The 72,089-nt window shown below is 43.7% G+C and overlaps 3 protein-coding genes across 3 annotated transcripts; 1 reads left to right on the top strand and 2 right to left on the bottom strand.

The window, feature by feature from the left end:
• Positions 1–35,608: 35,608 nt before the first annotated feature.
• Positions 35,609–61,509, top strand: LOC147432017 (uncharacterized). Its single transcript, XM_086491831.1, has 7 exons — positions 35,609–36,213; positions 36,541–37,154; positions 37,239–37,593; positions 37,686–37,769; positions 59,719–60,480; positions 60,574–60,746; positions 60,817–61,509. Exons 1-7 carry the CDS (start codon positions 36,166–36,168, stop codon positions 61,334–61,336), a joined length of 2,556 nt encoding a protein of 851 aa, XP_086347957.1. The 5' UTR covers positions 35,609–36,165; the 3' UTR covers positions 61,337–61,509.
• Positions 48,215–50,269, bottom strand: LOC147432019 (uncharacterized). Its single transcript, XM_086491833.1, has 4 exons — positions 49,709–50,269; positions 49,243–49,609; positions 48,991–49,152; positions 48,215–48,870 (listed from the first exon to the last, which is right to left on the bottom strand). Exons 1-4 carry the CDS (start codon positions 50,257–50,259, stop codon positions 48,403–48,405), a joined length of 1,548 nt encoding a protein of 515 aa, XP_086347959.1. The 5' UTR covers positions 50,260–50,269; the 3' UTR covers positions 48,215–48,402.
• On the bottom strand, positions 50,269–51,950 carry LOC147432018 (uncharacterized). The gene has a single exon (XM_086491832.1). It carries the CDS (start codon positions 51,318–51,320, stop codon positions 50,409–50,411), a length of 912 nt encoding a protein of 303 aa, XP_086347958.1. The 5' UTR covers positions 51,321–51,950; the 3' UTR covers positions 50,269–50,408.
• Positions 61,510–72,089: the final 10,580 nt, after the last annotated feature.

The raw sequence follows: 72,089 nt of genomic DNA, 5'->3' as shown, positions 1-72,089 counted from the left end.
CCATGCAATTGAACTTCTTCCAAGAAGTTCACCGCCTAACAAACCTGCTTATAGAGTTTCTCAAGCTCAACAAGAGGAGATTATGCGGCAAGTGCATGAGTTAGTTGAGAAGGGCATGGTTAGGCCTCGCTCATCTCCATTTTGTTCTCCTGTGCTTTTAGTGAAAAATAAAGACGGCACATACCGAATGTGTGTCGACTATAGAGCACTAATAGGATCACTATCAAGAATAGGCTTCTTGTTCCACGCGTAGAAGACCTATTTGATAAGCTACAAGGGTCCACCTACTTCAGTAGGATTGACCTAAAAAGTGGCTATCATCAAATAAGGATAGTTGATCAAGACATTATAAAGACCGCATTTCGCACTACGTTTGGGCTTTATGAATATATTGTCATGCCTTTTGGCTTGACCAATGCACCAGCCACATTCAACCGCTTGATGGAGAAGCTATTCAGGCCTCACCGAACCTTTACTGGAGTGTTCTTTGATGATATCATCATCTACTCTAATTCATTAGACGAACACAAGCAACAGCTCCAGGTAATATTTCAAGTTCTAGGAGAGAATAAACTTTATGTTAATCGAATATGTTAATCAAAATAAAAGTGAATTTTTCTTGCAAGAGATTCAGTATTTAGGTCACATTATCTCTCAAGATGGCATCCAAATATAGCCATCAAAGTTAGAGGTAATAAAAGGATGGTCTAAACCAAGGAATCCTCATGAACTAAAAAGCTTTATAGGTATGTGTGCATACTATAGACCCTTCATAGAAAAGTTATCACTAATAGCGGGACCATTACATGACCTAACAAAGAAAAATGTTAGGTACACATGGTCTGCAAGGAGAACAATGCTTTCAAAAAGCTTAAATAAAAGCTTACCTCTCAACCATTGCTTACACTACCGGACCTCTCAAAGCCATTTGAGGTCCAATGTGATGCTTGTGGTGATTGCCTTGGAGCTGTTTTGCTCCAAGAAGGGCATGCCATAGCTTATGAAAGTCGAAGGCTCGACCCTGTTGAGCAAGTTCTAGGCATGGAACTCCTCGCAGTTCTACATGCCTTAGACTCATGGAAGCACTATTTGTTGGGGACTCCTTTCATTCTACGAATGGATCACCAAAGTCTTAAGTACTTCATGACGTAGACCAAGCTCTCCATCAAACAAATGAGTGGGCAAATCATCTTTCGCAATTTCATTTTCATATTACTCACATTGCTGGCAAGCACAATCAAGTAGCCGATGCACTCTCAAGATGGTCGAGAGTGAATGCAGCTTCCATACTAACTCACAATGATCTATCTTCTATGATAGATGAGTATGCTATTGATCCCGATTTTAGAGATGTGATTTCAGCCCTTGCATTAGGGAACCAAAAAGAACCATTTACTTTACAAGATGGTTATCTTCTCTATGGCAATAGACTATGCGTTACTAGCTCGCTACGTGAGAAAGTAATGTATGAATCTCATGCTCCTCCATATGCAGGGCATAGAGGGATTCAGTCTACCCTAAAAGGGATTGAAACATATTTTTATTGGCCTACCATGAAAGCAAACATACAAGAGTATGTTTCTAAATGTGTGGTATGCCAAAAGATGAAGTTTGATAGAGGAAAGCAACCTGGATTGCTTCAACCTTTGTCAATCCCTAATTCACCATGGGAGAGCATATCCATGGATTTTATCTTTGGATTGCCTAAGTCTATCCATGTGAATACGGAAATATGGACGATAGTGGACAGGTTTAGTAAACAAGCTCATTTTATACCTATCAAAAAGACTATTAAAGCCCATCAAATGGCAACCCTCTTCATTTCACAAATCTTCGAGTACCATGGCTTGCCAATGTCCATAGTGTCAGATAGAGATCCTAGATTGACCAATAATTTTTGGAAGGGTCTCTTTGAGAATTTGGGAACAAGGCTAAACTTCTCTTTGGCCTATCACCCACAAAAGGATGGCCAAAGTGAAATAGCTAACCTAACAATTCTCGATCTACTAAAAGCTTATGTAATGGAAGTAGATAAAGATCCCAATGGGAGAAGTACTTACCCTTAGTGGAGTATGCCTACATTAACAATGTACATACTTCCACCGGAAAAGCACCTTTTGAGGTAATTGATGAAAGATCAAAAAGTCCCCTGCTACTTAAGGTACACGAGAAGATCTTCACTGCAGATGAGTATAGCCGAGACCTACAAGAATCTTTCCAAAAGATTAAGGATGCTATCTCTATCTCACAGCAAAGGCAAAAGACTATTGCTGATAAGAACAGAAGAGACCAAGACTTTAAAGAAAATGATTGGGTCTTACTCAAATTTCCCAAGGCTCGATTAAGGCACACGACGGGTAAGAATCCTACGGGACACCAAAAGTACTATGCTAAGTTAGCAAAAAGGTACTATGGTCCCTTCCACATTCTTAGGCCAATCAATGAGATGGCCTATCAACTCAAGTTTCCCAACCATTGGCTCATACACAATGCTTTTCATGTGAGCCTATTAAAGCCTTACAAAGGAGAGCCACCTCAAGAACCTACTATTGAAGACCCACCGGAGATTGAGGACCAAGAAGAGGTGTTGCAGCCCGAGTCCATTCTCCGACATGAAGACAAGGTGCTGAGAGGCGGTAAGACTATCCGACGATATCTTATTAAGTTTAAGAATAATCCTTTTGAAGATGCTAGATGTATGCAAGGCATATAATTAAAGGATAACCTAAACCTTGTCAATGCTTACAATGCTTCCCAAGAGTAAGAAAATGTAAAAATCTTAAAAATGAACAAAGTTTTTGTCTTATAAGACTCTCTTTTTCTTTATTGTGCACAAAAAAGAAGTAGTATGCATGCTTAGATCAAGTTCACGGAGACGACGTCTCCCGAACACCAAGTAGACTTGTCACTCTATTATGGAAGATTGATAGGACTAATGTGCAGACATGCTTGCGGTAGCTTAGGCTCTCAAGCGCCAAATGGACTAGTCATCCATTCTCAAATGATGTCGTAGGGTAACATAGGGATCCTCTACCCGCTAGAAAAAGGACTAATGAATATGCTTTATATTCTCTACCCCATAGTCGAGGATGACTATGATTTCAAGAGAGAGGTAATGTCATAATAACTAATATCTAATTCTCCTAAATGATTTTCTCATGTCAAACTGATCATTTAATATGGGGAAGTGCCAGGGGAGAAAAAGCTAGAATATTGGTTAAGCTGGCAGACCGGCCACAGTAGGGATCCAAAGGAGGGAAAATAGGGATCCAAAGGAGGGGAACATCTGCAAAAGAGCAATGTGAAACAATGGGCTTAAAAGACCCTAAGGTTCAACCCATTAAGACTTCCAAAATGCTAAGGTTCCAAAATTCAAAGGTTGTGTCCAAAGGTCAAACATTAGGGAAATTGAATGCTTTGTGTGTGTCCCAAAAAGTCTTCATGCATCGCTACATAGGAGGGGGCGAGCCCTAGTTGTAGGAGATGAGAGAGAAACTCACACACACACACACACAAGCTCCCTTTACACAAAGGGAATGAGGGACACATGTCAGCTCCCTAGCCCAGATGTCCACAAGGTGTACTCAAATCCTATTGGATGGCCTTGGAGGTGGAACAATGAGAATTAGGCTAGAGTAAATCTAGTTTAATTATTTTAAAAATACTAAATAAAAGAGCCAATAAGAAGTAAGCTCTCTAGAAGACTATTGGACAGTCTCCCAAGGGGTCCAATGAGCATTCAACAGCCCAATGGCTTGCATGATTCCTATTGGCCAGGAGGCAAAGGGGTCCAATGAGAGTTTAGTTGCATTAGTTAATTACCTAAAGCTCTCACAAAAGGGGAAAGGAGGACACATGTCAAAAGGCTATCACTTATGCTCTTGAAATTCCATGGGCTAGGCCCGAGGAGGTCCAATAGGGTTGCAGCATGAGCAAATAGCAAGAGAGGTCGACCAAGAGAGAGAGGGGACTGATTTTCTCAAGGCATTATTGCATTACACACTCACACTAGTTTTTGTGTGGAGTAAGAAGACTCTCTCTCTCTCTCTCTCTCTCTCTCTCTCTCTCTCTCTCTCTCTCTCTCTCTCTCTCTCTCTCTCTCTCTCTCTCTCTCTCCTCAAGCTTTAATGGAAAGCTTATCAGCTACTCCAAGCTTGTGAGAAGGGAGGCCTACACCAACAACTCTTGGCTTTGTGATGCAAATCCAGCCAAGAGCCAAGCTTCAATGCATGCTCATCTCCTCTACCATACTAATTACTAAGCTAAGCTATGCTAATATGAGTGATTATGTGAGGAGATGTACATCTTTCTCGTAAGACTACTCCTTCCTCTCAATCGACTCTCATACCCCACTAGATCTCACCATCTTCGAAGGTGTGTGAGGTCTTGGGTCTGAGACCGTGAGGGCATTGATGTTGTGTTTGATAAGTGTTTTGATTAGTGCTTGAAGTTTCTATCTTCATTGCACTAGCTAATATTCAAGGAACACAAACAATTGTATTGTAAAATGACTCTCTTGATGGGAGAAGCCATAATACAAAGCCTTTTGGAGGGGGGACCGGCTCCATGCAAATCCGGTCCTCAATTGTTGTCAATTGCTTAATTTCTCTCTCTTTTGAATTATTGTTCATGCTATCTAACTAGGTGTTATACTTTTTGTTGCTCTCTCCACCCAAGCACTCTTGTTATTCTCATTAGGAATCTATTCTAATGAAATGCTCACTATGTTCATGCTATTTTCCGCTACACACAAGTTATTAGGCCATTAAATGTTACAGCATCTACTGGTTCATCTCTTAGTGATGTCTCTAAACAACCTTCTGCTCTTCTGAAAAGGAAGTCTGCCCCACAATGTGTTTTACGTGGCTTGTGGAAAATCTTGAATTCTAATCCATTAAACAATCATCCATTTGATTAGCCTTCGCTGTATAATAACCTTGTTGATCGGAAACAAAAGATCTTGATGATCTACATAGAAATGAAACAGTTTTCCCACTATATAGTGTTTGAACTTGGTAGCATTGAATACCATTCCCAATGCTTCTCTTTCAGCAGTCAAGTATCCTTGTTCAGTTGTACTGAACTTGTGACTAGTGAAGTAGACTAGGTAGTCTGTCTTCCCATAAGCTGGGCCAGTATAGCTCCCATCGCCATTCCAAAAGCATCTACATGCACATGGGAAATTACATCCTAGTTCGGTTGTTGGATTCCCGGTGATCACATCTTTGGAAACTTTGTTCACATTCTTTAATATTTGTTCCCTTTCTTGGTCAGTTCATATAAAGGTAATGCCTTAGCTGCAAACATATGAAAAAAAATCTCCTATAGAAGTTTATGTATCCCAAACATGAACTCAATTCAAATACAATGGTTGGCGCTCTGGCTTGCTGAATGCACTTGACCTTTGTTGGAGGCTCGCCATAGCATAGGCAATCTCCCACAAATCTATCAATCCGGAGAGAGAGAGCATGACCCGGCTAGGGCTTGGAGGCATCACACAAAGAATGTGCGAGAGTGTCATCGGATGCAAAGATTGAGAGGATTCAAGAGCGTGCATCCTCCAATGTAAATAGAAATCATCCCAAATCAACTAATGCTAATCGCACATCAAGCATCAATTTCAAGCAATCATCTACACACATCATGCAACGAAGTGAAACACACTCATCTTGGAATCTCTCAAGCACAACTCTAATTACATGCATTGACGATTAAGCACGCAAGATCACATTCATTCGGCCACCCCAACCATGCCCATCATGGTGTCCAAATCAAGTCACACATAATCAAATTAAGCTCAAGGCTTCTTAAACCTACACACACACAAGCACACCATTAGAGGACAACTCTAATCCCTCAATCACGAGTACACCCACTCCGCTTAATCGAGAGAGTTAGATAAGGACTCCACTAATCAAAGAAGCTTAGCATAAGTAAGAGTTAGATTAGAGAAGATCAACACTTCAAAACAATGAAGGAAAGTAGAGAAACATGATTGACAACATAATGAAGACTAGATTAATTAAGAGAGGATTACACTAATTACATGTGATTAGCACTAGCCTTCTAAGCATGGGCATTAAGCTCAAAGGCTGGCCATCAAGACCTCCTCTACGGAGAGAGTTCTCAAAAGGACCACTCAAGAATGACCACTCATTAAGCATAGGGCTCTTTTATAGTTTTGGGCCTCAAACCCTTCAACTATGGGATAAAGTGAGCTCTCTAGCCTAGACTCATACAACTTTGGAACTCCTAAATGAGCCCAAACCCTATACAATGAAAAGTAAATACTGTGCACTATGGCACATCCACAACTTGGTGCATAAATGGTGTAGCCTGTTAGCCGCTTCTAACACTCCCCCTTCCTAATTTGGCGCACGTCCTCGTGTGCTAGTGAAGCAAGACACGGTGACATGGTAGAAAGCAAGTCCAAGGAAGAAATGTTGAGCTGCAAAACATAAGAACAAGTAATGAGCATCAAAGGCCACCAATAATGAATAAAACATGAAGCATAAATGAACAATCATGCAAAGTGATTTTTTGCTTCTAAAAGATGGGTTAATCATAGTCAAAAACTAGACACATAAAGCAAAAAAATACTCACACTTTTGTGAAGATTAAACCACTTGAAATTTCAGTTTTATGCATGAAACAAAAGTAATCAATTATGACCCTAGCCTAATGAATGTTCATAAACCTACTAACCTAAAAACTATGTGAACAATCTTAATAAATCATTCAAGTCTATCTTGTCTATGGGCTATAAAAAAGCTCCTAATCTATTAGTACATTGTCAAAAGTTTTTTTTGAAGCTCATGGAAGTTTTGATTTAGTCATTCATTGTAAAATTGAAGCACAATCACAAGGCTACCACCCCAAGGCAAGTCTAGGTGCGACTCTCAGCTCCTTGAACCCTCAAGAAGGTTTTCCAAAAGCCTACTAGCTTACCAAGGCGATGGCTAACCCCTATCAACCCAGGGCATCGGTTTAGGGCTTTGACCAAGCGAGCCAAAGTGATTCCCCTTGCCTACCAAGTGTCAATAAGGCGCTAGGCCTCACATAGACACAACATAACATATAATTTTTATTTTCATGTGCCTTAGTAGCATTTTTGCTACTTTTTTGGACACTTCTTTGCTTCATGGTTCATTTTTTAGCACATTTTTATTGCTTCCTTTATGAGATATTTATGGAAATTGGACTAAAAAAGATTAAAGCCTAATCATAGCCCTAGGTCGTGACAAAAATGAATGGAATATTACAACTATCACTAAGAATCTAGGACTAGCAAGAAATGAACCTACATTAACCTAAGGTCAAGGCCAATTACCTATGATTTGCATTCATAAAACCTAATTTTTTGGTGAGTTTAATTTTCACAAAGTAGGGTGTTGAAACTTTACAATGCCTAGCTTTTGAACATGAAAAACCATAGATTAGAAGCAACATTTCACTTAAACCAAGCAAGAGAATGGAGAGATGAACAAAGAGCCAAATCATGGAAGGATTACACCTATTCATGCTCTTTGTGCATCCTTGAGCAAGCATCCCCTTTGTAGAGAAGCCTCTTGATCTTTTTATTTGCAAAAAGAAGCCTTTTGAAGCTAAGTGTAAACACAAGCTACAAAAGCCAATTATTGAAAGCCAAAAAGCACACAAAAAACATTAATGAAAACCTAAAGCTAGGGTCTTGCATACCCGAATTTGCCAAAGGGAAAAAACCCAAGGGAAAAAAGTGCCTTTGGTTATGCACATAATGCTCTTTGATAGCAAATTTATGCATACATATCAACCATGAGTGATAATGAGCTTCTATATAAGCAAATAGTGCAATTTTTATCATCTCTTATGTATGATTCAAAAATTGATTAGTTTCTAGCTCAATGAAATATGGAATTTAAAACAAGCCAAGAGCTGAAAATAATGCATCTTTTGAATGAAATGAAGTGGCTCTCAATAGCCAAATTTTACAATTTAAGATTTTCAAAAAGTTGGCTAACAACTAGCTCACTAAATTTTACAATTTTAGAGCACACTCTATGAGCTAGAGATGACTTCAACTTGATGAAATGAAAATTAATGGCTCTTACTAGCCAAAGTATGTACTTGAAAGCTCAAAAAGTGGGCTAAACACTAGCTCAATATGAAAAATTTTGCATTTTTAGACCAAGCTATGAGCTAGCATTACAACTTTACACATTTGGAATGGCTCTAATTAGCCAAATTTTGCAATAGATTGCAATGATGACCCCTTCTTGGATCATTTGGAATCACACACCTACCACATCCCTTCAAAATAAAGCTCAATCATTAGTGCTTATAAGCATTTGAACATCCAATACAAGCACTGAAAATACATGATCAACCACAACCCAAATTTCAATGCCACCCATGGCCATTCAAATAAGCTTCATTTTAGTGCTTTCCAATGATTTTTTATGTTCAAGCACCAAATTGTACATGCAATGTTAAGTTTTAGCACAAAGTACGACCAAGCAATCACAACTCATCATCTAGCGTAACTCTCACATGAAGCTCACATGCATTTCAAATAGAGCTTGCCATTTTAGTGCAATGATAATTTCAATCAAGCCAATCACTAACCCACACACGAGCCAAATTTTTAGTGCAAGTAAGGCAATCACAAAATCATGGCTTTACTCAATGCCCACACGTTGCTCTTACATAGCAAATACGACATACATAGAAAAGAGAGACAAAAAGCATATGAGGACACAATTTTCATCTCTGCAAAGGCAATCTGCCAAATTTTGTATCATCGAGTAACTGTTGCCCAAGAGCTCCATCATTTAGTGCATAAAAGCATTTGGCGTTAACAATATGCACTAAAGAAGTCATAAGAATAGACAATTTAGTGCAATCTATGAAAAGAACCGCAATCCATGACATAATAGATGCACCAATATGTGCTCAATAGCAACTTTTTACATACGAAGCAAGAAGAGAGAGATAGAGTCAATGAATAATGCAGATGAGCGTCTCACTCTCCCACACCAATAGTAGTACACACAAAGGAATCCTCAAATTTATCATGCGTGGTCATTCAAGGCTAGCATACATACTTTCTAGTATGATCGACTCCGACCAGTGCGTGATAATGGTGGACTTTACAATGTACATAGCCAAACATTGCGGCTTCCCCTCTCTCAATCAATAAAAGCTCGTCCTCACTTCGATGAGGGTGTGTACCATCCCCTACCAGTCATTTGATTCATTTTTTCACTTTTTATTTTTTTTTAAAGAATTTGGCTGCAGCTTTACGAGGTCTGGTGCCACGATGCCACTAGGTAAGGTGGTAGGCAGGTCTGTGGGAGCTGTGTATCATAAGTTGACGCGCTCGCTAAGATATCCTAAGCTGTGATGATCTGCGTGGAGCCGCCAGCCAGTAGGTGAGAGTGTTACAGGGTGCATCAAATGAGGCCAATGGGCGTGCCACCACGTGAGCTCAGGTGGAGCCGATGAGCCAAAGCAGCAAAGTGAATGCATGAATTTAGGCTCGCCATTCAGGCCTGCCAGTAGTTGTGTGTGAGTGTTTGTCAAATGGCGGCAATTGGCAAAGACTCATGGATGTATTCTGCATATTGTGGACAAGGGTAGCAACCTGCAGGGCTAACTCTGCGGGCCAGTTGCAAGCAGTAGAGGGCCTTGAGAGAGAAAAAGAGAGAATTTCATGTGTGTGTGTGTGGATTTTGGTGAAGGAGCATTGCGGCATTCGATTCCAGCCCCAAGCTCAGCAAATGGGTCTCGAACTGATCGTGTGTACAACTGCAGAAAAAGGCTCAAGGTGTTTGGATTGCAAGCAGAAGGATGCGCAGTATGCTATGCTACATGGTGATCAGAGCGAGGTTATTCAAGGCTGTCGTGAGCATGTGTGTGTTGTGGCAAGCCTTTGTAAGTAGGGCACTCAGCTCATACAGCAAGACTCAGGAGGCAATTGTTTAAGCGTCGACGTGCAAATTTCAAACCAGGGCAGGTCGGCACAGGGCTGAGCTTTAATGCGCTCGTGTTTGGGCTGCTCCAATCAGCGGCAGAGCAACTGGGGTCGGGGGGGAATCACTTTTTGAGGCATTGAAGGCAGCGGTTAGCGAAGGCTACGAAGCCGTGTGTGTGTGTGTGTGAATTTATGGCTGGCGGATAGCAACTTGCAGCGAAATTAGGGGGATTGTGAGCAGCGCCCTGCAGTGAGTCTGTGCGTGTCCTCTTGCGAGCTCCGAGCTGCCAGGGCCTTGGTTTGTCTTGTAGCACAAAAAAAATTGGTGTGTGTGGTGTGTGTGTTCGGATAGCGCCAATCCAGGCCTGGCAAACATTTACCATTTTTATTCTTTGAAAACTATCTTAAGAGGAGGTTTCCACAATAAGGTGTGCGAATTTGCAATGGCAAGCATCTCAAAATTTCAAGTCACGGGTAGGTCAGAGCATGCCGAAGTGAGGGCGAGTCGGTGAAAGCTTTTTCATTTGATTCAAAAAACAAAATTATCCTTAAAAGGATATTCACGCTAATGTGTATCGAAAGAGAGAAAGTGATCGGTCACGTCCATTAATGATTGAGCACACACGACCATAAAAAACGCAATGCAAAATGCTAATCATTTGAGCATACCCTTAAGCAATACCATCGCATATGCTCTCTCATTGACCATTTTAAAACTGACCGTAATCACTGCAATATGAATTGCTCATTTTCACTATCCTCGGTCACTTTAATCCAATTGGCACAAAACATTGGTCAATTTAAGCCGGTTTTTAATCATTGCAATTTTAATTGCTCATATCCAATAGCCTTAATCGCTCAACCCTATTTATCTTCGTCATTCATACGTGATTGTGGAAAAATAAGAACACCATATCTAATCAATCTAGCATATGTGGTAATGGCATTGCACCTCAATCATCCCCAATTACGCACAAATTGAGTCATTCCCATCAAAATCCCAAATTGATCAATCATGTACACACCAATCTTTAGGTCTAATAATCATCATAATTGGTACTTGCTACCAATTATTCATCCCCATTTTAGGCATAATTGGCCATTAATTAGGCACACACACCTAAATTTAGGCCATCGATTTGTGCAAAAATTTCATTAAACACGCATTGCATTTCATCAATTGCACACTTGATCACACATACATGAGTATATACATGCTAAATTAACTCAATTTTAATCAAAAATTGATCCAATTTTAACTCAATTTAGCATTGCACACACACAAAAATTAGGTGCACAAATCCAATTTTTGCTCAATTAGCAACGAAATTAGGCCAATTCCTAATGCTTGCACACACATTTCTTGCAAAACCATCAATCTACAAGCATTTAGGTGTTCAATTTGACCATAAATCTTCTCATCAAAGTTATTTAAAATGGGCATACACATTCAAATCTTGCCCAAATTTTGGCAATTAGGCCTACTCCATGACCGGAATAGCCTCACATACGCATCAATTTAGTGATTTGCACACACAATTTATGCAAAACTACCTTTCCTCAAGCATCTAGGCATCCAATTTTATTCCAATTTCATCAAATTAGGCATAAATTCCATCAATTAGGCACACACACCTAATTTTAGCAATGACTTAGCAACTCAATGGGATCAACTTAAACAATCAAAAATTAAGCAGAGTAGGTCAATCCACTTACAATTGATTGCATCCAAGCTAATCCTTGCTCCACGCGACGATTCCATCTTGCACACACATGTGTGCAACTCCGATTTGGTCCAAAATTGATCAAAAAATTGACCAAAATCAACACTCAGTCACATGATTAGGCATAGATTAGAGCAATTAAGAGTGATGATCCTCCTCAATTAAGGGGATTTAGCATACATTCCAAATCAAAATTAGTGGTTACGTTAGCACAATTAGCATGAAATTAGCATGGAATTAGTACAATTAGCACGAAATTAGCATGAATGGGATGCAAAATTAGTGAAGGTTAGTGAAAAATTAGCAAAATCAAAAGAAAATTTAGGGGTTTTTGGGATGAAATGACTCTATACACATCCAATTAAACCTAAGTTCACTACACACAAATCAAATCCTACCTAATTACAAGAAATCGGTAATCAAATTACTCTTATCTTTTGCAACCTCAACTCCACTAGTGTAGGCAACCCGTCCCCGGCAGCGGCGCCAATGTTGGAGGCTCGCCATAGCATAGGCAATCTCCCACAAATCTATCAATCCGGAGAGAGAGAGCATGACCCGGCTAGGGCTTGGAGGCATCACACAAAGATGTGCGAGAGTGTCATCAGATGCAAAGATTGAGAGGATTCAAGAGCGTGCATCCTCCAATGCAAATAGAAATCATCCCAAATCAACTAATGCTAATCGCACATCAAGCATCAATTTCAAGCAATCATCTACACACATCATGCAACGAAGTGAAACACACTCATCTTGGAATCTCTCAAGCACAACTCTAATTACATGCATTGACGATTAAGCATGCAAGATCACATTCAGTCGGCCACCCCAACCATGCCCATCATGGTGTCCAAATCAAGTCACACATAATCAAATTAAGCTCAAGGCTTCTTAAACCTACACACACACAAGCACACCATTAGAGGACAACTCTAATCCCTCAATCACGAGTACACCCACTCCGCTTAATCGAGAGAGTTAGATAAGGACTCCACTAATCGGAGAAGCTTAGCATAAGTAAGAGTTAGATTAGAGAAGATCAACACTTCAAAACAATGAAGGAAAGTAGAGAAACATGATTGACAACATAATGAAGACTAGATTAATTAAGAGAGGATTACACTAATTACATGTGATTAGCACTAGCCTTCTAAGCATGGGCATTAAGCTCAAAGGCTAGGCCATCAAGACCTCCTCTAGGGAGAGAGTTCTCAAAAGGACCACTCAAGAATGACCACTCATTAAGCATAGGGCTCTTTTATAGTTTTGGGCCTCAAACCCTTCAACTATGGGATAAAGTGAGCTCTCTAGCCTAGACTCATACAACTTTGGAACTCCTAAATGAGCCCAAGCCCTATACAATGAAAAGTAAATACTGTGCACTATGGCACATCCACAACTTGGTGCATAAATGGTGTAGCCTGTTAGCCGCTTCTAACAACCTTATTATTTGCCATTTCAATCCCATTTATGGACACTATATGCCCCAGAACTTGTCCATTCTAGACCATGAACACCGATTTGATGGGGTTCAAACAGATCCTCTTCTCTTTGCACTTTTCAAAAACCATTTTCAAAAATAATAAGTGTATCTCTTCAGTGGAGAATTCAGTAAAGTCATCTACAAATATGGTCAAAAACGTATACAAAAACTCACTAAAAATTTCCATCATACACCTCTGAAAAGTTATTGGAGCATTACAAAGCCCAAATGGCATCACTAGATACCTGAATTCTGAAGGAGTATGAGCGGAAGTGCGACGCGAGAGAGAGTGCGAGAAGAAGAGCACGACGATATGGAGAACTCGCTCTGTTGTAATCTGTAGAGCATAGTGAGTTCTTATTAGGTTTTTACAAAAGAATATGTGTACATATTTGGCGGCCCGCCCACTTACCTGGGCGACCACATTGGGCTTTATACCCCAACAACCTCCCACTTAAAGTCCAATGTGGTACTTTAAGTGCTAGAGAAGCTACTATACAAGCTAATATACAATAGATGTAGAGAAGTGATGTACTACCCTACACCTAACTGCTGAGGGAAGTCCTTTTGTAAGTAGATCAACATGATTTTCTGTGGTGTGAAATTTGACAAGCTGAATTTGCTTATCCTCGAGCATTTCCCTGATGAAATGATACTTCACATCCACATGCTTTGTCTTTGAGTGATAAACTGGATTGCGAGCCAATTGTATAGCACTTTGACTATCACAATATAACACATGCATCTCTTCTTTGATTCCCAAATCTGTTACTAGTCGATTAAGCCAAATTGATTATTTGCATGCCTCTGTACTGCAACATATTCAGCCTCTGTAGTAGACTGAGTAACACAATCTTGTAATCTAGAACGCCATGATACTGCTCCACCAGCCAATGTAAAGACATACCCTGACGTAGACCTTCGGTTGTCTAAGTCACCTGCATAATCTGAGTCTGTAAAACCCTTTACACTTAGCTCCTGACTCCCATAGCATATACGCATACTCTTTGTAGCTTTCAGGTATCTCAATATTCCTTTCACTGCCTCCCAATGTTTCTTGCCTGGGTTTGACATGTATCGACTTACTACTCCCACTGCAAATGCAATGTCTGGGCGAGTAGCAATCATTGCATACATCAAACTACCCACTGCAGACGCATATGGAATCTTATCCATTTCAGCCTGTTCTTCCTCAGACACAGGACAATCTTGTTTGCTAAGTTTCACATATGGTGGCAATGGAACACTCAGTGCCTTTCCCTTCTCCATATTGAAACGTTGCAAAACCTTGTCAATATACTCTGTTTGAGATAACCAAATCAACTTCTTTGATCTGTCTCTCTCAATGCGCATACCAAGTATATGACTTGCCTCACCCATGTCTTTCATGTCAAACGATTTTGCCATCTTTGACTTCAAAGCTCAAATTTCTTCCAAGTGCTTGCCAGCAATCAACATGTCATCCACATACAAAATAAGGATCAGCCAACTACCATCCTTAGCCTTCTTTGTATATAGACAGTGATCGAACTCACTATGTTTGTAGCCTTGAGAAAGCATAAACTTGTGGAATTTATGGTACCATGCCCTCGGTGATTGTTTTAAGCCATAAAGACTCTTTAACAACTGGCATACCAAATCTTCATTGCCTTTCTCAACAAACCCTTCTGGCTGCTGCATGTAAATTTCCACATCTAAATCACCATGCAAGAACGTTGTCTTGACATCCATTTGGTGCAACACCAAATCTATTATGGCAACCAATGCAAGAAAGCATCTCAATGTAGTCATCTTGACCACCGGAGAGAACACTTCATCAAAGTCAATGCCTTGTTCTTGCTTAAAGCCCTTGGCAACAAGCCTTGCTTTGTACTTTGGCTGACTATCATGAGCGGTGATCTTATACCTGTAAACCCACTTACAAGGTAGAGCCTTTCTGCCCTATGGTAATTTGACTAGCTTCCATGTCTGGTTTTTATGCAGAGCTGTCATCTCTGACTGCATGACCAATTGCCAATTCCCGGAGTCCTTCATTTGCACTGCTTCCTTGTAACATGAAGGCTCATTGCAATCAGTCAACATGACATAGTTCATAGATGGAACAAACCGATCAGGAGGTCGCGTGATAAGTCCAGATTTATGCAAAATAGGTGGCTCAGGCTCAGCCGCAACCTGTGGTTCCACTCTATCCTGTCCTTGCTCCTCTTGAGCCCCGACATTTTCTCTTGCACGTGCAAGTCTATCTTCTTGGAAGACAACTCTTCTAATCTCCTCAACCCTCTCTGGGTTAGAATGATATTTGGCTTCATTAAAGTGCACATCATTGTTGCGGATAACCTTTCTGGACTCGGGATCCCAAAGTCTGTACCCCATCTCACCGGAATTACCATAGCCTAGAAAGATACACTTTCTACTCTTTGGCTCAAGTTTGTTCCTAAATTCCTTTGGAACGTGAGTATATGCCTCACAGCCAAAGACTCTAAGATGCTTGTATGAGGGCACCTTGCCTGACCATACCATCTCTGCCACTGAATCCTTCTGCAAAACCTTGCTAGGAGATCTATTTATAAGATGAACAATTGTTGATACAGCTTCAGCCCAAAACCCATTTAGCAGTTGTGCATTAGACAACATACTTCTGACCTTCTCTTGTATGGTCCTATTCATCCTCTCAACAACACCATTTTGAGGAGGATTGTAAGGAGCAGTAAGTTCACGTTTTATACCTTTTGACTCACAAAAGTCCTGAAAGGCCTTTGAAACATACCCTCCAGCATTGTCAGTGTGTAAGCATTTAAGCTTCTTGCCACTTTGATTCTCCACAAGTGTCACAAACGTTTTGAAAACACTAAACGCTTCATCCTTGTGCTTGAGAAAGTAAACCCATACTTTCCTCGAGTAATCATCTATAAATGTCATAAAGTAAGAAGCTCCCCCTAGAGATAGGTTAGGCATAGGTCCACACAAATCACTATGAACAAGTGCCAACTGTGTATCTCTTCTACTGTTTCTATGCTTATGTGGCTACTGTGTTTGCTTACCATACAGACAATGTTCACAAAATTCAAAATCATTAAATGAAAATCCAGGCAAATAACCAGAACGAGACAATATTTCCATTCCCTTCTTGGACATATGTCCTAACCGGCTATGCCACAAAGAAACGTTCGGCTGCTCGGTTACATTGATTACATTTTTAGAGACATTTGATACATAAATCATGTAAATTCCTCCAGACTTTACTCCATGTGCTAATGTCATAGAACCCTTGGATATCTTCCACATGTTCTGTCCAAAAAGGGTGACGTAGCCAGCATCATCAAGTGAGCCTGTGCTGATCAAGCTCTTTGTAATTGCGGGAACATGTCTCACATTCTTCAGCGTGAAAGAAGAGCCATTCAGAAACTTCAATTGAACATCTCCAACACCTAAGATCTCACATGTCTGCCCATTGCCTAGCCGAACATGATCTTTAGTGGTCACATAAGAGGTAAACCACTCCTTGTTTGGAGACACATGAAGTGATGCCCATGAGTCTATAATCCAGTCACTCAGTGCATGTCCATTAGATGCTGTAAGAAGAGCTGAGTCCATTGTATTCTTCAAGAAGTAGATGTCTCCTGACACTAGACTGTCATCCTCTACAACAGTGTTTGTCACATTTATTTCTTGAATCTTCACTGAGGACCTGTTCTTCTCACCATGGTCTTCAACTTTCTCTTTGCCTTTTTCTACTTTCCATTCTCTGCAGTCTCTTTTCATGTGACCCTTCTCGCCACAATGGTAGCATTCTATGTCACTCTTGCCTTTAGCACTGCGGGACTTGCTACGAGACTGATTCCTCTTTCCACCTTTGTACTTTTCTTTGGTCCTTCCCCTGACAACTAAGGATGTTCCTTTGCCTTTGTCCATTGTCTTTCTGTTGGTTTCTTCAGTAAGCAGACTGCCTTCTACACCTGCTATGGTCAAACCATCTGGAGGTGCAGAATTACTCAAAGATGTGCGAAAAGTGTCCCAACTTTCCGGCAATGTGATCAACAGGAACATAGCTCTAACAGGTTCATCAAACTTGACACCTTGAGCTGACAACTAACTATAGATGATGTTGAATTCATTCAGATGATTGGACATAGGTGTCCCTTCTTTCATCTTCAAGTCAACAAGCTTCTTAAGCCAGTATACCTGTGAAGCTGCACTCTGCTTCTCATAAAGATCACTCAGCTTTGTCCATGCTTCATAAGCCGACATCTCGTACGCTACATTGAAGTAAACGCTTTCTGCCAAAGTCAGCATAATGGTAGAAAGTGTCAATTCATCCATTTCGCTCCATTCATCTCCGTCCATATCTTTTGGTTTTATCCCCTTGAGCTTTATAGGTTTTATCTACTTATTTTGTACCAACACGTGCCAAATCTGCTTCTTCCACAATGGAAAATTGGTTCCATCCAGCATCTTGATATTGTAAAGAGCAGTGTCCTGTGATCCAGCCATAGCTACGCTTCACAGTAGTTTACTTTCCTTTGTAAAATGGCTCTGGTGTACTAAAAAACAGACCAAAAATAGCTCAAAAAACCACTGTCTCTCTAACTCTGTAAGCTGCGGGTAAACCTGTCCTGCACCTGTACTGTCCTGTAAGCATAGACTGCGACAATGCCTCAATGGCAATAAAGCAAAGATGCAATCCCAACTGTCTAACTCACAGTCAATACATCCTAGCTGCCTATCTAAGGGTGATCGCTCCAAGACCTGTATCACCGAAAGGATCTCAACATTCGAGAATCCCCAACTCAATAAAACCTCACTCGACCCTCAACAAAGGCTGCAGTAGATCTAACAATACATAGACTTCCCACAAAGTCATACATCCACAAATTTTCCACTGTATGTTGTAACCGCTGTGGCGGTTGTTTGCTGCGTGACTCACAGCCAGCAAACCCTCAACAGACATACATCGTCTCTGACAATACATCCCATGTGGAAGTATCTGCAATGTCAGGATGAAATCTGGAATATCAAGCAGCAACACAAAGCTACCTGATGAACTAGTGGATGTCGCCTACAGTCTGTGTGTAGATGCGCCCGGGTCATATGTGACACGCCTCCAAGAACTGTGAGCCATCCTTCGATGTGTAGACAGCCACAAATCAGCACTTTGGGAGTGCCGATATCCTCAACACCTGCAGTCGTAAGCCGAAACCCCAAATTTGCAGAGTCGGATCTGCACCCGCCGAGACCACATAGTTGAAAATGGCATGCACAGAACTTTGTCGAAGCCGAACGGTGGCCGAGATGACCTCAGAATGAAATTCTGAGAACACCTAGTCCTTCGTGTGCTCCCACAGGATTTGGGGCCGTGTCTTCGCCTGTCGAATCTCACTCCAATCTAAGCAGGTGACTCTACCTTCCTGCAATGCTGCCCCGAGCCTCGATCTGAGCTCTGATACCAGTTGAAGGAGTACGGCCGGAAGTGCGACGCGAGAGAGAGTACGAGAAGAAGAGCACGACGATATGGAGAACTCGCTATGTTGTAATGTGTAGAGCATAGTGAGTTCTTATTAGGTTTTTACAAAAGAATATGTGTACATACTTGACGGCCCGCCCACTTACCAGGACGACCACATTGGGCTTTATACCCCAACAAATTCTCCCCATTCAATGATAAATGTAGTTTTAGCCCTATCCTCAGGTGCAATCTTCAGTTGATTGTAGCCACTATACCCATCCATAAAGTTGTACATCTCATGGCTTGCAATCTCATCTAGCATCATATATGTAAATGGTAATGGAAAAGGATCCTTAATGGTCTAGGCATCTAGCTTTTTGTAGTCCACACACACTCTCAATTTCCCATTATTTTTAGGGACTACCACTATAGGGAACATCTCACTACTTGCTACTTCTATAATGAACCCTGCTTTGAGAAGATTGTCAATCTCCTCCTTGACTTTCTTGGCATAGTTAGGGTTCATTCTATACCTCTGCAACCTGATGTTCTAGCATGTTTTTAGTGGAATCCGCCTCAAGATCTACGCCTTTCAAGTCAATATGTTCCCATGAAAATACATCCTTGTATTTCTGGAACAGTGCCCATGCCTTTTCTTTGATCTCCAACTTCCAATGCTTGACGATCTTGATCATTTTGGGATTTTTCTCTGAGCCGAGATTCCATTCCTCTACCTCTTGATCATTTGGGAGTAACCAATTTGGCCCTCCTCCCTTTCTTTTGACCATTGACTCTACTTCTTTCTCAGTTTGAATGCTAGCAGCATAGTCATCGAAAGGGTTATTTAACTCTAGAAGATCATTCTGACTTTTCGTTGCTCCTGCTGTTGAGTTTCCTTCATTAGAGTTCACTAAACCAGTTTACTATTTTGGCCCGAAATTGAACTTATCTGATGCTGGTTGTTCTGGCAACCGCCCATCTAGCTGAACTGGTCGTTCTCCAGAGTTCAACTCAGTGAACTGCTCTGGATATTGTTGCTTCTGTCTTTTAGGTTTCTCTTTGTCCATAACACTCAAATGAATTTTTGTCAAAGGAAAAATATTTATAGAAGCAAGCATCCTTTCAATTTTCTTTGTCCGATACTTCTTGCATAATTCCTCAGGCCTCAGAGCCTTTTTCCAGCTTCTGGTATTATCTGTCTTGATCTAAATTCTTCTGTTGGAGCCCTAAATTGTCAAAGTCTGGTTTGCATAATCATGGATAGCACTAGCAGCTCTGAGCCAAGGTCATTCTAATAGCATTCCATAGGCTCCTTACACATCTCTAGAAAACTGGTTTTAAACTTCTCCTTCCCTACCTTGATTTGCATATTCTTAATGAGTCCAACATCTTGGACTACTCTGAGTGGGGCTGGTTTCATCTCAGTTATCCCCAACTTCTGCCTCAGATGCTCCTTGAGGATGTTTACTCCAGCTCCCCATCCAAAATTACGGTTCCATTGCTTCCTGAGCTTGTAGTCTATCTGAATTACTAGAATTCCGTCATCGCGAATGGCTGCCATGTCCACTTATCTGGCTTCAGCTTCATCTTTTCTCTTCTGTCTAATAAACTTTGCAGCTGTTCGTAATATTCATCTGATATCGTCCAGTTCGACTATTGACTTCTATATCCTTTCGCACTTTGATATCAATCTCATCTTGCTCATTACCAGAACTGTCAGAACTGTTGCCGAAGTGGGAAGATTTGTCCTCATTATCTTCACATTTACTTCTTGGCTAGTCGTTGGATGAACCTAAGACAAACCCTCTGATTGGCCCTCCATTAGTTTAGTTGACCCACTTTAGTCAAGTTTGCTCTAACTTGCTATACCTGATTGGCCAGGCTTTGTACTACAGTTATCATGGACTTGCCTAGTCTAGATGCTTCCTTCTCCGTTCGAGCTTCAGAACATTCTTGCTATTCTGATATCTTCTTAGATAGGTTTTTAGTGATTTTTGCCGCAAGCTCCCTCTACTCTTGTCATTCATTCACTACCTTCTCCTTGCCCTTATCCTTCCAGACTGCTCTTCGTTGCTCCCACTTTTTGTTGGGGTGGTAAAGCCCAATGTGTTGCGCCTAAGTGTTGGGCGGCCGGAGACTACCGGGACTAACACTGACCATTATTTTTACATAAAAGAATAAGGACTCATAACCCTAACACCATTGTGTTTGGAGTCCACCCAAACTTGTGTCTCCTCCCTTCTCCATTGCAGCACACACACACACACACGTTCTTGTACGCGCTCTTCAACTGGTATCAGAGCTCAGGGATTGGGAGAACCATTGGAGCTCAGCGGGGAGGCAAGCGGAGAAGAAGCAAAAATTGCAACATGTTTTTGCAGGTTTACTTTGGCCTACCAAAAATTCTTCGTTTAAGCAAATTCCCGCAATTCCTGACCCGTTTCTTGTCCTTTTCAACTTTGCAAAAGAAAGTTTTCTCAAAATCTTCACCAATTTTGAGATATGTCACTCAGACTGCCTGTAGGTCGTGAAGTAGAAGCTGTAGATTTTTACAGATCTGTTTTGATATGTAAAAACAACTTATTTCAAGTCCATTCTTGCGGTCCCCAACCGTTTTTGCGTGGTCTACAACTTTGCAGAAGGAAGTTTCTGCAAATTTTGCACAGCTTGAGAGATATTCAGTTCAAACAACAGGGTGGTCTACCCTCGTCGATTCTTCTGCGTACAAGTTTTTGTTGCAGACTCTTTCTGCAATGTCTATCACATGCATATTTGATTTAAGGTCTTGAGGGTCCGTTATATCAGACAAACCGCCGCAGCGGTTACATAAAAGGGTTTCTGTGGTTGTTGTAAGATCTTATGCGGTTTATGTATTGTGATGCAAATATGCAAAGCCTATTGTTGAGGGTCGTGATAAGGTTTTATTGAGCTGGGGGATTCTCAAATGTGGAGATCCTTTCAGTGATACAGGTTTTGGAGTGAGCCCCCGACATCTCTATAGTTTCGGCATCGACATAGGATGTATATTTATGCGGTTAGTGCAGTATTGGTGTGCATCTACTGACCCGCCATTGTTGGCATTGCTGTTATCTTTATGCGTATGCCTTTGACAGTGTTCAGTTGGTCAGAGACCCTCTTCTAGAGTTGGAGACATTGACAGTGACAGTTCTTTGAGATTTTATATTGCCGGTTTAGCCACTTTGATCAGCATTTCAGTCATTGTACACATTTGTTTTGGGTTCAAAAGTCAGTTTTGCAGGGGAGACTCTGCTGAAAATTTTCAGGTTTTCTATCATCTTCTTTAGTGGAGCGGATTTATCACTTTTGTTTCTTGTCGAGTGATGGCTTCATCATCGGAGAACTCTTTGTTCAACATTGAGAAGTTAGATGACACTAACTTCCCATTTTGGAAGGAACAAATTTACAATGTCTTAGTACACAAGAACCAGATCCGGTCGATAAAGATGAAAGGGATAAAGCCTGAGGATATGGATGAGTATGATTGGCAGGAGTTGGATGAGCTTGCCAAGTCCACCATCATGCTGACTTTGTCAAAGAATGTGCACTTCAATGTGAACATGGAAAAGACTAGTTATGAGTTGTGGAAGAAGTTATGTGACCTGTATGAGAAGCAAAGAGGTTTATTGGATGAAAAAGTTAGTTGATTTGAAGATGGATGAGGGCACACCCATGTTCAACCATCTCAATGAGTTCAAACAAAATTTCAGTCAGCTTTCTGCGTAGAGAGTCAATTTTGATAATTCGGTCAAAGCAATGTTCTTGCTAGTTACGCTTCCAAAAAGTTAGGATACTTTTCAACACCTCCTGATGGTTTAACATGTGCTGATGTTGAGGGAAGTTTGCTTACCAAAGAGGTTAGCAGGAAGAATCTTGATACTTCTCGTGGTACTACCAATGCTCTCGTTGTTCGTGGTCGATCACAAGAAAAGGGCAAGCAGAATCAGAGAGGAAAATCTTGTAGCAAATCACGTGGCCAAAAAGACACTGAGTGCTATCATTGTCACAAAAAGGGTCATATGAAGAAAGACTGTCGAAAGTGGAAACAAGAGAAAGGTAAAGACAAGAAGTCATAAGAAAGCAAGACTAAGGAAAGCAGTATAAAGAATGAAGAGATCAACAATGTTTTTTTTAAAAGATTCTGATGGAGATATTTATCTCATATCTGCCATGGATTCAGCATTTTGGTTGCCACTGATGACTATGCTTTACAGGATTGGGTTATTGACTCAGGTGCATCGTTTCATGTGACTCCTCACAGAGAGTGGTTCAGTACATATGATGCAGCCTGTAAAGGTCACGTTCGTCTTGGCAATGATTTTGCTTGCGACATAGTTGGTGTCGGTGATGTGCAGTTGAAATTTCAGAATGCTTCTTCATTCATGCTCAAGAATGTGAGACATATGCCGAAGCTTACCAAAAGCTTGATTAGTAAAAGACAATTGGATGACGCGAGATATTACTGCACATTTGGTGATAGGTCGTGGAAGATCATCAAACGTTCTTTAGTGGTAGCACATGGTTCAAAGTATGGGACTTTGTACATGCTACATGTATCCAATGTTAAAAACCATGTAATTTTTGTAACCGAGCAGCCACGTGTTTCTTTGTGGCATCGCTAGTTAGGACATATGTCTCAAAAGGGAATGAAAATCTTATCTCGTTTTGGTTATGTGCCTAGCTTCAATTTCTCAGACTTTTCAGTTTGTGAGCATTGTCTTTATGGTAAACAAACACAGTCACCACACAAAAGGAGAAGCACTCGAAAAAGTGAGCCATTAGAGTTAGTGCATAGTGATGTCTGTGGACCTATGCCTAACGTATCCATGGGAGGTTCATTGTACTTTGTTACATTCATTGATGACTTCTCAAGGAAAGTGTGGGTATATCCTCTTAGGAAGAAGGATGAATTTCTTTCAAAATTTTAGAATTTTGTGGCATTAGTGGAGAATCAGTTTGGCACGAAAGTAAAGTGCTTGAGGTCAGACAATGGTAGTGAGTATGTCACTAAAGCATTTCTAAATTTTTGTGATTCCAAACGCATCAAAAGAGAGTTGACTGCTCCATATAACCCTCCACAAAATGGTGTTGCTTAGAGGATGAATCGTATCATACAAGAGAAGTTACGTAGCATGTTGTCTAATGCAGAGTTGCCTAATGGATTTTGGGTGAAAGCGTTAGCAACTGCTGTCCATCTTATTAATAGATCTCCTAACAAGGATTTAGATGAGAAGGTACCTGAAGAGCTTTGGTCTGGGAAGCCACCTTCTTACAAGCATCTTAGTGTCTTTGGCTATGAAGCGTATTGCCATGTTCCAAAGGAGTTTCGGAGCAAGTTGGCTCCTAAGTCAAAGAAATGCATATTTCTTGGCTATGGCAATCCTGGCGAGATGGGATTTTGGTTATGGGATCCTGAAGCTAAAAAGATAGTTCGCAGTAATGATGTATACTTCAATGAAGAAAAGATGCATAAGAAGCCTGTGCATACAATAGAGGTCAGGAGAGTTATCTTCCAAGAAGATGGAATTGTCCATAATATGGCTGAAGTGCCTAATGTCAGACAACAAGTACAAAATCCTCCTGCAGTACAAGATGTTGCTGAGGGACAACCGGCTCAAGCAGTTATTAGAAGGTCTATAAGAGTTTCAAGGCCTCCTGATAGATTTACTCCCTCATTGGACTACATTATGTTGACACATTACGGAGAGCCTTCCTACTATAAGGAAGCCATGTCAATGGATGACAAGGCAAACTGGGAGAAAGCTATGTAATCAAAAATGGACCCGTTGCATAAGAATCAAACTTGGAAGTTGGTTCGGTTGCCTAAAGGTAAAAAGGCATTACCATGCAAATGGGTGTACAAGCAAAAAATTACACCTCATGATAATAAACCCAAGTACAAGGCATGACTTGTTGCTAAAGGATTTAAGAAGCAATAGGGTATTGACTTTGATGAGATCTTTTCTCCGGTTGTCAAGATGACTACTCTGTGGTGTCTACTTGCATTGGTCGCTAAAGACGACATGGAAATTGACCAGATGGATGTCAAGACGACGTTCTTGCATGGTGATCTTCAAGAAGAAGTTTATATGCAGCAGCTAGAAGGTTTTGTTGAGAAGGGCAATGAAGACTTGGTGTGTCAGTTAGAAAAGACTCTTATGGTCTAAAACAGTCATCAAGGGAGTGGTATCATAAATTCTACTCATTCATGCTCTCTCAAGGCTACAAACTTAGCAGTATGGACCATTGCCTCTATACTAAGCGAGCTAACGATGGTAATTTGCTGATTTTGGTCCTTTATGTGGATGATATGTTAATTGCCGGGAAATGCAGGGATGAGATTTCAGCCTTGAAGTCAGAGTTACATGCAAACTTTGAAATGAAAGACATGGGTGAATCAAGCCATATCCATGGCATGCGCATTAAGCGAGACAGATGCAAGAAATTGATCTATTTGTCTCAATCTGACTACGTTGCTAAAGTGCTCAAGCGTTTCAATATGGAGAAGGGGAAGGCATTGAGTACTCCAGTGCCTCCATATGTGAAACTTTCTAAAAATGATTGCCCTAAGTCTGAAGAGGAAAAGGTTGAAATGGCACAAGTGCCTTATTCATGTGTAGTTGGGAGTTTGATGTATGCTATGATTGCTACATGTAGTGGGAGTTGTTAGCAGATATATGTCAAATCCAGGCAAGAAACATTGGGAGGCAGTAAAAGGGGTTATGCGATATTTGAATGGTACAAAAGACGTGTGCATTTGCTTTGGAAGAAAGGAAGCATGTGTAATTGGTTACACGGATGGAGATTATGCAGGAGACTTGGACAAGAGAAGGTCCACTTCAGGCTATGCTTTTGAATTCACTGGAGGTGCTGTTTCATGGCGATCTTGTTTGCAAGATTGTGTTACCTTGTCTACTACAGAGGCTGAATATGTTGCAGCTTCAGAAGCTTGCAAGGAAGCTATATGGCTTGGTTGGCTGGTGGGAGACTTGGGAATCAATGTTGAGATGCATGTGTTACATTGTGATAGCCAAAGTGCTATACAATTGGCAAAGAATCCAATGTTTCATGCAAAGGCAAAGCATGTGGATATGAAGTATCACTTCATTCATGAGGTGCTTGAGGACAAGCGACTGCAGCTTGCCAAGATTCACACCACTGAAAACCCTGCTGATCTTCTAACAAAGGGCTTACCTTCAGAGCGGTTTGCACATTGTCGGGCACTCATGGGCATTGGGTAGATGGTCATGGTCATTGTCTACATGTATTGTGTGTGTGTGTGTGTGTGTGTGTGTGTGTGTGTGTGTGTGTATATGTATATACACATTGTCACCCCAGCTTAAAGGCACATTGTCCTTTAAGTGTGTTGGAATTAGGGTTGCAGAGAAACACACATAGCTTGGAGAAGACGAAGGAAGCTCAAGGCACACAATTGAGAGTGTGTTAGTTAGTGTGCGATGGAAAGATTGATAGCCCTAGAGTGATGGGCGTATATACAATGCACGGGGGGAAAAACCTCCTAAAGAGGGAAAAAATGCCCCGGCGGTCCTAGTGTGCTCACACACATCACTACCACATGTATATGGTAACAAATCCCCCCTGGAGTGATGCGGTGAACGAGAGCTGGCACATGAGTAAAGGGAAGTGCCATGCCCTGGGGACAGGATCAATCCACAAAGGGGAGTAAGCCCAAAGCTTTGCGGAAAGCTTCAAGCTTCTCACGAGACAATGCCTTTGTGAAAAGATCTGCAAGGTTGTCCTGTGTTGGCACATAAGCCAAGCTGATCTCTCCTGCTGAGAGCCTCTCCCTGACATAGTGGTAATGCACCTCAATGTGCTTTGTGCGAGCATGAAAAACTGGGTTCCTCGCAACTCCCAATGCGCTCTAACTGTCAGTGTAGATAGTGTTGGCAATGTCCTGTCCAACACCCAAATCAGCCATAAGGCGTCTGAGCCATACACACTCAACCGTAGCTGTGAAGACTGCCTTGTACTCAGCCTCACAACTCGAAGTGGCCACAGTAGGTTGCTTCTTGCTCAACCATGATATACATGAACTGCCAAGCATGAAACAAAAACCACTTGTGGACACTCGCGCGTCAAAACAACCAGCCCAATCTGAGTCCGAAAAAGCATGTAAGTCTGGCGGCAATGATCCCCACTTGGGATAAAACTAGCCAAGATGTAAAGTGCCACTAAGGTAGCGGAAAATCCTCTTGACAGCCTGCCAATGCTTAGACCCTGGGCTATGCATAAATCTGCTGACCTGTGAGACTGCAAATTGAATATCCGGCCTCGTGTTGCATACATAAATGAGACAGCCAACAGCAGTTTGGTAAAGAGTGACATCAGCAGGATCACCAGCATCATGTAGACTCAACTTCAAACCTGTTTCCATGGGAGTGGCAATAGGTTTGCAATCCTCAAGTCCAAACTTACATAGCAATGTCTCTATGTAACTTTTCTGACACAAGGCAATACCACCATCACACTGCTTAAACTGTATACCCAAATAATGATGCAACATCCCCAAATCTTTCATCTTGAAAGTAGCATTAAGATCAGCCTTAAATTCAGCAATATGTCTCTCATTTGGTCCAGTGATCAGCAAATCATCAACATAAAGAACCACAATGAGAAGTACATCACCCTCACGCTTTACATACAATGTGCTTTCTGTTGGACTGTTACGAAAGCCTTGTTTGACCAAATGAGTGTCAGCTTTCTCATACCAAGCACGAGGAGATTGCTTCAACCCATACAAAGCCTTGTTACATTTGCACACTTTGTCCTCTTGTCCTTTTATGACAAAACCGCGAGGCTGCGTTACATAAACTTCCTCAAATATATCACCATTCAAGAAAGCAGTAACAATGTCTGATTGATGTACATCCCAACCAAAATGAGCTGCCAATGCACATAGAAAACGCACAGTAGTCATACGACAAGTGGGAGAAAAAGTCTCTTCATAATCTATGCCTTTTTGCTGTGCATAACCCTTTGCAACAAGTCGAGCCTTATGGCGATCGATCTCACCATCCGGCTTGCGTTCAACTTGTAAACCCACTTCGTACCAATGGCCTTTTTGCGAGGAGGCAAATCACATAAAGTCCATGTGTCATTTTCTATAAGTGCATCATATTCTGATTGCATGGCAGCCATCCAATTTTCTGAATTTTGTGCTTCATCAAAAGTCAGAGGCTCCTCAACATCATGTAAGCTAGACACAGCCAAAGCATAACAATCTGATGCATAAGATGCATGGCGAGAGCCTGAAGGAGTACGACTAGACAAAGGTGCATCCAATTTACTTTCACGCAAAGTGTGCACTAGCCATTTTGGCATACCTCTAGCCTGCTCATTTTCAGCCCTTTCCTCATCAAGTACATCATGTACATCTGCATCAGTAATAGGCTGATCTAGAACAATTTCAGAAACCCCCATATGCTGTACATTTGCCTCATTGGAACTTACATTCGTATTTCCACCACTGAAAAGAGGCAACAAAGTGTCATAAATGTCCTATGAGCTTACATTACTGTCTCTAGTACATGACAGCAAGGGCTGAACAAAATCTCCCACAAACACTACATCCCGTGAAACCAGAATACGTTTTGTTTGCGGATGATACAACCCGTAACCTTTGCTTTCAGCACTATAACCAACAAAAATACATTTGATAGCCTTATCATCCAATTTTCTGCGTTGCACTTGTGGCACCAAAGCATATGCCAAACAGCCAAAAACACGCATGTGCTCAATAGAAGGCTTTCTATCATGCCATGCTTCATATGGAGTAATAGACTGCAAAGCTTTCGTAGGACACCTGTTAAGTACATAAGTGGCACACATAATGGCCTCAAGCCAAAAAGAATGCGGCAAAGCTTGACTTTGGACCATACATCGTGCCATTTCCGTCAGTGACCTGTTTTTCCTCTCAGCAACACCATTTTGCTAAGGTGTATAAGGCACTGTACATTGGTGTTTTATCCCACGACTAGCCAGAAATGCATTAAATTCATGAGACATATACTCCCCCCCTCGATCAGAACGGAGGGTGCCCATAGTACATTTCGAGACATTTTCAGCCATAGCCAGAAATTGTTTGAAGCATATAAAAACTTCGGACTTCGCTTTAAGCGGAAATACCCATGCATGCCTAGAGTAATCATCAATGAAAGTCACGAAGTATAGGTAATTGCCCAAGGACGGAGTTTGCATGGGCCCACAAACATCACTATGCACAAGCTGCAACCTGCATGTGGCCCGAATTGAACCATCCTTTGGAAATTTAGAACGCTGCATCTTACCCAAAATACAGCCTTCACAAACATGTTTGACAGGTGCTTCAAGAGGTGGCAAAGAAGCAACCATATCAGATTTCTGCAAACACAGCAAACTGGCAAAATTCAGATGACCAAAACGTGCATGCAAAAGTTTTGCATATGAAATAGCCCTTGAATCTACAACAGCATTTGCAAAATTTTGTCCACACTTGTCATACAAAGTGAGCTTATACAAACCACGGCACAAAATCCCAGATGCAACAATTTCATCACCAAAACTGAGATCATGAACTGTACATCTGTCATCCACAAATTTGACTACAAGTCCAAGCCTAGCAAGTGCGGATACAGACAAGAGATTCTTCTTGATCCTAGGTACATAAAGTGCATCAACAAGTGTGAAGGAACTGCCATTAGTAGCAGTGAGCACAATCTTTCCAACTCCCTGAATTGGATAAGAGGCGTTGTTGGCACAAGTGACTGAATTCCCATGAGGGACAGACTCAAGAGAGGTAAACAATTCACGATGTGAGGTAATGTGCTTTGTAGCACCACTGTCGAAATACCACACATGTGAATCTGCAGCAACTGACAAGCATGCATCATGGACATCAGGATTGTAAGTGCACTCTGCGCTAAAAGCCCATTCTACATCAACATCAGCATTACAGTCTCCTTTCACAGAAGACTCAACAATGGCTGCATTTGTAGTGGAACCAACATTTGCAGTGGAACCACCCTCTTTCTTCTTAGCCTCTTTGGCCTTCAACTTAGGACACGACTTGATCAAGTGATCATTGGCTTTACAATAATGGCAACGCATCTTCTTTTTGCCCTTATCACCGGAATTGCCAGACGAAGTACTGCCAGCAGAAGCATTAGGAACAGAATTTTTGCCACTCGCAGCAGAACCATAAGAAGTGGCTGCATTATTGTTACCACCCTTTCTTTGAGAAGCAATAAAAGCCTGTTCAACTGCACGCTACCTAGTCCTATTTTTTCTGGAAAGTGACTCTTGCAACAACAATGTGCATAATGCATCAAACTTGACAACTTCAGGATTTCCTTGGGTCATCAGTCTCCAAGTACTAGCAAAAGTCTGGTAGGAATCTGGTAAGGCATCAAGAACAGTCTGCACAAGGGAACTATCTAAAATGACTTCACCTGCAGAAATAAGCTGCTCATTGATATCCTTGACACTAGCAAGGAAAGTTTCCATATCATCTTCCTCATGCATAATCTTCGACTCCAGCACTTTACGCAGCAAAGCAATTTTAGCCTCATTGCGGCTTGCATAAAGACCTGCTAAAATATCCCAAGCCTGTTTTGCAGATTTTGCTGAACGGATGTGAGGAACAATGGTGCGCTTCACAGACAACGCAATCAATGCATGAGCCTGCGCATCCTTAACATCCCAACGAGCTTGTTTTGTCGTAGGAAAAACAACTCTAATAGCTGCAATCCTTGCAGCAAGACCTGCAACATCCTCAACATCGCCTACATCATCAGAACCAGGACGTACATCAATGCCCTGCACAATGTTCCGGACACCCTTTGACACAAGAACATGTTGCATCATATAAGCCCACATAGGGTAGTTGTCCCCATCCAACCTGTCCTCAGCAGCAAACATCTTGAACACATCTGTGTTGTTGTTGTCAGCCATGGTAAATGCTGCACCTGATGTGAAAACTGCCCGAAAATAGGAGAAACGGAGCGGGAACAACTTGTGCTATATAGCACAAACCGTAGAAGACTATAAGGCACCTGTAATGCAGAAAACGGCACTGACAGAAATTTTGCACAAAATGAAGAAATCGCCTGTGCAGTACTGCCTGTAGTGGAAATGGAGGCCGAAATGAGCCCAAATCAAAATTCTGAGCAGACCTGCGAACGCTCGCCAAAGCTCACTGAAATCGGAGAAAGTGAGCAGGCCTATGCTGGAGCAGCTGGCGACTAAGCCCGGGAGGACGTGACCTGCTCTGATACCAATTGTTGGAATTAGGGTTGCAGAGAAACACACACAGCTTGGAGAAGACGAAGGAAGCTCAAGGCACACAATTGAGAGTGTGTTACTTAGTGTGCAATGGAAAGATTGATAGCCCTAGAGTGATGGGTGTATATACAATGCACGGGGGAAAAAACCTCCTAAAGAGGGAAAAAATGCCCCGGCGGTCCTAGTGTGCTCACACACATCACTACCACATGTATATGGTAACAAAGTGGGAGGTTGTTGGGGTGGTAAAGCCCAATGTGCCGCGCCTAAGTGTTGGGCGGCTGGAGACTACCGAGAACTAACACTGACCATTCTTTCTACATAAAAGAATAAGGACTCATGACCCTAACACCATTGTGTTTGGAGTCCACCCAAACCTGTGTCTCCTCTCTTCTCCATTGCTGCACACATACACACACGCTCTCGCACGTGCTCTTCACTTTTTAGCTTCAACAGTCTATTTGTCCTCCTTCTCATTTGGGATCTCTTTAATGACTACACCTTTGCTTCTGGTTACCACCCTGACTGGCACTAATTCTGATGCCTTATGGTCAAGTACCTCTAGCCTGGCTGCATTTGGGCACTGGGCTGCAAAGTGGCCATACTTGCCGCATGTGTAACAGTTCAGGCTCCGTTTTGAGAAATCTCCTCTTGGTATCGTCCCCTACTAGTACTAGTGCTTGTACTGGCTTCATTATCCTTAGACCCACTAGTCCCATCTGCCTTGGGTGCCTCAGGGTTGGTTAGTGCAATCATTGATAGGTCCTTACCTTTCTTGAAGTGATGAATTCTTATTTCGCAATTATTCCATACATGACCATTGGCTTTACGGTAGGTGCACTAAGAACATTCATCAGTCCTATGATCCTTGGATCTACACCAGATTTATGTCGTCTTGACTAAAGGTCTTGTCTTTGCGATTTCGACGATTTACTTCGACATTTCCTCCATCTTTTTGGTCTATGATCCTTTCTTCGTCCCCTTTCCCTTATCATCCAATTCACTCTCAGATGAAGTTGAGGTAGAACTTGAATTGGAACTCTCTTCAGTAGAAGGCTCACTCTCACTGGACTGTCTTCTCTTATGCCCCTTTTCTTTCTTCGCTCGCTGCTCCAATTTCAAAGCTCTTTGCACCAGGTTGTTGAATTCTTTGTTTGTGTTGGTACTTCTTATTCTCTCAAATTCTTACTTTTGAAGCCATTCAGGAACCATGCTCTCATTCTTTTCTCAGAAGGGGGTTCTTGTAACTGTCTGGTCAATTCTTTAATTTTTTCAACATAACTTCTGAGAGACAGCTTACCCTACTTAATCTTGTCAAGCTCACACAAAACGTCCTCATCTCCCCTATTGTCTGAGTATTCCATCATGAAAGCTTTAATAAGCTTGTTATAAGATCTGAGTTGGCAAGCTGGGTAATGGTAATATCATTTTCGAGCCGCCTCCTCTAATGTTTGTGGAAAATACTCTCCCCATTCATCTTCATCAATATCTTTGAGTTCTGCATATGGTTCAAAGGCCTGGATATGCACATCGGAATCATCTAGTGTTTCCCACCTTTGAACAATGGGAACTCATTTCCAGGTTGTTGTTCAGTTTCAAAGCCTTGCTTTGACTCTTCTAGAATTGGGCTGAAGCGGTTTGGATCCTCCATGAATTTGGTAGTTAGTGTTGACCTCGTGCACCATCTGATACTAGCTCTAAGACCAACTAGGAGATAGTTCGCTTGTCTAGAGCAACTTTAGCTCAAGCCACCGTGATCGCCAAAATGGAATGAGCTGAACGCATTCAAAAAGCTACTCCAGGTTGGCAGTTAGAGTTAGTTTAGATCAGACTAGAGATTGGGATCATGCTTATGTACAACTGAATGACCAAACTGGTACTAAAAAGAGACTGACATTGGAAAAGAGAACTAGAATTGGAATTGTATTATTCAGAAAGTGTACAACTAGAGTCAGTGATGAATGAGTTTCTAGCTTACTGAGAGTTACAGAGTCTAAAACCTTGTGGCTCAAGATACAAAGTGTTAGGCTTGGGGTTAGGGACTCAGGACCGGATCTAGTATACGTGACAGAGGATCCCCGAAACTAAATTAATAGGTCCTATTTATAGTATATCCAACTGGGCTCTGATTGGCTAAATACTGTATCAATTACTTGGTAACTGTCCTTGGTTTACCACTTCTGGAAGTCTTCAGTCCAACCTTCCACTAAGGGCCGTTCCCACCATCTACAAGATGATTGGTGAAAAGTAGCATGATTCTATCCACAATTGGTGCACAACAACCTTTCAATTGAAATTGGGGATTTGACTTGTGTCATATGCAAATGATAGAGGTGTGCTGGTTGTGGAGCTTTACGAGCAATTGAGACAAAGGGAGTCACAAAGGCATCACACATGAGATGCAATCATAAACGATGGCGAGTTTCGGGAAAAGTTCACCAAAATTTCAATATTAGTTGCCTTCAATAGTACTGCCGCCAAGGTCTTCTTGCATTCAAAACCCTTGTGTCAAGGAAAAAAATTTGCTCGCACACGCTAAAGTCTCTAACTATGATAATAAAGAGAGGGGCTCAAGGAAATCGCCAAGTGGTTAATGGAGGCGGCACTCCAATATTGAGTGAACAAAATTCAACAGGGATAATATTTTTAAAATGCGATTAAACTGCCAGCCGTCATGGAACTTAAAAGATGCAATGTGTTCAGCCTAAGCAATTGCAGAGATTTGGACGAAGCAAGATGCACGCTCTTGCAAACATTTGGAGTCTACATGAAGCAAATATCCAAGGTACCCCCCCCCCCCCCCCGGCGCGCGCGCGTGTGTGTGTTGTGCAGTAATTTGCTTCCAATCGTATTTTGCAGTGTCGTGTACCTTTGAATGCAGTTGGACCATTGAGGAAAAGAGCATGGATTGAGGAAGAGGATGAGAAGTTGGTGGCTTTCATCAAGAAGAATAAGGGCCAGGCAGCTAGCGGACACTCCCCAGGCTAGTTGGTAAACCTCACTTTCAAGGCCCTGGAAAAAATTACCAAATTACCTTAATCACATCAGCCAGCTTATGATCATTATGTTAATTTAAATTTACTCTGTCAAAATGCGACCGCATGGATCCTTTGCAAAATATTTGATAAATAGAAGAAAACTACCTGATTAGCCGGTCACGCCCCTTGCTCTCTACAATTGGGTTTTAGGAATGTCGCTTGCACTATTGTTTCAAACTTGCACTCTGTGCTGATTAGAGAGCTCATTTTTCCCCTGTTTTTGTTTATTTGGGGGTTAACTCAATCCTGTAACGCATTAATTACTTTTTTACTAGAATGGAACTCTATGTTTGTGTTTGTTTGTTTGATAGATTAATAAGGTGTGCTTGTTTAATTGATAGGACGAGAGCGATGCGAGAAGAGCTATTAACTGAGGTGGATCCATCATGTTTTTTATCAGTACGTCCTTGTTGAGATTTGACAAGACATGCGGTGCAATCAACACACACAATGAGGGAGCTAGTGACCTTAACCTTATTTACCTGTAGTACGTGTTTGATCCAAGCAACGACTTCATGTGAAAAAGGATTTGCAGGTTTGTCAAGGTTGGTTGATAACGGCATACCTGATGTAGTAAAAAATGAGGCTCGTAAGAAGGGAGAGTGAGTTTGCAAAGGACTGTTGGCATCTACATCCTACCGGCCATCTTCGACGTCGCCATGTGAGACACTTTGAGCTGCTGTCGGGTTTTCTAGCCGCTATCCCCGAGAGAGAGAGAGAGAGAGAGAGAGAGAGAGAGAGAGAGAGAGAGAGAGAGAGAGAGAGAGAGAGAGAGAGATTGATTTTGGTGCATATGATGTACTAGTGATGATAAATAAGGGTAGTGTGTGGCAAATTGTGTGCTCAAGCCTAGTTTTATTTTTCTATGGTTATGGAGTAGAGCAATATGATAGTAAATGAAACGTTGAGGAAATTGGCCGGAACCTTGAGCTGCATGTGCACTACGTAAGGGAGCCGACTGGCCAAAACATGTGTGATTTGAGGCCTTGTATTTTCTCTTTCCTCCCTTTTTGATACAATTTCCATTATTTGAAAAAGGGAAAATTACCAGAATACCCCTCTAATTTGTGGAAATTCCCAAAATACCCCTCAAATTTCAAAAATTCCCAAAATACCCTTGTATCTATTTTGGTCAAATTGTTCAAGCTTTTCTGATCTTTAATCCTCGTTGATCTGTTTTTGAGTGCTTAGCATGTTTTTTGTGACAAATTACCTCGCAAAAATAGTAGATTATTTCTAAAAATAATGAAGCAATTCATCTCCAAAGCCTACATAACCAACTCAAATTCTAGCTTGAGCATCTTGTAGTGATAGACAATCAATCTTCTTTTGAAAAGCTACAAAAAAAATTATATTTGGAGAAATTTAATCTCACGACCAGGGGTATTTTGGGTATTTTGAAGGGCATTTTGGGAAATTATGACAAAATATTGAGGGTATTTTGGGAATTTTTGAAATTTGAGGGAATTTCCACAAATTAGAGGGGTATTTTGGTAATTTTCCCTTTTTAAAAAAAAACATGTGTGATAGGGGGTGCCGTGTGCTACTGGAGTAGGAGAAAAGCAAAAGCAAGGGGGCCCAGACTCCAGTGGCGATGAAGTTGGGCGGGGGCAGAAAGAGAGAGAAGAAGTTAGTGGCTGAGAAGAGGAGATGGGGGGCGACGGCCCAATCACAGCATGGCTTCAGATCCGATCCCGGCGCACCATTTTGGCCACTCGTTGCTATGCCCCACTTGCTGATGTGGCTGTATCCACTAGGTCCACACTGACTCCACAGTAGGCGCTTACCACGTCAGCACTGCCCTCCCGCTCGCCGCTTTCCTCCATTCTCTCTTCTCTCTCGCAGGCTCTCTCAGGCAGCAGGGTTTCTCGTATTGCCTTGCGAAGTTGCGAGCTCTCTGATCTGCAGAATGGCGAGTCTGGTCCAACGCAGAGCAGCTTGGAATTGGAGAATTCGATCCCGCAGTTAGCTTCCCCTGCTCTGCGTTGCTCGAGAGCAGGACAAAAGGATGTGTGCTCGTCTTAGCTTTTCTCTGGAGAACCTGGATACAGGGCAACACAGCTCAAGCATACTCTGGTCCCTCCATTGACCTGCTTCACTTGCATTCTCAACACCATTTCATCTCCCTGGGACAGTAGATAGGAGTACCGCGGCAGATCCTGTCAGAACAAGGTATTCAATAGATCGCCTCAGAACAGGGCAGACACAAGAAATTGTGCAGAGTTATGTCCGACTGGGAAGTTGATGATGTAGCTGGCAGCACATGGTCATCGGTATGCTTCCATACCCCTCTCGCCCCACCCCAAACTGCAACCTGTATTTCTAGTTAGCTATTTGGATCTTGTTTCTATGAAAACCGGACATACCTACTGCTAATGAAGGACTCCGTAAGGATGCAACACCATGCTCTCTCTCTCTCTCTCTCTCTCACACACACACACACACACACACACACACATGATGTTGTGTGCCAGTGGTCATCCTGAGAGACATGGTCATGTATTAAGTTCTTCATGTGGTTATGTGTATTTAGGTACGACGAACTTTTTAAGCTTCAGAGAAGCAATTTCCCATTAATCTACCAATCTTGTTAACTGCAGCTTGACGAAGTAGCCTGGATAGAGTGCGAAAATAAAATTTCACACATTGAACCACAGCCTGGAACGCACAGAGGCGTACCTGGTACATCCATTGAGTCGTTTCCTAAGGGAATTACTGAGTCACCAAGACATGATCGGAGACTTCCTGATGGAAATTACCAAAGACTTCACAAAACTAATGCAAGCCCAAAAAGTGATACCTTCAAGGAACGGAACACACAAGAATCTGGCTACAGTGGAAATAACAGAACAGTCTCTTCTGGCAAGGGTGACTGGTATGACTACACACCAGGAAGGTCCCTCACTGCCCCCCCTTTGAACGCTTTAGATAAGTCTGGCTCTGCTCGAAGAGGTGTTCATGAGGAGGAAGCCAAGAAGGAAATTTCTGAGTACAGTTTTGAAGAAGCGCAGATGTGTAAAGGTGAGTTGATCTACAACGAGGAGGGAGCAGATGTAGTCAACAGTCCATGTCATTTTCTACTTTCTGAGATGTGTCCGCCAGGGGGGGATCTCGAGTTTTTAGCAGAAGTACAGGAAGAAGTCAGAAGAGACAACCTCTTGGAGTTCGGCTGGGGAAACACTAACAATCTAGAAGACATGGACAGATTGTTTTCGTAAGTATCCTGGATGCTTGTCCTTTTGTTGGCAGTGGTCTAAAGAGCAAGCATACTGAAACTGTCTTTTTGTGCAATGAACAGTAGCACTGATTCCATCATTTCTCGAAGTTTTAACAATAATTCCGGGATGCTATGGGAACCTCCTTCCCCTACATTGGGGGATAGTCTTGAAAGTTTGCACCGACCTGTCACCATGCCTTTAAGCCCAGAGTTTGTAACGAGAGACGTCACGAAAAGTTATGAGGCTAAAACAGAATTGGTTATCAGCAAGAGTTCGGCGAAAAAAGAAACTGTTGCTGTTTCCGAAGAATGGAGGAGTTCTAGCCATGACCATCAGCACGTTTCACCCAAGCAGCATGTTGTACCCGTAAATGATTCCTGTCTGCCCATGCAGATAGACAGCTATACTGATCGCACCAACGGGAGTAATTGGGAGGTCTGACTTTAACCTCACAACAATTGTTGAGAAAGTCCGATTTGAAGCTTGCTACAGTTTTCAATGAGCCTAAGTGGTATGCTGTGCTGCAGAGTCAAGGGGCAACTGCAGGGCAAAACAGAGGTTCAGATTGCATGGAAAATGAAAGCACCCATGCACAGAAACAAGTGAATAAGGTAATTTTTTCTTTGTCTTACATGGCTTGTTGATGTACACTTGCCTAGCTTACTGCCTTTGCAAAATAATAGAGGTTGGTTGGCTGCTATCTTAAGGATATTGTGTACACTGGAAGAACCTCTAGTATGATTAACTGCTACAGTCCGTTTCCTGCTCTGCCACTCCTGTTTGAAGAGAAAGGCCTCTCCCCCAGACCTGTCCCATAGGCCGCGAGTCCCTATGCAACGACCTTGCCATCAATGATGACCAGGCTATTGGGGTATGATGGCTTCTTCCCTTCTTCACGTGCTTTGAGCAGCTTAGGCATGCATGACCGTCTATGTTCTACTTGTATCGATGTGGGATTGTCGCCTAGGTAGATTTGGGCGGGGGGGGGGGGGGGGGAGGGGCGGCACGGTGAGTTGTAGAATCACCCTCTTTTCAATGAAAGAGGTCCTTGCCTCACGATAATGGGCTGAAAACTGAAAATGGTGGCTGATCTGGGCTGAAATTTGCAATGGAAAAACCTTGTCTGATTTGATGTCTGAGGGCTGAAAACTGCTAATGCTAGGGCTGATCTGGGTCTGCAAGTGCCGTCGATGAGATGGGCTGAAAAACGCTTAAGATGCTGATGGAAAGGGCGAGGGATGCTTAGAAGATGGAAACGCTAATGGATCTGCTGCTTGTGCTGGGCGTTTGCTGCCCATGCGCTTGGTACTATACTGAATCTGATCATCAATAGAGTCCCTGGGCGCCACTTATATAGGCATTGCAAGGCTGGGTCGAGCAGAGACCGATAAAGCCTTACAACTTCTAAATGCTGGTCAATTATTAATAAGAGGTGATTTCATATGTTGCTAACAACACTTTCTGGGCTGTCCGAAATTCTAGAAGTAGGAGTTAGCTTGTCCACATGTCCATAGGTTTAGGTGTGCATGTGACAGACCAAGTATAGGAGTTCAAGTACTATCTCCTCACGCCCATAGTGTCATGGGGACGGGCACCGCGTGCCAATGGAAAAGAACAAACTGAACAACTTTAAGCACTTCAAATAGCAATTGGACTGAAGAGATCACGACACACGAGACGGGGAGTGACGGAGTTCCACCTCAAGAGAGCACTGGCCCCAAACCTTGGAGCCCCTTTTGGTATTTCTTTATATTGCTTCAACTCAGGACAAGCCGGTACTCCACACTCTGCACCTTCACCCGGAAGCGTGCCAGAGAATGAGCCCCTTTTGGTATTTCTTTATATTGCTCCAACTCAGTACAAGCTGGTACTCCACGCTCTGCACCTTCACCCGGAAGCGTGCCAGAGAATGAGCCCATGGCACAAATTTAAAGGCCCTTGGCCTATGAAAAGTAGTTACATGAAAGACTTCAAACTCAAGCAATTGGTCCAAAAGCTGCCAGCGCGTTTTGCGGAAATCCGTAGAGCTCCACGTCATCAATGTAAAACGCGAAAATCCGTACATGTGCGACGTCAGCATGTCAACGCGCTTTGCGTGCTGTCCGTACAGCTGCCACGTCATCATGCTCCACGCGATTCTTGTGTGTGTGTGTGTGTGTGTTTGTGAGTGGATCTTGCTTTATCTCTAGGTCACTTGGGCCCCATCGGATGGGGTCTCATAAGTTGGTGGGAACTTCTTTTGCCTCTTAGAGTTTAGGCCCCTCGACCGGGGATCTGTAGGTTGACTATGTTCTTTTGTGGAGACACGTCAGCATTTTGTGACATACAGAAACATTGGCATTGATGCTTTGGCCCACTGAGTTGTAGTATTAAACACCATGACCTTGGCTTTACCAAGGTTCACTCAGAGACCACTATCATGTGCATATGCATGTAGTATATCAAAATGTCTCTGAAGCCCTTGTGGCGAGTCTCCAATAAGCCCAATATCATTTGCATACAATAGAAGGGGTACCCAAGTGCGCTCTTTTGTCTCCTCCTTGCAATATAAGCAAAAATCTCATCAACGTAGAGGCTGAATAGTGTCGGGGAGAGTAAGCAGCCTTGTTTCACCCCAATAGTGGAGAAGACAAGTCATGAGAAACCAATCTCTGATGTGCACACTTAATCCACCATTGTCTGATAAAGTGCCATAATCCCCCATATGAGCTCCCTAGGCACACCCATGTCATATAGTCGACGCATCAGCCTCGCTCTGCTCTGAACTATGTTGAAGGCTTTGTGGAAGTCAAAAAAGAAACATTATATCCGTTTCTTATGCACTCTACCCTCCTCTACAGTCGCCTTGAGTGTGAGGATGTGATAAAGAGTGGAAAAGCCTTTCCTGAAACTTGTCTCTCCTTGTGCTCTAAGATGCTGTCAATCTGCCCATCGGTCTAGCTCATGATCCAATATGGATGCATACAGCTTAGCCAATGTATGACCAATCATGACAGTGCGATAGTTGGTTGGCAAGGTCAGATCTCTTGACTTGAATATGGGCACAATAGTGTTTGTGCTCCATTTCTCTAAAAGTCCCTCACACATAGCTCTGTTAAACATACCAGCCAAATCTTTCTCATCATACCTCTGGAGTGTAAAAGATGCTCCACCACCAACCCATCATGGTCGTGTGATCTTCTCTTGTGAAGTTTGCGAGTAACTTTACAAACCATACTTGGAGAGAGAGAGAGAGAGAGAGAGAGAGAGAGAGAGAGAGAGAGAGAGAGAGAGAGAGAGAGTAGAACATAAACGCTGCAGATGGGGAAGAGGGGGCAATCAGCCCCCCTACTACCAAAGCAGAAGACCTGTACAATGTAATGTTAGACTATGTGAAATGGGTACCCCTGTGACTCCATATATAAGAGTGCCCAAGGTGGGCGTCCAGCTCAAGTGGGCGGCCGGCCCCAAACTCGGGCGGGCGGACAAGGTACAACCTAGACTATGGGTGGCCAGCCCAGAGACACTAGCCGTACAAGGAAGTGCCCTAGACTTGTGTGAAGCAGCAGAGTGGTGTAAGTCTAACACCCCCTCTCAACACCTGATGTTGAACAAACCACATGAAGCCGAAGATGTGAGGCAAATGATGAAGATGTCTGCTGCCATGTCCATTGAAGGATACTCCGTGAGTGTAGCAACTGTCTGGGGTGTCCCAACCGCCGAGAGATCTCCATGGTAAAGTGCCGTCACGAGCAGTGTAGCAATCTGCTGTACTCCGCCGATACAGGGTGAAGCTACTGCATGAAGGTCCCGAAGTGAGCGTGAAAACAACTCCTTGTCATGAAAGGAGTGCCAATTGAGCGGCAAGTGTCCTGCCCAATAGGATCTGTGGTGTCTGTAGTCAAAGCGTCTTGGGAAGCCGAAGAACCGTCATGAGAATGACCGGAAGCCTGTCAATGCATGATCCTGTAACCCACAAAGGAACGTGTAATCTGTAAATCTCTGCAAAAGCGTACAAATCCGAGATCTAACCGCCAGTGAATCAAGCCTGTAACTATGCGTACACTCTCTCGAGACTCAACTTTCAACATGGACTGTCCAAAAGGCATTTGCAAGATCTTAAACAGCTTGCAGTATGTCCACAATAGCTCTCAAACCGTCAAGAATTTGAGAACGCTTTGTTTTGCAAAAATGTTCACATTGAAATGCATAACCCTCGCTAACGGTTTGCCCAAAACCTATTTACACTAGGAGATTATCACGTTGCAAAAATTGGGTTTGTTTATAGATGACTTGTAAAATCGATTTTCAGAATGTTTAACAAAATCTGGCCAGGTGGCTAAGCTGTGTAATACTCCAAGAAGGCTAGATGTAGCAATGTGTGCCGTAAACGTCCTCCGAAACAAGGAAAGCCAGACTAAACACTCTGCACTGTAGAAGCTACCGTAAGCTGCAGCAGTCACCGAGAGACTGCATGGACCACCACCGGATGGTGTCCTGTCAGTAGGTAGGGTAATCCAAGATGAGGGGAAAACCAGATTCAACATTTTGCATTGTAAAGGGCCTTTGAGAATAGGTGTGGTCAGACCAAGCTGTCTGCACCGTAATCATCCTGTATGAAGAATGGAAGTCGGGCTGAGTAGTTTGCGTTGTGAATAATCTCTGAAAAGAGGAAAGGCCAGACCAATGTGTTTGCGTTGTCTTGCTTGTATCTCCTGCCTCCAATCCTCCGGTGTTAGGTGCAGCGGAATGAATGTTGTATTTTCTCAAGATTAGTGATCTTTATTGCTCAAGGTTCCTTTTAGTTCTTTAGGGAAAGAGAGAGCTTTCCGTCTTGTGGAGAGTGCTATGATCACGAACAAAGTGAGTGGATATTGTGCGTGCAAGTGAATGAGACTGAGAGAAGGAGAGAGAAGAGATACGACACCGAGAGGTTGTAAAACCCTCCTCCAAAGGCCCCACTTTCGTCGGCGAGAGTCGTCTACTTGATTGCACAAAGGTGTACAATGCGTATGCAATGGATTGATGCAATGGGACTATGCCGATGACGACGACGATGACGACGACGGCGACTTGATGGCTGAAATCTGGGATCTTCTTTATGCTGAAATTCTTGGACTGTTTCGGTGCGGAAATGACTGTTTTTCTTGTTGCTTTATTGGCTGAAAATGACTGTTGTATCGGGGGCTTAGGGCTGAATAAAAACGCTGACCTTCTGCCCTGTTCTGGCTGCGTTTTTATGTCAATCTCTTATGCTGAAAATCGCTGGACAGCAGATCTACTTGAAGCTGAAAACGCTGGTATGGCAGCCCTTCTAGTGTTAGTGGTTTCTGATAGAAACGCTGAAATGCAGGGATAAAAACGCTAAGTGTTGAGGTGGTTTGGTCGCGGGAAAACTCCACGGATGGGGCTGATCTGTTGGGAATGAAAACGCCAATGAAGAGGGAAGCTTCAAGGCGATGGTTCTGCTGGAATCCCCGCGAAGAAGGAGGTCCAAAAACGCTGGGGTGTTCTGGGGGGGGTACTGCTGAGAAGTTGCCTGTTGAGCGGGAGCTCCTGCTGCCTCTTCTGCCAGAAAGTGTGAACTTTGGTTTGCTTATATATTAACTTAGCAAAATTGCCCTACCTACTTTTGTAGGAAAGTCACTTAAAAATAATAAGTGAAAATCCCAATAAATAGGAAAATAGGCTAAATGCAATGGAAAATTCCCCTAACTGATGCAAATGGATTTTGATGGGAATTCTGATGATCATGCTGTGTGCAACCGGAGGATATGCATCTATGCTAAGTGACTGGGCATGCACGGTCTACGAATAGACTCACAAAAGTGCCAGATCACTGCTAATCTAAACTGACTGAACCCTGCTGTGGTGTAGCTTGTCCATGGACACATAGGGTTGGGATGTGTCACGTGACATCGCCTTCTTTTCAAAGTGAGGTACTGGTACTGAACTGTATGGCGTCGATGGAGATCGCCAACAGCATCCGGAATCCTGGAAGGGACTCTTCGGCAGCCCACTCTGCTGTGTGGGTCGTGCGGTACTTGAACTTCATAAAGGTCTGCAACGCTTGCTTCTTTGGGCCGCGCCGAAAGCGACTCAAAGTCTTCTGAATCTCCTTTCTTGCTTCAACTTCGTCTAGAGTCCTGCTTTTTTCGTCTTCAAGAATCTCCATGGCTGAAAATTCTCCAACACAAAACCATTAACATACCCATTCCATGTAAAGTGAAGGAAAAAAATCGTGTCGTCTCTAAAGACTGTGTATGCAATGTAGATGAACATAGAGACGGAGTGACAACCCGTTCATCAAACACATGCAAACAATGCGATCGAATCTTTTCTGTATGATCGAAATCAATCAACTGTGGCAAATCACAATGGAAATGCCTATGCTTGGTGCTCATACTATCATGTGATCTTTCGGAAACTGTGTCATGCCAAGGAAGAGACATGGAATGTGACTTCCTTACATACAAACTTTTCAACTTTTCATGAACAATCCGCATACATTCATGTTCATCCATGAGAGAAACGTGCTCAACATACAGTATGTCATGCCTAGGAAAAGGGATCACATAACGATGCTGACTAAAATACAGGAAACCTTCACGAAACATTCGAACAATGCGTGCGTATTAATCATGCGAACACATAATACTTTCTGTGATGGTTCTTTGGACCAAGGCTCGAAAGCCAAGATCGGTTCGTCCTGAATGATCGAATCGTCCTGTGGGGGTTCTTTGGACCTCGACTCGAAAGCCAAGATCGGATCTTCGTGATTGATCGAATCTACAACGAGGTTAGCTTCGCTAGGAAAAGCATCCACTAACACATCATCCTTGTGAACAATCACATCATCTTCATGCAACTCATCATGCTTGTGAGAAATCACATCTCGATCATGCAAATCATCATGCTTGTCATTGGCGGCCTTGCGCTCACACCAAGGTTGCTTTTTCCAACCTCACGTCGATTGGCCGGCCGCTAAGTGCACGGTCCGCTCTCAATGAGTGAAAAGAGACACAAGGGGAGGCTGGACAAGCCCTTCTTTCTTGGGATTCCTGTCACTCTTCAACAAAACACGATTAGGAATCGCCACGCCCAAGTAAACTTAGGTTCGTGCGATCGCAACAAGCAAAAAAATTCTTGTGGTTCTTGTGGTTCTTTCCTTGAGTAATGCAGAACACTTCCAAAGCTCTGATACCAATGTTAGGTGCAGCGGAATGAATGTTGTATTTTCTCAAGATTAGTGATCTTTATTGCTCAAGGTTCCTTTTAGTTCTTTAGGGAAAGAGAGAGCTTTCCGTCTTGTGGAGAGTGCTATGATCACGAACAAAGTGAGTGGATATTGTGCGTGCAAGTGAATGAGACTGAGAGAAGGAGAGAGAAGAGATACGACACCGAGAGGTTGTAAAACCCTCCTCCGAAGGCTCCACTCTCGTTGGCGAGAGTGGTCTACTTGATTGCACAAAGGTGTACAATGCGTATGCAATGGACTGATGCAATGGGACTATGCCAACGACGACGACGATGATGACGACGGCGACTTGATGGCTGAAATCTGGGATCTTCTTTAGGCTGAAATTCTTGGACTGTTTCGGTGCAGAAATGACTGTTTTTCTTGTTGCTTTACTGGCTGAAAATGGCTGTTGTGTCGGGGGCTTAGGGCTGAATAAAAACGCTGACCTTCTGCCCTGTTCTGGCTGCATTTTTATGTCAATCTCTTATGCTGAAAATCGCTGGACAGCAGATCTACTTGAAGCTGAAAACGCTGGTATGGCAGCCCTCCTAGCGTTAGTGGTTTTTGATAGAAACGCTGAAATGCAGGGATAAAAACGCTAAGTGTTGAGGTGGTTTGGTCGCGGGAAAACTCCACGGATGGGGCTGATCTGTTGGGAATGAAAACGCCAATGAAGAGGGAAGCTTCAAGGCGATGGTTCTACTGGGAATCCCCGCGAAGAAGGAGGTCCAAAAACGCTGGGGTGTTCTGGGGGGGTACTGCTGAGAAGTTGCCTGTTGAGTGGGAGTTCCTGCTACCTCTTCTGCCAGAAAGTGTGAACTTTGGTTTGCTTATATATTAACTTAGCAAAATTGCCCTACCTACTTTTGTAGGAAAGTCACTTAAAAATAATAAGTGAAAATCCCAATAAATAGGAAAATAGGCTAAATGCAGTGGAAAACCCCTAACTGATGCGAATGGATTTTGATGGGAATTCTGATGATCATGCTGTGTGCAACCGGAGGATATGCATCTATGCTAAGTGACTAGGTATGCACGGTCTACGAATAGACTCACAAAAGTTCCAGATCACTGCTAATCTAAACTGACTGAACCCTGCTGTGGTGTTGCTTGTCCATGGACACATAGGGTTGGGATGTTTCACGTGACATCCGGTGTCAACCAAAATAGAATCTCTGCCAACAATGCCACCAAACCGCAACTTGGTGTGGCTTTCAATGTGAATGGGCTGGGAGTGGCCTACTGCCCATGTCGGGGGATAAGTTTGTTGTAAGGTTACTGATAGTGAGTGTAAGCAACTCTGAAGGTAGCAATCCAAATGATGAGGAGTGTAGAAGAGCAAGTGCACTACCATCCAAGCCAAGCTCTGGGTGACTCTGGATGTAGTCGCGGATGCCTGATTGTAACAAACTTGGACACCCCAAGTCTAGATTCTACCGCGACACAACAAAGATTCACTTCAAAACAGTTCACAAAAATTAACACGGCCCGGTGCAGTTCCGTGCCGAGAGGTATTGGCCCCAAAAACTGGCACCCCTTTCGGTATTTATTTTTGTATTAATCTGTGTTCAAAGTACAAGAGAGCGGGTAGGTGCTAACGCTCAGACTCTGCGTGCAAATGCTCTGAGAAGTGAAGCCCTGCCTGCTTATTTATAAGTACAAGGGATGCCCAAAAGCAGAGCCCCAAAAGCATTTAACTCAAAAGATTTTTAACTCAAAAGCAATTGTCCCAAAAGCTACCAGCAAATTCAGCCGGCGTAATTTCAGGAAATCCTTACGCTGCCACATCAGCATGTCAACGCTTTATGCGCCGCAATTTTTGAAAATCTGTACCACTGGTTGCGTTAGCCTGTCAGTGCTTTATGCGGAATTTGCTGCCACGTGAGCACTGTGTGTGTGTCCGGGGTCAGCCACGTCACCAGTTTGTGACATTACCCCCTCTTGAAAGAATTGTAATCGCCTTCGATTACGCCTGCAAAACAGACGGAGGCCATACACTGACTGTTAGTACCGACGCACTAGGAACAACACATCTAGCACATGTACCAATCAACAGTCACATCATCGGACATCACAGGACACCACTTGACATAACATGACATCACATGACAAATCACATTCAAATTCATTCCAAATCTCATACCATGATTAATCGGCAACGTATTTAGTAATCGCATTTAGATCCAATTGGGACCTCACAGATGCCCGATTAACTAATCCATATTGCAATCATATCTATAGAGATTTATGAGATCGAGCGGATGTGAATGATGAACTTTGCTCAAGATGAGTGCTCCGAACTGTGCTCAAGGGTTCCTTTTACTTACGGAAGGGAGAGCCTTCCGTTCCTTTAGTGAGAGAGTGCAATGGACACAAACAAAGTGGTGAACACTGTGAATGAAGGTGCCGAGACTGAGAGATAGAGAGAGAAGAATACGACACCAGAATGTTGTCAAACCCTCCTCCAAAGGCCCCACTCTCTATGGCGAGAGCGGTCTACTAATGATTGCACAAATCTCTACAATGCTTTGGACTTGCCGACGATGTCGACGACGATGAGATGGGCTGAAATCTGAAAGTGCTAATGGCTGAAATCTGCAAATCTTTATATGCTGAATTGTGACTCTATGTCGGTGACAATGTCGATGACGACGCGCTGAAAACGCAGATGCTGAAATCTGTGTTTTCCAGGATGAATTGGCAAACTACGCTGGACCTGACCGTGCGGCGAGGAACTGTTGCGGGAAGGTGAGATCTGTGAGGTTCGGGGCTTCTTCTGCGGTGTCTAGGTGCTGAAAACTGAAAACGCTGGTGCTACTGCTGATTCTGCTGCGGAGGAACTGCAAAATGCTAGATCGCCTGCTGCTCCAAAAACGCTAGGGCTGAATTCTGTCTTGCTGAGGAAATCTGCTAATGCTAGGGCTGATTTGCTATCTTGCTGTCGTCGGGGCTGATCTGCAATGCAAACGCCAGGGTTGGTCTTCAATGCAAAAACGCTAGCTTTGCAGATGGCTGAAAATGCTAGGTCTTGTTGCTAATGGGGGTCCTGCTGAGAAGGTGCTTGTTGAACCGAAGTTCTTGCTGCCTCTTCTGCCAGAAAGTGCTAGCGCTAGGTTTTCTTATATACTTTGCTTGCTAAATTGCCCTACCCAGTTTCCAACAAGTCACTTAAAAATAATACGTGAAAAATGTCAAAAATATGGAAAATAGGTCTATGCATTGTAAAAATGCTTCTGATGGGTTCTTATGGAAATCTGATGATCATGCTGTGTGCAACCAGAGGATATGCATCTAATCTAAGTGTCTGGACATGTACGGATTGCAAACAGACTCACAAAGGTGCCAGAACACTTCCTAATCTAGGCTAACTGAATTGAATTGAACCCTTGCCATGAAGTAGCTTGTCCACGTACACATAGGGTTAGATGTGCACGTGACACGTAGTGTGCCGAGTTTCTCTGTGTGTACTGTAGGTGCCTCGATGAGTGCTACCTTTGCCTCGCGTGAACCACCCTCAATAGAGAGAGAGAGAGAGAGAGAGAGAGAGAGAGAGAGATGAAATGAAATGAAATGTTATATCATAGTAGTCTCGTACGGTCCCGTACGTTTTGTACGCGTACGATGATGTGCGGTACTAAACGAACTAAAAAAATTTATGATGTACGATGACGTTATGTACGTTCAAATTTAAAAAAACAAATAATTCTCAAGTCTAAGGGCCTAAGGCTTAGGCCTTACTACTTACTTATAGAAACTTGACATTTGTATAGATTACAAGTTAGCAGTTACAATACTACATAGTACATAGTACAATGTAAAGAGTCAAGACTCAAAGACTAAAGAGAATGAGCATTACATAAACCAAAATGATCATTGAAATTTGATAAGTAGAGACCAAGTGGCAAGGGCTACAAAGTACTCAAAAAGTGGCAAGGGATACAAAAAAGTGGGGGGACCAAGTGGCAAGGGCTACAAAGTACTCAAAAAGTGGCACACCATAATAGAGAGACTAAATAGTAAAGTCACTAGTCACTAGTGCTCTCATCATCTTCCTCATCTTCCTCTTCTGAGCCTTGCTCATCAACATCATCCTCTTCCTCACAAGAGTCGAAGGATGACGGCTCATAATCTCCATCACTAATGAGGTTGCCTTCATCATCATACTCTGGCTCTCGAGGCTCTCTATCCTCGGAAGTGATGGCCGCCGCACAAGAGCCGCTTCCGGAGCCTCGCCGCACATAGGTCCTAGGAGCCTCCGTGGGTGTTGTTGATGCTTTGCCTCTACCTCTTGTAGCCCTGGCACCTCTGCCTCTTGTAGCCGATGTAACTCCATGGATGACGACCTTCTTGCGTGATCGTGTGCGAGAAACCCGGCGATCAATCTCCTCAAGCTCCAAGTAGAGCTCACGAAAAATCATTTGCTCCTCAGGGTCTTGCTCTTTATTGACACTCTTTAGAGTGTCAATCGTAAGTGTGAGCTCATCCACGTTGACCTATTTGACATTTACAACATTGGACAATGAAAACATAATTAGTATATTCAAACTAATTAAAGACTAGACTCTAGAGTATAGAAAATGGAGAGAGTAGTGATTATAATTTATAATTTATGCCTGTCGAGCCATAGGCATCTCATGCATAGAGCGCAACATGCGTAAATTGGAGCGACAATAGATAAGTCGCTCTAATTGCTTCGTTGAGAGCTTGTTTCGGATTTTGGTGTGGATGAGGGAGTATGCGGACCAATTACGCTCACATGCTCCCGATGAGCAATCCTAAAACACATCAAGAGAGGCATAAGTTATAAGAGACTATAGTTGAAGAGATTAAGCATAAAATGTAAAAGGTTGAGGCTTGTCGCTTACTTGGCCAAGAACCCTCAAAGCAAGTCGTTTGAGAGTAGGCAATTGATAGCCAAAGCTCTCCCACCAAAATAAAGGCTTCACCAAGGATTGCCGCTTCCAACACAAGTTGGAAGTAAATGCGGTGCCTCGTTGGTCGCTATAGTTGATTACCTCTTGGAGAAATGCTCCAATGTCCTCTTCTTTTAGCACCTTAAAGAGGTAATTGTTGCGCTCCTCAATAAGCTCTTGATTTGCAAAGAGTTCGGGCTTCTTGTAAGCCGGATGCAAGAGAGCCGCAAAGTAATGGATAGGTCTCTTCATCCAATCCCACCGCTTTGTGATTAGGAGGAGAATGTCGTCTCTCTTGGGAGAGTCCTCGAGGTAATCACTACAAGAAGAGAGAGGAAATGTACTAAGTAGAGAAACAAGCATGTAGAATTTAAATATATAGAGAATGACATATGTAATAATAAATATGTAGTTATACCGTGTTCCATCGGGAGCCCCATCTAGGATTGTAGACTTCTCAATCTCCTTGTAAGCTTCCTCCATGAAGTGCCATAGAAGCCCAATAGTTGCCCCTTCCATGTCGGTCATGCGGAGAGCCTTGTACAAGGGCAAGATCGCAACGACAAGACCCTTAATTTCTTGCCAAAACTCCTCCCGCAAGCAAAGCCGTTGGATGGCTTTTGCATCTTGTTGGGAAGCGGCGGACTCTCCATTCATCCACTCCTTAAACTCATCGGAGACCATGGTCTTTTGTATTTTGTTTTGCACATCATAGAGCCGCTCTAGAAGTAGCCACATGGCGGCAAAGCGAGTGGCCGATGGCTTCTTCAACTCAAGGTCGGAGTAGGTGCGGTAAATGGCAAGCACCCTCACTTTGCCGTTGATGAAATTGATGATGGAGAGTGCTTGGTTGAGGATATCTTTCACCCAACCTAGCTCCCCTATGTCTTCAAAGAGAAGGTCAAGGCAATGAGAGGCACATGGAGTCCATACTATGGATGGAAATTCCTTCTCTAGCCTCTTACTCATTGCCTTGCAATTTGAAGCATTGTCGGTAATCACTTGCACGACATGCTCCGCACCAACCTACACAAGAGGCATTTGTGACAAGAAGAGTTAAAACTTAAAAATTAAAACATAGGACTCATTGGCAATTGCTCAAGACATAAAGGCTCGATTTACGGTTTTACCTCAAGAATGGCTTGGCGGATGTGCTTCCAAATGAATGCCCCGGTCACTTTCTTCCCTCTCGAACCCGCATCCACCGCCCGTAAGAAGTACGTGCCAAGAGGACAAGAAACAAGAATGTTGATGATGCCCCTCTTCTTGCGGTCGCTCCATCCGTCGGAGAGGATAGAGCATCCATACTTTGCCCAACCCGCACGTACGGGCTCAAGTGACTTGTCAATCCTTGCCCTCTCTTCATCAAGCTTCTTTTTTCTCATGTCATGGTATGACACACCCGTCCACCCTTCGCATGGACCAACCGCCGCAATTGCTATGATCATCCTCTTCCATCGCTCCAACCGAAGAATGTTGAAGGAGAGATTGCATTCAATCACCGTGCGGGCAATCTCTATTTCCGCGATTCTTTGTCTCTCCTTGAGGAAAGACAAGGGGCCGGAGCATCCACCCACCGATTTCGCAAGAGAAGTTTGCTTTGCCATCTTCGGAGGCCGGCCACCATCACTTGAAGACCCCTTGGACTTCTTGGACTTCTTGGAGGAGGCACTACCATCACATGAGGCCGCGGTGGCACCGGTAGCCATGGACATAGTTGGAGAGGCCTCTTCCTCCGAATCGGAGCTATCAACATCCGGCGACACGAACTCATCCGAGGTGACTCTACCCTTGCGTGTCTTCAATGGAAGATACTTTCTCTTGCATTCCGCAAGGATATCTTCGGGGATATTAGGACATGGCCCCGCTTGTCCTCCCATCTTTGTCAAGTGGATGATGAGACGGGTGACGGAAGAGGTCATAGCTTTTGGGCAATATTTGCACCACCACTTGCAAGAGTTTTGCTTGCCCCCCACCCGCTCAAAATATCGGCAATGCTTCTCAAAGGCTTCATGAAGAGGAGGCGGCATTATGTAGTATGTAGCTAGTAGCTACTAGTATGATGTATGATGTATCAATAGATTAGAGAGAGAGAGAGAGAGAGAGAGAGAGAGAGAGAGACCCAAGGAAGCTTGAAGGAGAGACCCGTCACGGTGTCACCCAAGGGAGCTTGAAGGAGAGAGATGGTAGACCCAATGGAGACTCGAGAGCTTGAGAGCTTGAAGCTTCAATGGAAGCACATGGAGAATCGAGATGAGAGGGTAGAGCATTGAGAGGCTTAGGGCTAAAGCTTGTAGCTTGTAGTTGTAGGTTGTGTTGGATAACAAAGGGGAAGGGTTGCTTAAATAGGAGAGGAAGAGCATGTGAGGCTTGACATTTGAGCAATGGGCATTGGCCCTTGGGCAATAAGCATGGCAATGTGCCAATGGCCCATGGGCAATAAGCATGGCATTTGGCTTCAAAACTGCCCGCAAACGGCTCCAAAAGGCCTACAAACTGGACGTTGCAAAACGGTCAAAAAGCTGCCAACGGTCATAAACTGCCGAAAAAAGTCACCGGACGGAACGAACGGAACGCACGGGACGGGACGAGTCCGGCCGGACGGAACGAGACGTTCCGTTCGACGTACGAAAACTACCCTGTGTTATATTACGTCTTCAAGAGGCCAAAGTGACCTATGAGACCAAAAGTTACAATTGGTGAATCTGATGCAGTGTCTGAATACAAAAAGTACAAAGAACTGAAAATTTGAAATTGAGACGGAATAGGTGGGGAGGGATGATGGGGTGAGGGTTGATATAATGGGTTAGCTGATACAAAGCTGAAATAAAGATGGGTCAAATGAGATACAAATCATCAGATGAGATCCCTCATCGGTCGTTGCCGAATCTCATCAATATCCTCCATTGTAATACTCTGACTGGGCGTCTTGCATGTCAAGCTAGGATAGCATGGATCCTCTGCTGCCACCTCCGGTTACACACACAGAGAGAGAGAGAGAGAGAGAGAGAGAGAGAGAGAGAGAGAGAGAGAGAGAGAGGTGCAGCGGAATGATGTTGTTTTTTCTCAAGATTAGTGATCTTTATTGCTCAAGGTTCCTTTTAGTTCTTAGGGAAAGAGAGAGCTTTCCGTCTTATTGAGAGTGCTATGATCACGAACAAAGTGAGTGGATATTGTGCGTGCAAGTGAATGAGACCGAGAGAAGGAGAGAGAAGAGATACGACACCCGAGAGGTTGTAAAACCCTCCGAAGGCCCCACTCTTGTCGGCGAGAGTGGTCTACTTTGATTGCACAAAGGTGTACAATGCGTATGCAATGGACTGATGCAATGGGACTTGCCGATGACGACGACGGTGATGACGACGACAACTTGATGGCTGAAATCTGAGTTCTTCTAATCGCTGAATTTCGGGACTGTTTTGGTGGCTGAAAATGACTGTTTTGGCTGCGTTTTTATGGCTGAAAATGGGGGGGACATCTGCAACCGTCTTGGGATGGTTTTGCTACTGAGTCATAGGCTGAAAACTGGGAGGATCTGCTGCTAGTCAAAACGCTACAAAACGCTGAATTTGCAGATGATTCTAGTGTTAGTGAATTTGCTGCTTCTGGCTGAAAACTGTGAGTCAAACGCTGATGTTGCTGATTGTCAAAAATGCTAATGATGCTGATGTCAAAAACGCTAATGATGCTGATGGTTGGTCGCGGGAAAAACGGTGAGGATGGGCTGATCTGCTGAGGGCGATCCTACTAGGGATGGGGGATCTGGTTCTGTGGCGACGTAGTCCTGCTAGAAAACGCCAGGGTGTCATGAAGGGGGGGTACTGCTGAGAAGTTGCCTGTTGGGCGGGAAGCTCCTACTGCCTCTTCTGCCAGAAAGTGCTAACTTGGGTTTGCTTATATATTAACTTAGCAAAATTGCCCTACCTACTTTTGTTGGAAAGTCACTTAAAAATAATAAGTGAAAATAACCAATAAATCGGAAAATAGGCTAAATGCACTGGAAAATTCCCCTAACTGATGCTAATGGATTTTGATGGGAATTCCGATGATCATACTGTGTGCGCCAGGAGGATATGCATCTATGCTAAGTGACTAGGCATGCACGGTCTACGAATAGACTCACAAAAGTGCCAGATCCCTGCTAATCTAAACTGACTGAACTGACGGGAACCTTGCTATGGTGTAGCTTGTCCACGGACACATAGGGTTGGGATGTGTCAAGCGAGAGAGAGAGAGAGAGAGAGAGAGAGAGAGAGAGAGAGAGAGAGAGAGAGAGAGAGAGAGAGAGAGAGAGAGATGAAATGTTATATTAACGTCTTCAAAAGGCCATAATGACCTATGAGACCCGAAAGTTACAAAGTGGTGGATCTGATACAAAGTCAGAGTAACAAAATAACCTAACAACAGTACAAAACAAAGATTTATACTATGGGGTCCTAAGTTGATCGATGTGAACCAAGCAAAAGACCAAGCAAAAAATGGGCGGCTTGTTGGGATAGCTGAATCACAAGAGATCTAGCATCGGTCGTTGGCGAATCTCATCAATTTCCTCCATGGTTAGTAGTCTGACCGGGTGTCGTGCATGCCTAGCCAGCGTGCTCCGAATTTTCTGTCGTAGCCTCCGTCGATGCTGTGTAGTTCTTCGCAGTCGCGGGCGCCTGGATTTCCCCAGTTCAATCGCTCGGTCAATCAGTGTGCCTCTGGTATGAGACGAGGGGGAGCTCTGCTGTGGGAGTGGCTCTTGCGGCTGTCCCGTGTCTGCTCTGAAGAAGTCTGTGGTCCGTCTTTGAGACTGGCTAGCCTCGCCATTCATCAGGCTATCTCTGTGTCTGCACAGCTCGAGCAAGAACAAACCCAGACATCTCTGATCTTCGTATCCCATGACTCTTGAGAGTGGTCCAAAACCTTCTCTGAACAAGCAATGGAAGCGGTCTCGTATCTCGTAGTAGACGGGGCAACGACATGTATAGTGTAGCTCTGTCTCAGGTTCCATGTTACACAAGGGGCATGTCCTGTCCTCTGTTGGTACTCCGTTGTATCTCCCCGTCTCAATCCGCAACTGGTGAGAAGATGTGGGTAACTGGCCAATAGCACATCGTATCCCATGAGACAAGTGGGTATCCATGTATCTGGGTCTCGCCACAAAACCATCTTCCGTAAGCTGGAGAAGGTGGTCTTTGTAAAAAGCCATCTTTGTGCCCAATTCCTGTGCTGGTTGTATCCATGTCCTTCTGGTGTTTAGCTGGGTCAGGTCTTGGCGTATGAGCTTGGTGATCTCTGACTGTGTAAGGGTGAGAGATGGTGCATCCAATGAGTAATGGAATGGTGGCAGCCGGTCTATGCTGAACCCATGTTCCTGAAACCATGATGTCATCTCCCCATACCAGCATGTTGTATCTCCTTGTATGGCTAAATTGTCGAGAGGCTTCAAGTGCTATGCGAGCAGATCTGTCTCTAGGAAGTGCCCATGTACGTTTTATGAAGGAGACTGATCTAGTGAGCGCCTCCACCACAAGTGGAGGGGCTGCTAGCTCTGCTCGGATAATGGCCCGTGGTACTGATGCCTTGGCTCTAATGAGCCGCGAGATCATAGAGACGAGAGGTTTCTCCTGTTGGGGTATAAAGCCCAATGTGGTCGCCCAGGTAAGTGGGCGGGCCGCCAGGTATGTACACATATTCTTTTGTAAAAACCTAATAAGAACTCACTATGCTCTATACATTACAGTAGAGCGAGTTCACCATATCGTCGTGCTCTTCTTCTCGCACTCTCTCTCGTGTCGCACTTCCGCTCGTACTCCTTCAACTGGTATCAGAGCTCAGATCGAGGCTCGGGGCAGCACTGCAGGAGGCTAGAGTCACCAGCTCAGATTGGAGTGAAATTCGTCAGGCGAAGACACGGCCCCAAATCTCGTTCTGAGGTCATCTCGGCCACCGTTCGGCTTCGAAAAAGGTCTGCGCAGGCCATTTTCGACTACGTGGTCTTGACGGGTGCAGATCCGACTTTGCAAATTTGGGGTTTTCGGCCTACGACTGCAGGTGTTGAGGATATCGACACTCCCAGAGTGTTGATTTGTGGCTGTCTACACATCGAAGGACGGCTCACAGTTCTTAGAGGCGTGTCACATACGACACGGGCGCATCTACACACAGACTGTAGGCGACATCCACTAGTTCATCAGGTAGCTTGTGTTTGCTGCTTGATATTCCAGATTTCATCCTGACATTGCAGGTACCTCCACATGGGATGTATTGTCAGAGATGATGTATGTTTGTTGAGGTTTTGCTGGCTGTGAGTCACGCAGCAAACAACCGCCGAAGCGGTTACAGCATACAGTGGGAAATTTGTGGATGTATGACTTTGTGGGAAGTCTATGTACTGTCAGATTTACTGCAGCCTTTGTTGAGGGTCGAGTGAGGTTTTATTGAGCTGGGGGATTCTCGAATGTTGAGATCCTTTCGGTGATACAGGTCTTGGAGCGATCCCTCAAGCACCCTTAGATAGGCAACTAGGATGTATTGACTGTGAGTTAGACAGTTGGGATTGCATCTTTGCTTTGCTGCCGTTGAGGCATTGTCGCAGTCTATGCTTATAGGACAGTGACAGGACAGTGAGAGACAGTACAGGTGCAGGATACGTTTACCCGCAGCTTACAGTGTCAGAGAGACAGTGTTTTTTGAGCTGTTTTTTGGTCTGTTTTTTAGTACACCAGAGCCATTTTACAAAGGAGACTCTACCGAAATTTATGCTGAATCTGAAGCTTTCTTGGTTCATTTGATAGGTTGATATTGGTTCAGAGGTCAGTTTACAGGGGAAACTTTGCCGAATTTTTCCCAGGAAAGTAAACTACTGTGAAGCGTAGCTATGGCTGGATCACAGGACACTGCTCTTTACAATATCAAAAAGCTGGATGGAACCAATTTCCCATTGTGAAAGAAGCAGATTTGGCACGTGTTGGTACAAAAGAAGCAGATAAAACCTATAAAGCTCAAGGGGATAAAACCAGAAGATATGGACGAAGATGAATGGAGCGAAATGGATGAATTGACACTTTCTACCATTATACTGACTTTGGCAGAAAGCGTTTACTTCAATGTAGCAGACGAGATGTTGGCTTATCAAGCATGGTTAAAGCTGAGTGATCTTTATGAGAAGCAGAGTGCAGCTTCACAGGTATACTGGCTTAAGAAGCTTGTTGACTTGAAGATGAAAGAAGGGACACCTATGTCCAATCATCTGAATGAATTCAACACAATCTACAGTCAGTTGTCAGCTCAAGGTGTCAAGTTTGATGAACCTGTTAGAGCTATGTTCCTGTTGATCACATTGCCGGAAAGTTGGGACACTTTTCGCACAGCTTTGAGTAATTTTGCACCTCCAGATGGTTTGAACATAGCAGGTGTAGAAGGAAGTCTGCTTACTGAAGAAACCAATAGAAAGACAATGGACAAAGGCAAAGGAACAGCCTTAGTTGTCAGGGGAAGGACCAAAGAAAAGTACAAAGGTGGAAAGAGGAATCAGTCTCGTAGCAAGTCCCGCAGTGCTAAAGGCAAGAGTGACATAGAATGCTACCATTGTGGCAAGAAGGGTCACATGAAAAGAGACTGCAGAGAATGGAAAGCAGAAAAAGGCAAAGAGAAAGCTGAAGACCATGGTGAGAAGAACAAGTCCTCAGTGAAGATTCAAGAAATAAATGTGACAAACACTGTTGCAGAGGATGACAGTCTAGTGTCAGGAGACATCTACTTCTTGAAGAATACAATGGACTCAGCTCTTCTTACAGCATCTGATGGAAATGCACTGAGTGACTGGATTATCGATTCGAGGGCATCACTTCATGTGTCTCCAAACAAGGAGTGGTTTACCTCTTATGTGACCACTAAAGATCATGTTCGGCTAGGCAATGGGCAGACATGTGAGATCTTAGGTGTTGGAGATGTTCAATTGAAGTTTCTGAATGGCTCTTCTTTCACGCTGAAGAATGTGAGACATGTTCCCGCAATTACAAAGAGCTTGATCAGCACAGGTTTACTTGATGATGCTGGCTACGTCACCACTTTTGGACAGAACATGTGGAAGATATCCAAGGGTTCTATGACAGTAGCACATGGAGTAAAGTCTGGAGGACTTTACATGATTTATGTATCAAATGTCTCTAAAAATGTAATCAATGTAACCGAGCAGCCGAACGTTTCTTTGTGGCATAGCCGGTTAGGACATATGTCCAAGAAGGGAATGGAAATCTTGTCTCGTTCTGGTTATTTGCCTGGCTTTTCATTTAATGATTTTGAATTCTGTGAACATTGTCTGTATGGTAAGCAAACACAGTAGCCACATAAGCATAGAAGCAGTAGAAGAGATACACAGTTGGCACTTGTTCATAGTGATTTGTGTGGACCTATGCCTAACCTATCTCTAGGGGGAGCTTCTTACTTTATGACATTTATAGATGATTACTCGAGGAAAGTATGGGTTTACTTTCTCAAGCACAAGGATGAAGCGTTTAGTGTTTTCAAAACGTTTGTGACACTTGTGGAGAATCAGAGTGGCAAGAAGCTTAAATGCTTACGCACTGACAATGGTGGAGAGTATGTTTCAAAGGCCTTTCAGGACTTTTGTGAGTCAAAAAGTATAAAACGTGAACTTACTGCTCCTTACAATCCTCCTCAAAATGGTATTGCTGAGAGGATGAATAGGACCATACAAGACAAGGTCAGAAGTATGTTGTCTAATGCACAGCTGCCAAATGGGTTTTGGGCTGAAGCTGTATCAACAGCTGTTCATCTTGTAAATAAATCTCCTAGCAAGGTTTTGCAGAAGGATTCAGTGCCAGAGATGGTATGGTCAGGCAAAATGCCCTCGTACAAACATCTTAGAGTCTTTGGCTGTGAGGCATATACTCACGTTCCAAAGGAATTTAGGAACAAACTTGAGCCAAAGAGTAGAAAGTGCATCTTTCTAGGCTATGGTAATTCTGGTGAGATGGGGTACAGACTTTGGGATCCCGAATCTAGAAAGGTTGTCCGCAGCAATGATGTTCACTTTAATGAATCCAAATATCATTCTAAACCAGAGAGGGTTGAGGAGATTAGAAGAGTTGTCTTCCAAGAAGATGGACCTGCATGTGCAAGACAAAATGTCAGGGCTCAAGAGGAGCAAGGACAGGATAGAGTGGAACCACAGGTTGTGGCTGAGCCTGAGCCACCTATTGTGCGTAGATCTGGACGTGTCACGCGACCTCCTGATAGGTTTGTTCCATCTATGAACTATGTCATGTTGACTGATTGCAATGAGCCTTCATGTTACAAGGAAGCAGTGCAAATGAAGGACTCCGAGAATTGGCAATTGGCCATGCAGTCAGAGATGACAACTCTGCATAAAAACCAGACATGGAAGCTAGTTAAATTACCACGGGGCAAAAAGGCTCTACCTTGTAAATGGGTTTACAGGTATAAGATCACCGCTCATGATAGTCAGCCAAAGTACAAAGCAAAGCTTGTTGCCAAGGGCTTTAAGCAAGAACAAGGCATTGACTTTGATGAAGTCTTCTCTCCGGTGGTCAAGATGACTACATTGAGATGCTTTCTTGCATTGGTTGCCATATTAGATTTGGTGTTACACCAAATGGATGTCAAGATAGCGTTCTTGCATGGTGATTTAGATGTGGAAATTTACATGCAGCAGCCAGAAGGGTTTGTTGAGAAAGGCAAGGAAGATTGGGTATGCCAGTTGTTAAAGAGTCTTTATGGCTTAAAACAATCACCGAGGGCATGGTACCATAAATTCCACAAGTTTATGCTTTCTCAAGGCTACAAACGTAGTGAGTTCGATCAATGTCTATATACAAAGAAGGCTAAGGATGGTAGTTGGATGATCCTTATTTTGTATGTGGATGACATGTTGATTGCTGGCAAGCACTTGGAAGAAATTTCAGCTTTGAAGTCAAAGATGGCAAAATCGTTTGACATGAAAGACATGGGTGAGGCAAGTCATATACTTGGTATGCGCATTGAGAAAGACTAAAATCGTCAAAGAGCCATAAATTTGTGCGAGGTTCCTGGAACTGAACCTGCAAACACATCCTCTCCAAGCCTCCCAAGGCCGCGTAAGCTCTTGTCAGTCTAGTCTCTGCTGCTGTCCCCAAAGAAAACCTCGGCCCAGTGAAGACAACCCCAAGGTAAGTGGAGAGAGAGATAGAGAGGCTTTCTGACTATTTGCGCATGATTCAACATTCAGAGTGACAAGGTTCTAAGTCAGCTTGCTTTCTCTAGGTTTATGAAACTATGCAGTTAGGTTATTCACAATCAAGTGATGATAGTATTTGTGCAATTAAGGATAGTGAGAAAGTGAGTCCTTTATCCTGTTTTCAGCTTTAAAGCATTTTTTAAGGTTTGCCAAGTTGAAATGCCTCTGATATTTGTGCATACCAGTGGAAGACAAATAAAGGAAAACGACATGGGCCCCGATCTAAAAGACTGGAAGACACTGCTCGGAAGTCAGCAACTCCTGGACAAAAAGTGGCACTAAATCTTGGCCAAGCAAACAGTTCTCCTCTAATGTTTGTGCCTATAGTACCAATTGCACAAGATTCAGCACCTACCTCCGCTCAGCTTCCACGGGTTAGCTCCTGTGAACCTATTGTCCCCATGCAATGCCTGCAGCCTGTGCCTTACGTCCATGCGGGATTTGGATTCCCAACTCACCATCATCTTCCTGTTGTAGTACCAACTCCTTCTGCCATGCAGCAACAGTTGCAACCACCAGGGCAGCCAGTTTTCATAAGCTACCAGCCACAATTCATTGAGGCCTTAAAGCTTCAACAAAGTAAAGGTACATTTGACGTTTCTTCACAATCTCCCACTGCAAGCTCTACCATGACTCCACAAGAAAAAATTGAGAAGCTTCGCTGGCGACAAAAGATGCAGGCACGACTGGCAGTAGAGCAACAGCAACAACAATTGATTAATCAGCGTCTGATACCTGAGCAGGCACAGTTTGCTAGACCAAGTTCTTCCCCGCTGAACCATTGTGAAGAGGTTCTAGGTGGGCCCGTGAGGCTTGCTCAATCACAATGTGCTGAGCCCTTGAATTGGAATGGTAGACCCTCATCTCTAGAAGGGGCTATGTTAGAGGATGGAGATGAATCTCTGGCTGCAATCGTGCTGCACCAGCTGCTTAATATTGCCTCCAAAGTATGTTCCTACTCAATAAAGTTGATGTTTCCTTCAACACATCTCTTCCTATTCTGACAATGTTGTTTGGTCATCATGATTTTTCCTGTACAGATGGATACAAGAACGAGGCTTTGTCTTCGTGATGGTTTTGGTCGTCTAGCTAGAAATGCTAGGCAGCGACGAGCTGCTGGTGACAGTCGAGGCTTGAAGAGAAATTCTGAGCTTATACATAGATCCGGCACAGCTGAGTCATCTTCTAGCAGTGAACAATCTTGTAGCCAGAGGTATAATCACTCACTCACTCTTCAAGCTGCCATATGGGCATGTGTTGAGTGGGCCATTTTTGTTGTGCAGATTGCTGACAGTGGATGACATTGTAGAGACAGAAACGAATCCCATGGACAGATTTATCGCACACCTTTTGTTTCACAAGCGCTTTCCTTCCTCGTACACAAACTTAAACATGCATCTTACACCTTGTAGTAATTCAGAAACCTCTGAGGCAGGTGCATTGCAACCAAATGGCTGGACTTGGAGTGAAGGAAAGCATCTCTCACCTGTGACTCGAAGTTCCTCAGTAACTGGGGAAGTGGAAATTTCGAAAGGGGCAAGTGCAATTGCTGATGTTCCCCCTTCTGATAACAATATGTGTGGAAAGGCAAAGATTCAATCAGCTCGCCTTTCACAACCTATTGTCTCTGGTCTACAGCTGGAGAACGCTCTTAACTTCTCCACTGTATCGCCCGACAACTCTTTGCAACAATTGGTGGAGAGGGAACCTGGTATTGCAGATATAGGCCTTGGTGTCGTTCCTTCAACCGGTCACATGGACATTTCTGATGGGGTTGCAGAGCCACAGCTTCAAGCAAAGTAAATGGTGCACCTTTTGTACATCATATAGGAGTAGATGTCGTAACTCATATGCCCTTTGTACAAGTTACTTTTAACTCTCAATGAATTGTGCACGAGGATGGGGGAGCACTTGACATACCATCTATGTCTTTCTTATTGATTATTCTTTTGCAAGCATCATGGAAAATTTTCTCATTGAACCGCCACTATCTCTTTGCATCCTGCTAAATTTATTCATGATTTTGAGGCTGCTTCCATGTATATGGGGAATGGGTTGCCTTGCAAGCAAGTTCCTGCATTCCTTTGCCCCCCAGAAGTTGAATATTTTGAAGTGCTAGTGCTGATGGCCTTTTGCTTCTGCAGCCACTCCAAGATAGCATCTTTTGAGGACTAAAATCTGGTCTTGAAGCCTCTTGTACCTTCCAACCATCTGATTGTGGGTTCAACTCCCCTTCAGCTTGGTGAAGAGATGCCTGTGTCTAAAGTGCCAAGGCTAATGCCCTTGAACACATGGGTGTATTCTCCTCCTCTCTTTCGTCTACCATCAGCTGTAAACAATATCTTGGTGATTTCTCTATTGTTTACGCGAATGTCCGATCAATTTTGTCCATGTAAGCCCATTCTCTGTTTTGTTTCCCTCGTTGGAAGTGGATGGAAGTATTGTTAAGTATACAACTAAGTATTCAAAAAACACTAGGGCTCCCTTGTGAAAACTCAAACCATTTATCCTAACTAGACCAAATGGCCAACAGCCTAGACTCAGCCTTTCCAAGTTTGAACTTATCTCAAAGTCAAAGTCCAACATGGCAATAACAGAAAGTCCCATGCTCAGTACTTCACCAATGTGAATGTGGTTCCGAGGCAATCAAATGTGCCATGCTCGGGTCCATCTGAAGAATTTGAAGTTGTTCTTCCAAAGGCCATCAGGGGTTGCCTGACTGCCTAAGCAGATAAGCATGTTGATACATGTAAGATTCCCCCCCCCCCCCCCCCCCCCCCCCCCTCCCCTCTCTCTCAGCCTGGAGCTCGTGTCACCACCCCCTGCTCGCGCCATGGCTTTCTGCTGCTTCCACGTCACTTGAAGAGCTGCTTTCTCTTTACTGCTGCTGCTCATAACCATGGCTGGGGCAGCAGCACATCACCATGGCTGGGGCCTCATGGTCATGTGGCTGCTGCTGTAACAACCGCCATGACCTTGCTGCTCTACATAGCCCTGACCCGTATTTTCCCTGTCTGCCTGCATCACCTGCACATTAGCATTTTCTTTTTCTTTTTCATTATATTTTCATTTTCTCTTCCTTCATCACCTATTCATACACGAATTTACCCCTGTACAGTCCTAACACAATCACATCACATCACATTCTCCCGCACAACAAAACTTTTCCTTTTCTTCTCTTCTTTTTTCTTCTCATCTTCATTTTCCAGTCCCTATTACTTTCAGCTTCTTATCCATCTTTCTCCCTCTCTATACTTCTCTTCTTCTTCTTCTCTCTCTCTCTCTCTCTCTCTCTCTCTCTCTCTCTCTCTCTCTCTCTCTCTCTCCCCCCTATTGTAGTTCCCAAACATGAAGAAGCAAAATGGCACGGACGACCCTTTGGAGGATGCCATTCAGGATTGCATAGAAGAAATGCGAGATCATTAACAAAATTAATCGCAATCTCCTAGGCACAATAAAGATACACGAAGAACACGTGTCCGTCCAAGAAAGCACGATAAACACACTTGAGGATTGGGTGACAGCCCAAGATGAGGAGATAGTGTTACTTAAGGAGCTTGCAGAGATGCGATCACGACACACACTCGAAGAGGGGGAGCTTCAACTCTCAGTAGTTGACGAACTCAACACGAGTAAAGAACAAGTGCAGGCCATTAAAGAAGGGGAGGAGTAGCACAAAGAAATGATGACTTTGTGGGTGGATGTTATTACAAAGACCCAATAGAAAGCGAATGAGGGTGAGAAATGGATCGAGATTGCCAAGAAAGGAAAAGGCAAGGAAACAACCCCTACACCCACCATCATAACTTGACACTGGAAGAGGAGCAAAGGAGGCATGTGCGTGCCTTACACGTGAGCATCCGTGGCCTCAAAGACCAAGATAATGTTGATGAAGGGGTACAAGAACTCATGAGTATGATTGGGGTTAATGAGCCGACACATATGAAGGCTTGGAGAGTGGGCAATAAAAAAAGTGGAAGCAATGGGGAAACCTCAAAGCAATGGGCAAGTTATCCTTAGTTTCCCCTCCATGGAAGCGAAGTTTTTTTGAAGAAGAGACCCAACTCTTAAGAAGACTGGCATCTTTCTTGGAGATGACCTCACGCTCTCGCAGATTGCTCATATGCAGGAGGTAATGCCGGATATTAGAGCGGCAAGGGAAAAAGGTAAGATTGCTTTTTACCGAGTTGGAAGGGTGGTGATATTGGAGCGACGCTCCGCATGACAGTGCGAGACCTATGGGACCACACTAAAGATGGCAGCATGGAATTGTAATGGGTCACTTCGTCTTATGTAGGGGCATTTGAGAACAGCTTTATGAGGAGAGACATCTTTTAACAGAGACGCACTAGGCACTGGGACAACTTATGCCATGTGTGGGAGACATCTTGTCGAGGAGAGACGAGATCAGAGCACAGAGGCAGAGGGTCGGGAGGAGTAGGGGTCCTATTCAGAGAGGAGTTACAGCCGCTTGTGCACATTGTTCGGAGAGATGATCATGCCAAATACATGTGGGTGAGATTGAGGGCTGAGATAGGGAGATTCTTGTACATTGTTATATGCTACTTTGCCCCTAGCACATCAGTGTATGCTGCACCTAGAGGACAATCTTCTTTTTGTGCACTAGACGAGGACATATGGGAGTTTTCCAGAGATGGTGACATCGTTCACTTGGGGGACTTTAATGCCCGCATGAGAAATCATCAGACAATTTTTTATGATATCTCAGATGAGATACTGAGAGAGCTAGACACCAGTGATATGGGGCTTGACAAGATGCTCACAGGATGAGTACATTGAGTACATGAGATACCTGATGGAATATGGGGGCCTCACATGGATTGGCCATACTTAACGGTCTACAACAATTTCCTGCAGCAGTTGGGTTCACTTGCCATCTACATAGGCATGGGGCCAGTGTAGTGGACTATGTCATGGCACAACCGAGCTTCATCCCCTGCATTCAAGATTTCACAGTAGGACCCAGACTAGTGGGTGTAGCAGTGGATCATGCTCTTTTGACACTCTCAGTCTCCTTTCAATACAGTACAACTCAGGTGTTAGGAAGGAGAACACATACCTACTATACATTTACACCAGAGATTGAGCCTGTCTATACAGAGGAGATCTATGGTCGGCTGTGTACAACAGCCAGGGCAGGACTCTCAGTGGAGAAGATCACCACTTTACTGACTGAGACATTGCATGATGCAACAATAAAGGCATACCCACACACTCTATTTGGTCATAGATGCCATCCTGGGAGCATGCCTTAGAACAGTTGTTATGACGAGGAGTGTAGAGAGACAAGAGCACAAGTCTAAAGGGATCTTCTCCTAGGGGTCATCAATTAGAGACAGTCTCGCCGGCGCCTTGTGCGATGGAAGAAGCAAGCGTTCCTAGTTCAGATGGAGCGAGACTTATATCAGTTGTTCTTAAGTAGAGACTTGGGAGAGGCATGGCGTCTCTTTCATGAGCACTCCCCTCCCCCAGTGATAACTTCCCCTAATGTGTGGGGTCAGTATGCAACATCCTTATATGCGGTCGCAGACAGACACCCCTTCCTGATTCTCGTGAGCCATGCCCATCTACGAGTACCTTCTTTACCACCGAAATGGTAAAGACGGCCATTGACAGGATGAAGACCAGGTGGGCATATGATCACGATGGTCTAGTAGCAGAACAATTTATACATGCTAGAGATATGCTGACAGAGGTTCTTGCAGTTCTGTTCAATCGTGTCATGTATGAGGGTCTACCTGAGACTTGGAGACTGTCTGATATTGTGCCTATCTTCAAGGCAGGTGATCCTATAGAGCCTGGAAACTATTGTACTATTATGATTGGACACACTAGCATGGTTATATGCATCTATCCTTGAGCGTTTTCAGCCCAAACGTTTTTGCCTTTCCCAGCTTCCTGCCGCAGCACCCCCAGCAGATCAGCCCTTCCCTCGTCGCAGTCGATCGTCCCATTGCGGCTAAGTCGACGGAACAGTTTTCAGCATTCAGCCATAGACCCGTTGTCGTCGTCTAGTACCCCAACACCCAGTATCCCTTGTGCCTTGGCTCGGCATAAGGATCCCCAGAACCTCGTCGTCGACATAGACCCATTAGTACCTCGTCATCGACATCATTGTCGTCGACATAGACCCTTCAATACCTCGTCGTCGACATCGTTGTCGCCAACCTAGACCCATCAGTACCTCGTCGTCGACATCATCGTCATCGACACAGACACAACAGTACTCCATCGTTGTCATCATCGTCGCCGACATAGAACCCCATAGAACCCATCAGTACCTCAGTACCCACATTATCCTAGCATCAATACCCATAAGCATCAGCATCTCAACATTTCGTCATTAAATCAGCATTGTGCAAGAATAAAGAAAGTACTTGCTGTGGCAATAGAGCAAGGGGGCCCTTGAGGGTTTGGGACCCGACATTCGGTGTTGTCTCGTCTCTCTCTCTCTCTCTCTCTCTCTCTCTCTCTCTCTCTCTCTCTCTCTCTCTCGTGTCTCTCTCTTTCTTCAGTTCAGTTCTTTCAAGTGAAGCAAAGTGTCCCTTGTGTTTGTGCGGAGTACTAGATCCGAGCTAAATCCATAAACACTTTCGTTGCACCTGACGTTGGTATCAGAGCTCTGTGTGTGCTTTGGCTTCGCGAACTCAAGGGAAGAACCATCAAGAACCAAGAATCCCAAGAACCCAAGAAGAACCAAGAAACATCAAGAACCCAAGGAGGACCAAGAACCCAAAGAACCTCTCTCAATTTTTTTTTCTAAAACAATCTTCGACTCCCAATCATGGACTTATTAGCTCCCATCTTCATCGCCATGTCTTTGAAGGAAGATCGACATCGGATACATGAAAACCCAGATCTTGAGTACCCCTAATGCTGCATATCCCCTCATCAATTTCACATGTGCAACACCTGTCATTAAGAAAGTAGGTCCATTGAATGCAACACGAAGATATGTATAAGGTTTACACACTCCAACATCTCTTGTCCATATGTAAAATTAGGTCGTGATCTCCTGACCCATTGCATTGTAGTATTGAATACCATCACCTTGGTTGTGCCAAGCTTCATAGAGAGCCCACTATCATGTGCATAAGCATTTAACGCATCTAGATATCTCTGCATACCTTCTGGCAAGTCTAAAATAAGCACAATATCATCGGCATAAAGCAATAGAGGCATCCGTGTACTTGAAAGCACCTCTATCTCTTGCAGTCTCAATAGAGTCAAAAATCTGTGTCCCTCTATCCCCTGGTGTCACGTGACACATCCAACCCTATGTGTCCGTGGACAAGCTACAGCACGACAAGGGTTCCGTCACTCCAGTCAGTCTAGATTAGCAAGTGTTCTAGCACTTTTGTGAGTTTGTTCACAGACCGTGCATGCCCAGACACTTAGTGTAGATGCATATCCTCTGGTTGTACACATCATGATCATAAGCATTCCCATCAGAATCCATCAGAATCCTTCAAGGGAATTTTCCAACGCATTTAGCCAATTTTTCCTATTTTTGACATTTTTCACTTATTATTTTTAAGTGACTTTTGTTGGAAAGTAGGTAGGGAAAATTGAGTAAGTTTGTATATAAGCAAACCTAGGCTAGCACTAATTGGCAGAAGAGGCAGCAGGAGCACCATCGCTCAACAGGAAACTTCTCAGCAAGAACCTCCCTTGGTGGCGTTTTCCCTCCAAGCAGACTCCCCTAGCCCTAGCGTTTTTCATCAAGCAAGACATTTTCAGCAGTTGCTCATCGCCATCATCACCCTCAAGCTAGCGTTTCCAGCAGGGATCCATCGTGACAATTGTTCCCCCCCTTTTGCTAGCGTTTTCAGCAGGACCCTCATCGCAAGAGCAGCCCAGATCCCAGCGTTTTCAGCAGTAGCAGAATTCAGCCAGTAACATTTTTAGACAGCAGTACAAGAACATCAGAATTCAGCCCTTAGATCGGTTTTGCCATCCCCGTCGGCGTCATCGATCTAGCCTAGACTTGCATCAGTCACATGCATCCACTTTGTACCAGTTTGTGCAATCAATAGTAGACCACTCTCGCCGATGAGAGTGGGGCCTTCGGAGGAGGGTTTTGCATCGCCCTTGGTGTCGTATTTCTCTTCTATCTCTATCTCTCAGTCTCATACACTTGCACACACAGTGTCCATTCACTTTGTTTATGATCATTGCACTCTCTCAATAAGAACGGAAGGCTCTCCCTTCCATAAGGACAAAAAGGAGCCTTGAGCATATTATGGAGCACTCATCTTGAGAAAGGACAACATTCACTCTGCTGCACCTTACATTGGTATCAGAGCTTTGGCAGTGTTCTGTATCACTCAAGGAAAGAACCACAAGAATCACAAGATTTTTTTTTTGCTTGTTGCGGTCGTACGAACCCAAGTTCGCTTGGGGGTGTCGATTCCTAATCGTGTTTTTGAAGAGTGACAGAAATCCCAGGAAAGAAGGGCTTGTCCAGCCTCCCCTTGTGCCTCTTTTCACTCATTGAGAGCAGACCGTGCACTTAGCGGCCGCCCAATCGACGTGAGGTGGGAAAAAGCAACCTTGGTGTGAGCGCAAGGCCGCCAAGGGGTGCACCCGCGGAAAAGAGCAGAACTCGGGTGAAGAGAAGATCCTTCTCAAACATAGATTGCAAGCGAAAGAAAACCCTCAAGAACCTCAAGACCCTCAAGAACCCAAGAACCCAAGACCCTAAAGAACCCAAGTTCCTCGTGAACTTAAGAACCAAAGATCATAGTGCATGGTCATCACCCGAAGCGGAATGGATACTTCGCATACAGGTGATGAGCATGAGAGAGGCGACGAAGAATTTTTCCCACCAGGAGGTTTTTCCGACCCTCCCCCTTCTCCATCTACGCCACGAATTGTACCGAATCCTATGGAGGCGATGGTCAAGTCGATGATGGACATCATGGCCAAATAAGAAGTGACTCGCATTGCCTTGGAACGTGAGCGCGACGACGAAAAGAAAGAAAAGCACAAAGAAAGGAGGAAGCTGAAGCAATATGAGCGGCCTTTGAGGCTGATCGTGAGGTTCAAAGAGACCTCCGCACTCACGAATTGGTTCGACAACTTCTTGCCTCGAAGTCTGAACCAGCCAAAGAGGTTGGTAGTTCCTCAAGTGGCGCAAGCCGGGATGCGGACTCCAACAATCCAGTCACAAAGAAGTTGACTTTCAGTAAGTATGATGGTAAGATGGATGCTACGGTTATTCATTCTTGGTTGCATCAATTTAATGCTTATTTTGCGACAACTAAGAAGACAAAGAATAGCAAGGTTTTGACAGTAGCTATGTACCTTGCCGGTGATGCCATCAATTGGTACCACGCATGACAAAAGACACAGTTAGCTGCGCACCTAGAGGAAGCCGACGAATTCATGCCCCTTTCTTTCAATTGGGTTGATTTCCAAGACAAGCTCAAGGCGTGGTTTATGCCACCTCAGTACCTCACACGATTGAAGGACGATTGGCGCGCTCTCAAGCAAAATGGTATGCCGGTTATGTCTTTCTCTAATCGTGTGTTGTAGCTCGGCACTCAATTACGCAAATCGGATGCGGAGGGCAAGGAGGCATTCCTTTATGGATTGGACGAGTATATCAAGTATGATGTGGAGGTACTTGATCCAATGGATCTCAACAAGGCGGTAGCGATTGCTCTCGCACAGGAGATGAAGCACAACAAGGGAAAGCCTAAGAAGAACAAGACTTCCACAAGTACCTCTCAGACTTCTTAGAACCCTCAGAACGGTAAGAACGGTAACTCTTCTAACTTATCTTCCAATAGTCTCTCAGAAAAGAATTCTTCCAATGAACCTAAGGGTAAGGCTAACACATTTGCTAAACCTAACCTTACTCCATATGAAAAGGTAGTACAAGGAATATTAGGAGGATACATCACGTCGGAAGAGCAAAGCACTTAATCCAAGAAAGGTCGTTGTTTTCATTGTCACATTAAGGGTCACATAAAAAGAACATGTCCTAAGCTTGACTCTAATGAATCTAAAGAATCCACAGGACCCACTTCCTCTGTCAATGCAATCAATGACAACACGAGTGTGTCCCAAGTTTCTCCTCACCCTCCCATTGATGAGTCTCTCATTAAATGTTATAGACATATGACGGGGCAACGTTTTGTCATATTGTTTGACCCAAGTAGTATGCATAATGTGGCCAGTCCCTCTCTTGTTGAGAGAGCCCGAGGTTAGTCAGAAATCTCCTCTCGAGGTCTCTGGCTTCGCTCCCGGTATGGACTCTCTCATCACGAAAGAGTGCCTTGATGTGTTGTTTACAGTTCAATAAGTTGCTTTCCGTAGAAATTTTTTTGTCTCTCTTGAGACAAAAATTTTTGGGCATTCGATGGTTTCGTGAGCATAATCCTCTCATTGATTGGGCGGAAAATACGTTCACTTTCAATGCCAAAAGTGACTCTCCCATTGTCATTCGTGGAGAGCAAGTTGTTCATTTTGCCTCTCTCATTGCTAATGTGCAAGTGAAGATTGAACGGATTCAGGAAAAGGAGACTCTCTCAGTCTCTTCTTCTCCAAAGCATGACCCACAGGATTTGCATGATGATTTGAATGATAATGATAAGCATGATGCTTTGGATGATAATGATGAGCATGATGATTTGCATGATCAAGATGTGATTTCTCACAAGCATGATGATTTGCATGAAGACGACGTGATTGTTCACAAGGATGATTAGTTAGTTGATGCTTTTTCTAGTGATGCTAACCTCGTTGCAGATTCGATCAATCACGAAGGATCGATCTTGGCTCTCGAGCCTAGGTCCAAAGCACCCCTTCAGTAAGAACCGATCTTGGCTCTCGAGCTTAGGTCAAAAGAACCCTCACGGGAAGTATTGTGTGTTCGCATGATTAGTACGCACGCATTGTTCGAGTGTTTCATTCGTGATCGTTTCCTGTATTTTCGTCAATGTCTTTAGGCATGACATATTGTACGTTGAGCACGTTTCACTCATGAATGAGTACGAATGTATGCGGATTTCTCATGAAAAGATGAAAAGTATGCATTCAAGGAAGTCACAGTCCATGTCTCTTCCTTGGCATGACACATTTGTAGACAGACCACACGAAATTATGAGCACCAAGCATGGGCATTTCTGTTGTGAATTGCCACAGTTGATTGCTCTAGATCATAAGAGAAAGATTCGATCTCATTGTTTGCGTGTGTGTGGTGAACCGTTTGGCACTCCGTCTCTTTGTTCATCTACATTGCATGCACAGTCTATTAAGACGACATTATTTTTTCCAATCACTTTACATGGAATATGTATGTTCATGGTTTTGTGTTGGAAATGGTTTCAGGAATTTTCAGCCATGGAGATTCTTGAAGAAGAAAGAAGCATGATTCTCGACTAAGTTGAAGCATTGAAGGAGCCACAGAAGCCTTTGTGTCGCTTTCGGCACGGCCCAAAGAAGCAAGCATTGCAGACCTATATGAAGTTCAAGTACCACACGACCCCCACATCAGAGTGCGCCGGCGAAGAGTCCTTTCCAGGATTCCGGATGCTATTGGCGATCTCCCTTGACGCCATACAGTTCGGTACTAGTACCTCACTTTGAAAAGGAGGGGATGTTACGTGACACATCCAACCCTGTGTGTCCGTGGACAAGCTACAGCACGACAAGGGTTCCGTCAGTCCAATCAGTTTAGATTAGTAAGTGTTCTGGCACTTTTGTGAGTCTGTTCACAGACCGTGCATGCCCAAACACTTAGTGTAGATGCATATCCTCTAGTTGCACATAGCATGATCATAAGCATTCCCATCAGAATCCATCAGAATCCTTTAGGGGAATTTTCCAGTGCATTTAGCCTATTTTTCCTATTTTTGACATTTTTTACTTATTATTTTCAAGTGACTTTTGTTGAAAGTAGGTAGGGAAAATTGAGTAAGTTTGTATATAAGCAAACCTAGGCTAGCACTAATTGGTAGAAGAGGCAGCAGGAGCACCATCGCTCAACAGACAACTTCTTAGCAAGAACCTCCTTGGTGGCGTTTTCCCTCCAAGCAGACTCCCCTAGCCCTAGCGTTTTTCATCAAGCAAGACCTTCACTTGCATGGCGATTTTCAGCAGTTGCTCATCGCCATCATCACCCTCAAGCTAGCGTTTTCAGCAGGGATCCATCGCGACAATTGTTCCCCCCCTTTTGCTAGCGTTTTCAGCAGGACCCTCATCGCAAGAGCAGCCCAGATCCCAGCATTTTCAGCAGTAGCAGAATTCAGCCAACAACATTTTTGGACAGCAGTACAAGAACAACAGAATTCAGCCCTTAGATCGGTCTCCCCATCCCTGTCATCGTCATCGATCTAGCCTAGACTTGCATCAGTCACATGCATCCACTTTGTACTAGTTTGTGCAATCAATAGTAGACCACTCTCGCCGACGAGAGTGGGCCCTTCGGAGAAGGGTTTTGCATCGCCCTTGGTGTCGTATTTCTCTTCTCTCTCTATCTCTCAGTCTCATACACTTGCACGCACAGTGTCCATTCACTTTGTTTATG

Source organism: Adiantum capillus-veneris, chromosome 20, assembly GCF_014529385.1.
Source record: "Adiantum capillus-veneris isolate H3 chromosome 20, ASM1452938v2, whole genome shotgun sequence".
NCBI lineage: Eukaryota > Viridiplantae > Streptophyta > Polypodiopsida > Polypodiales > Pteridaceae > Adiantum > Adiantum capillus-veneris.
Note: the sequence above shows the minus strand (reverse complement) of the source record. Positions and strands in the feature narration are given on the sequence as shown.

Coding starts and splice junctions, on each gene's coding strand:
- LOC147432019 (XM_086491833.1), bottom strand. CDS start 50,259: ATGAGTAAGAGGCTAGAGAAGGAATTTCCATCCATAGTATGGACTCCA. Junction 49,610..49,708: donor GGGGCTCCCGATGGAACACG/GTATAACTACAT, acceptor CTCTTCTTGTAG/TGATTACCTCGAGGACTCTC. Junction 48,871..48,990: donor AGATGCCTATGGCTCGACAG/GCATAAATTATA, acceptor AATGTCAAATAG/GTCAACGTGGATGAGCTCAC.
- LOC147432017 (XM_086491831.1), top strand. CDS start 36,166: ATGTCCGACTGGGAAGTTGATGATGTAGCTGGCAGCACATGGTCATCG. Junction 37,594..37,685: donor CCAACGGGAGTAATTGGGAG/GTCTGACTTTAA, acceptor GCTGTGCTGCAG/AGTCAAGGGGCAACTGCAGG. Junction 60,747..60,816: donor GAACAATCTTGTAGCCAGAG/GTATAATCACTC, acceptor TTTGTTGTGCAG/ATTGCTGACAGTGGATGACA.
- LOC147432018 (XM_086491832.1), bottom strand. CDS start 51,320: ATGCCGCCTCCTCTTCATGAAGCCTTTGAGAAGCATTGCCGATATTTT.